Source organism: Quercus suber, unplaced genomic scaffold (genome assembly GCF_002906115.3).
Source record: "Quercus suber isolate HL8 unplaced genomic scaffold, Cork oak 2.0 scaffold_772, whole genome shotgun sequence".
Classification (NCBI taxonomy): Eukaryota; Viridiplantae; Streptophyta; class Magnoliopsida; order Fagales; family Fagaceae; genus Quercus; species Quercus suber.
In genome coordinates, this window is record NW_027070208.1 from 84,335 (window position 1) to 149,275 (window position 64,941).

The following is a 64,941-nucleotide window of genomic DNA, read 5'->3' on the forward strand; positions in this document are numbered from 1 at the left end:
GATGCATTTTATGGAAAAAAGAAAAAACAATTGACATTTTTTTTTTTACCATTTTTTATATTTCCCATGAAAATGATATCAAAACTTTCCTCAAATTGTCTATTAACAAATGTCCTAAGAGTATGCATTAAAAGCACCCATTATTTAATTAGAATCTCCATCCATAAACGGTTGGCAATTCGTGCTTTCGTGCACTTGTGCATGTAGAAGCAGTGGTGAGTCTTGCAGTTTCTTGCAAGAGGTTGTGTGACCTCCCTTGAATGAGGTCTGGTGTTGTCCTTAAAGGGCTCCCCCAGTGTCACGGTCTGTTTAAAGGTGAGAAAGAGAAAAGTCATGGCAGAGGAGCTAGAAGTCTTATCGAAGAAACTTTCCTTCACAGAGGAGGAAGATGAGGGTATAGAGATCGATAGCAATAGCACAAAAACTACAAATGAAGTAGGCAAGAACTGTGCGTTAATGAAGATTATGTCCCATAAAAGCATAAATTTAGATGCTTTCAGAAAGAATATGAGGATGTTGTGGAAGCCAAATAAAGGGGTCTAAATATCTGAGGTAGACGAAGATCTGTTTCTGGTAGAATTTGGTGATGTAAAAGACAAGAAAAAAGTCCTTGATATGTGCCCATGGAACTATGAAAAACAACTGGTTCTTATATAGGAGTTCGATGGTGAGCTAACTCCGAAGGAAATAGAGATTAAATGGGCACCCTTCTGGATTCAAATATTCAATCTTCCCTTAAAGTGTAGGATGAAGGAAATAGGAAGGGCAATTGGTTCCAAGCTGGGTGAGGTTCTGGAAGTGGATGTCTCTGAATCCGGAGTCCATTGGGGAAGATGTTACACGTGCGAGTGCACATTGATGTGACAAAGAGATTGGTCCGTGGGAAGAAGATAACCATAGAAGGAAGGGAAGGCAGATGGGTTCAGTTCAAGTATGAGAGGCTTCCTAATTTTTGCTATAGGTGTGTCTTACTTAGTCACGTTCTAAAAGATTGTCTAGAACCTAGAGAACGCAACGCTCTGGGTGAAGACAAAGAACTACAATACGGGGCTTGGCTGAGGGGGAGAAATTATATGGAGAAACAGCCATGACTCAACCAGTTATGGTACGGAGAAAGGCATAGGAACTAGACATTGGGAACCCGGTGCTGTGATGGAGCAACGACCAAAGCGGGCTCAGGCACGTGGGAGCACAAAGATAGATTGAAAAGAACACATGCCAAACCTGACGAACCGGGAAAAGTGCCCTCTGTCACAAACAGAAACAAGTGCAAGCGTGTTGAAACAACAACCAAAAATCTTGCATGAAAATGGAATGGTCAGGGAGTTGGTGAGAAAGCAAGGGGAGAAAGAAGTGGGTTTGGGTGAAAATGTCTTGGACCAATCCAAAGCCCAGTCTGCGGTAACAAAAAATATGCTGTGGGAGACAGCAACTGATCACGAGGAAACTTCAAAGTTAAAAATTGTTCTGGCGCCAAGCCAAGAAACCAACAATGTGGAGGGCAGCCCACTTTCACTAAGTGTTGAACCGGACCCAATAGCTATGAGCTATGACACAAGTAACGGATGGACAGCTGAACCTTTAAGCCCAAGAAGTAGGAATTGGAAGAGGCTAGCCCGTGAAGCTAAAGCAAACTTAAACTTTGAAGGAAAAAGCCCAACCCGGTTGAAGAAAGAAGGCCCTATCCCACTGCAAGAACTGGATACTAATGTAAACAATTAGAAACGAAGGAAATGAGGAAAATAGAGCAACCAAACCCTTGATGAAAACACACCAAGGATGGCGGAGTGGCGGTGGCTACAAAGCAGCACCGCCGAGCCAAATGACGATCTTAGCTTGGAACTGCCGGGGTCTTGGGTCCTCCCTGGCAGTTCGAACCCTCACCAACGAGATGAAAGTGAGAGATCCATTGATGGTCTTCCTTGCAGAAAAAAAAATCGAGGGAGAGCAAGTTGAAGGGTGTTCGAAACAAAATTGGGTATACTTAGGGTATCACGGTACCCAGCGATGGGAGAAGTGGAGGTCTAGCACTAATGTGGAAGGAAGGTACAGAAATTTGTTTTAAAAGTTGCTCCAATTCACACATTGATGTGGTTGTTAATAAGGATTCGGCATCAACACCATGGCGAGCTACTGGTTTTTACGAGAAACCTGATGCTAGAAACATTTCATCTCTTAGCAGTTGCTGGAAGTTTTGAAAGAGCAATGCACAATGCGTGGGTAGTGTTCGGAGACTTTAATGAAATTCTACACCCAGATGAGAAAATTGGTGGGTTAGACAGGGAGGCAAAACAAATGGAGGATTTAGGGAATGCTTGAGCAAATGTGAGCTTCATGATTTGGGTTTTATCAGACAACACTATACTTGGTGTAATGGGCGCTTTAGGGACCAACGTACTAAGCTTAGACTTGACAGAATGGTGGCAAACGAGGCGTGGATGAGAATTCCCTCAGGCTAAAGTGCAGCATGTGTCAATGTCCGTATCGGATCACTGCCTCATAGCTTTGTCCATTACAAGATGACAGTCCCAGAAACCAGCAAGGAAGCATTTCTTTTTTGAAGCAATGTGGNTACAAATCTTTTTAGTTCGTAGGTGTTAATAAAGACTACATGCAGTTACAATTTTTATTGCTTTGGGTTTAGGATTTGATTAATTACAAATTTAAGATTTTGATCATGTGCTATCCAATATTAGTTGTGGGTGTTTTTAGATCTATCATATGATGAATCTTTGTAGTTCATAGGTGTTTATGGGTAATAAGACTATATGCAATTCCAATTTTTATTGCTTTGGTTTTAAGATTGTTTACAAATTTAAGTTTTTTGATCATGTGCTATCCAATGTTAGTTGTGGGTGCTTTTACATCTATCAAACTTCAATTTTTGGTTGGATTTATAACAATATAGTCACTTTTTTTTTTTTGTTTCTATAATTTATAGCCATGGATTATTTTTATAAGGTAACCCATCTTTTTTTTTTTTTTTTTTCTTTTTATCTATTGTGTGTGTTATACATACATTTTGTTTTGTTTCAATAATTTATAAATAATGAATATTCTGATTCTTTAATATTTTTTGGCATTTCATAAATTTTAACATATGAATTTGTGAGATATTATTTTACAATATTGAAACTATTTTACAGATTTCCACATTATTTCTTTTAAAGGTAACACTATAGTCACAATTTTTTTTTTAATTTTTTATGTTGTTTCTATAATTTGTAAGTTTTGATTATTTTGATTCTTTAGTTTTTTTGTCCTTCGGAAGTTTTGACATCGATATTTTTTTATGAAGGTTTTACACGTAGAGATACTATTGTGGGCCCTTGTTAGTTGATTAATTTACTTTTACTTCCTTTTTTACTTTCCTTTTTATTTTTCTTTTGATTTTTATTTTATTTTATTATATCTAGGTCGTGTTTTTTATTAGAATTTTTTTATTAATAATTTGATAGTTATGAGTGAGTATGTTTAGTTTGAAGCATTAGAAATATTGATTAAGTTACAAGATTTTTAGAAAAAAAAAAAAAAAAAGTTGCATGATTCTTTGCATTTTATATTAAAAAGTTAAAGAATAATTTTTTTTTTTTAATGATAGCAATCGTGAAATACGGATTTAAATTATGATTCGCATAAAAAAAAAAAAAAAAAAAAGAGCAATGATGATACTGAGTTACAAAACTTTTGACTAAAAACATAACTTATTATTACATAAAATTTTTTTTCATTAATGCTATAAGTATTATAAATTTTACTCATAAAAAAAGATAATAAAATTAAAAATTAGGAAATTAATTATTTTTTAATAAAAAATTAAGAAATTTCAATTAATTTTTTTAGAAATTATTTTGTTGTTGAAGTGGTTTTGTGGTGTTAATCTCATGCATTGTCATTGTGGGTACCTAGGATGTACGCATCCTTGGCATGTCCTTCAACGTCCTAGGTCATCCTCGGACGGCTTCGCAACGTCCTAGGCATGCATGGCAACATCCTAGGACATCCTCGGACAGTGTCCTAACGTCCTAGGCATGCTTGGCAACGTCCTCGAACGGTGTCCTAGGAGTCCCACATCGAAGGAAAACCCCCCCACTTGCTGCCTTATAAGCTGTGAAGCGAAGGGAGTAGTGTACCATCGGTTTAGTTATTCGAATAACTATAAACCGATGGTACACTACTCCCTTCGCTTCACAGCTTATAAGGCAGCAAGTGGGGGGTTTTCCTTCGATGTGGGACTCCTAGGACACCGTCCGAGGACGTTGCCAAGCATGCCTAGGACGTTGCCATGCATGCCTAGGACGTTCGGACACCGTCCGAGGACGTCCTAGGACGTTGCCATGCATGCCTAGGACGTTGTGAAGCCGTCCGAGGACGTCCTAGGACGTTGAAGGACATGCCAAGGATGCGTACATCCTAGGTACCCACAGTCATATTAAACAAATATTTTGTAGAGTAATTGGTAATATATTAAACATTTTTCCAACTTTCATAAATGGTTGAATTTACTAGTTGTGCTAATGAAGTTGTGCAACTTGTACCAATGAAGTTAAAAAATAAAAATAATAACAGAGAAAGAGATTACACTCCATTTACAGTTACAACCTCAATGAGTTACAAATTCAATTGCACAAATTTTCCTGCAATTGAATTTAAAAAATAAAAATAATAATAGAGAAAGAGATTACACACCATGTAAAGTTGCAACCTCAGTGAGTTACTAAAAAAAACTGTGTTATTAAACCTTTTTTTTTATTTTAATAATGTGTTATTAAACTTGGTGGTGAAGTAAAAGCCAAAGGCCATGTTCATTTGCACCTATGTTGCATGGCATAAATGTGTTGAGCATTTGGTGATATTTGTTTTTCTCTTATCCTATCTGTATATTTATTGCTTATTAATTAATAAGTTGGCCAAGCCATTGTGTTACTGTGGTCCATGGTTTTTTTATGGACGCTACTACCATCAACCGTTGATTTGAAATTGTTGTGGATTGAGTTACGTGCATGGCCTTTTTAAAAATAAAAATTAAAAAATAAAGAATAGTCTCTTCACATGCATTTCGTAGGTGCAAATTGTCTTTTTATTTTTATTTTATTTTTTATTTTTTTAAGTATCATAGTTTCCTATTCATTCATCTATTTCCGTGCACTAAAAACTTGCAGTAAATTTGAGTTTGTTAAACGCCTAGAGATTTTTATGTTCAAAATAAATGAGAATGTAGAAAAATAAAGAAAAAAATAGAATGTGTTTGTATAAATTTAAAAGATGATAAGAGACGAGGATGAAAATAGGGCGATTATAAACTGTTGATAATGTGGATTTAGTGGAAAGTTTTAATTATGAGCTTTTATTTTATGAATTTGTCCTCTTAATTAAAAATCTGTAAGTAAACATTGAGGGGATATTTTAGGATATCCAAAACTTAGAGTCCACAATTTAAATGACTTTGAAGCCTCTTAAATAGTAAGTAGTATAGATAAGTCATAAAAATGGTAAAAACAATTGGGATTTCTATAATTTTAAGGGTTGGTTAATATAAGACTTTAAGGCATTTGTTAATGGGTGATTTTAGGAAAGTTTTAATATCAGTTATATGGAAAATATAAAAAAATGTTAAAAAATCAAATTTTTTCCCTTAAAAAGTTTCTAAAAATACTTCCTAAGCCAATTCTCTTTGGGCATCCATTAACTTTTCCCTAAATTTAATTACACCAACAGTTTTTATAATAAATTTCACACCTACTGAGTTTGTAGGTTATTATTGATACTCGTATGGACTCACTACTAACACTGCTTTACTATCCACTAATAACTTTTTCACCTCAGATAATTATAAAATTTGTTATGAAATTTGTTGAATCTCTAGACTTATTGTAATTACAATGAGTTAATGAGCATGAGCAAGTCACAATTCCTTTCAAGTTATTGTTTAATTGGTAGCCCCTAGGCAATCATAGCATGCCACACAAGTAGTGCAATGTTAATTTTTAAGTTATTTGAGAAATTTGTAAGGGTGTTGCAAGTATATAAGGGTGTATGACGGTAATAGAAAGAGTCTAGGGACACAAAAAATTTGACATTTGTTTGATACAATTGATTATTAGTGATAGGTAAAAAAATAGTTTCAATGGTAGGCCCAGATGAGAACAAATGAAAGCTTGTCAACTCAATAAGTATGAAAAAATTATCAATTTTGTTGTGCATGTAGCATTACTTGATGGGTAATATGGTCACCAAGCCTAGCACGGAGCTGAAGGGATAGCAGCAAGACATGTTCCCTCGAATCTCGATCTACTCCCATTTTGGGATGGGTTTTGGGCCTTATTTACTTTAACAGTTATCTCTCTCTCTCTCTCTCTCTCCTCTCTCTCTCTCTCTCTCTCTCTCTCATATATATATATATATATATACTTGTAATATTTATTAAAATTGGATTACATAATATACCCTACATTAATTTTAGGTCATGAAACATAAAAAAAAAAGTTTTAATATTACAACAAATTCTCAAAGCATTATAATTCAACCGATCAAGTATTTAAAAAACTCAAAAAAAAAAATCAAACAAAAAACAGTAATTAAAAAAAAAAATCTTAAAACCTAAAGTAAATAATACAACACTTTATATTATAAATTCAAATCATAAAGACAAACTAACATACACATACATAGACCCTTTTGGATATGCACTACTGTAAGTTTTTTTAAGACCTTCTCCTCTCTCCCCGTGTGTGTGTTAAAAAATATTTAGTATTCTAAAAAATAAAACATACACATACATACCCCAGTCTACAACTACAAAAGTTAGGCCCTTTTGTAGTTGTATTCTGGTTATTTAGTGTATTATAAATTCGATTTAAAACACTATTATTAATTTCTTGTGTGTTCTAATAAGTATTATTGTTTAGTAAAAAAAAAAAATAGAGATGTTTATCTCACATTGGTTGTATGTGTCTAGTGTCCGCTGTTTATAACCCCAGTTTACAACTACAAAAGTTAGGCCCTTTTGTAGTTGTACTCTGGTTATGTAATGTATTATAAACCCGATTTAAAACACTATTATCTATATACATATATATATATATATATATTGAAGCCTCTGACCTTTCCACAATTTTCCACGACAGCATTACTTAAATAAATATTATAATTAATTAATAAATATTATATTACGATTTTATAGCCGACTAAATTCTCTGAAAAAAAAAGAATTTATACCCGACTCATTCTCTTCTCCCTGGCTCCATCTCCACTCCACTCTCCAATCTTACCAATTCAACCGATCTCTTGCAACCTCTTATTTTATCTTTGACTTATAAACCTACGTTTATGAAGAGAAGAACAAAACCCTAAGAGTTTCTTAGAGAGCAACGTTATTTCAAGGCTGAAGGTATTAAAAAATTTTATCGTGATTTGATGGCAAGGTTGTTGCACATGATTATGGCCCAATGGAGTAAGCCAAGCTTCTTAGAGAGCAACGTTATTCCAAGGCTTTTGTTGGGTATGAAAGGAGCCTGGGCATAATTTTATTTTATTTTTTATGGGTTTCCAAGCTCTTGCATAGTGGAGTTTATAAAAATTGTGTTTTTTTTTCTTCTCAAAATGCAAACACAAAAGATCAAAGAGGCCTATCAAAAAAAAAATAAAAAAATAAAAAAAAATCAGCGTGAGCTTCCCAAATCCCCTACCATCAATCTTCAATTCCTTCGTAAGATTCCAATTGCTTATTAATTTTTCCAATCCTACTTTGGTTTTGATTTTCGGTTTTTGAATTTCTTAATTAGTTTGTTTTTATGACTATCCAATTCTTGATTCTAGAGTGTAAGAAGAGCAAATCCCATCTATTCATAAAAAAATAAAAAATAAAAGAAAAAGAAAAATAGAAGAAGAAGATGAAATCCAAGTTGTTCATATTGTAGGACCAGCTTATTTGATTTCAAGTTTCATATACATATGAAAATTTCATATAAAAAAACTATTCAAAGACTTGCAAATGAGACTAAACTATTCAAAAACATGAAATTTTCATATTTAGACAATAAGGGATATCATCTATATACAAAAATCTACTATAGCAATTTAGCTAGTATTGTAGGCAATTAGAAGGAATAATCTCTGTGGTTATTGCTATTCTACTAAAGCAATTTAGCCTGCTATTGTATGCTATCAAAAGATATAATTTACATGCAGCTTAAGTGGGTATTATTTTTTTAAATTAGGAATTTATGGATATGGTTTATGAATTATGGATTTTAATCAAATTTCTCAAATAAAATGATGATGTGGGATTAAGGGGTTTGTGTTTTATTGACAAGTGTTGTAATAGGTTCATACCATAGACACCTGTTAAACAATAAGTTTAGGGTTATAAATTTTTTTAATATATTAAATTCCTATTTGTTATATTTTATTTTAAAGTTAGATATGCACTTATCATTTTAAATAAATAAATAAATAAAGAGCTAGGGAACAGATTGAATTTCAGAAGTGTTAACAAATTCTCGTAATTTATAATGAAATATTTTTTTTAATGTTTCATAAGTTTGTTTATTCATTGTAAATAATAATAATTGTACAAGACACTTTTATATTTTATTTGTTCTATAACATATAATTGTTAATATATATTTTAGCTATATAGTGTTATTTACAAATTCAATTTATTTGATTGTATTAAAATAAATCAATATTAAATCATATATGTTCATCAAAGAAATTAAATTATATATCATACTTAACACCTTTTCCGTGCATCGCACGGGTTAGCGACTAGTTATTTTTCGTGTGTGTTCTAATAAGTATAATTGTTTACTCAAAAAAAAAAAAAAACACATACATGCGTGCATGCACACACACATGCATATGCCTTATAAAAAAAACTATAATGTATATATATAATCAAGTTGGTGTATGGATGGGCCCCTAATACCCACCCTTGAACTTGTTTTAGGGGAAGAATTAGTCATTGTGCCCACCCCATTTGATACGCGGGGTGAGGCAGGTTTAAGTGGCCCTAACATTACAAATGTCTCTTTTTTGCTATTATAAAACAATACACTCTACCAAGGTATTTTCTTTTTTCACAACAAAAGAAAATAAGTTCTTATTAAGGCTTAACAATACCAGTTCAATAATATTTTCCCATTAATATGAACTTATATATATATATATATTATGAATACAATAGATTTGAATTTTTGATGAGCTTTCTATGATAATTACTTTTTGTCATCAAGTTAATGTACCGATTGGTTTTGTTGTAGTCAATATTCAAACTCAAGACTTGTATTTAACAACAAAAAATCTTTACCAACTGAAGTTATCTTCAACAGTAGTGGATTCTTTGCGAGTAATATTGGTACTTGAATAATCATTAATAAATCCCATACAAGTTATACTAATTTTATTATGCATATACCATAAATATGCCATCTCAATAATAGTGAAAAATTATGAAGTATTTTATATCCCTAATTTTATTGGTGTTAATTCCAATATCCTATGGGGAGTTTATAAGAATAATGCAAATAATTTCTTAATCATCTCCTCACATCAATATTTGTATCTATATATTGAACAAAAATCCTCTATCTCACACTCAATATTCCACTTTATGCTCCACTAATCGCAGTATATCATGTGTCTTGTTGAGTTTTGTATTATTAAATTATATGGTGGACAATATTTTCTTCAAACTATGTTACTAGATAATTCAAATAGTTATTTTTAATCTTGTAACCCACTAGAAAATGTGATTAAAAATACTCTTAGATAATCACTTGATTAACAAATATCAATTGGAAAATAATTCCTCACTTTTTTTAGAGAGTTTCAATCTATGACATTTGTTCCTGATGATAACTCTTTATCATCAGGCCAAGACATTAATTGGTTTTTGATATAGGTAGAAATTAAACCCTATATCTCTTATTCAACCATTAAAGACTTTACCAGCTGAACTAACTGGAACCCACAATTCCACACGTTTTAAGAAGAACGGTCGTACTAAAAAAAAAATAACACAATTAACTATAGGAGTAGACAAAGTGTAAAATTACTTCTTCTTTTTTAGAATAATGCTATGGATACATAAAAATGCACAACTTTGTGCCATAACTTGTCACATGATGAGTAGTGATTGGTGGATGTGTGATGGTGGGCCATGTGGGAACACACTTCAACCACTCATAACTTGTTACGTGAAGAGTTGTGACACAAAATTGAGTATTTTTATGTGTTACTAGCATTATTTTTTTTTATTTTTTATGGGATAAGGTGTAAAATTAATTTTTTAATGCAATATAGGAATTTTACTTTAATATAATCTAAGTGTATATGTATATGAAACTCATTCATGGAGACTTGAATCCTAGCTTTTGCTTCTTACATCTCACAATTATTTATACTTATGAAGTGATTATTGCACAAAAAAATTTGCAGTGTAGTCGATGTAAAATTAATTACTATAAAGGAAGAAAGCCTCTTAGTTCGGTGATTGTTAAGCTCGAGCCCAAAATGTAGATATAAACGAGAAAGTGAAACGGAAAGGAAGATTGTCTTTTGTCAGCCACAGTGGAAGGTTGTCAATTTTAGGTGAGCGTGAAATGAGATGTGGTGGATGGATTAGGGACCTTAAAGCATTCAACCTAGCACTTCTCGCTAAACAAGGGTGGAGAATTCAGCAAAACCCACACTCCTTGGTGCAGAGAGTTTTTAAGGCGAAATACTTCATGGATAGTTCCTTCATGAGGCTCAATTGGGCGAAGACCTCCTATGCGTGGAGAAGCATAGTGGCAGCAAAGCAAGTCATAGACAGGGGTTTTAGATGGTGCATTGGAAATGGAGCAAGTGTTCGCGTTTGGAAGGATAGGTGGATACCAAATCCGAAATCCTTCAAAGCAATCAGCCCACATGTTGGACAATAGGATGAGGAAATGGTTTCAAGCCTCTTGGATGCAAACAGAAGGTGCTGGATGTGGCAAAGGTGAGATCCATGTTTCTTCCCCATGATGCAGAGGCGGTTTTAGGCATCCCAATCAGCTTCAGGATGCTAGAAGACTCCATAATCTGGGCGTGGACTTCAAGTGGAAAATTCACTGTTAAAAGTGCATACAAGGTAGCTCAAAAATGGCTGAAAGAAGGTAAGTGCAGGTCTGATGGGGGGAGCAGCTCAAATAACATGGGTATGAAGGCAATCCGGAAGCTTACATGGAGTCTGAACTGCCCAAATAATATAAAGCATCTATTGTGGAGGGCGTGTAAAAACATCCTCCCCACAAAGCTCAAGTTGAAGGAAAGGGGAATAGGGGAAAATGACAAATGTGATATACGTGAAAAAAGTGAATGCATGGGTCATGCCCTGTGGAGTTGCAAAGCTGTTGAGGCAGTGTGGAGCAATACAAAGCTTAATCTGCCTTACTTTCAAGACCCACCAAGAGACTTCATTGATATAGTTTGGGCAATCAATAACACATACCCTGGCATCAATATGCAGTAACCGTTTGGAGCTTGTGGAACAATAGGAACAATGTGTGACATGGAGGACAAAGCAAGATACACGAGGTGATTGTGAGGGAGGTAGCTGCATATTTGAAGGAAGATCAGGAGGTCAAGCAAATCCAAGAAAGACCCCTCATTCCTGCAAAACCTCCTTGGACCCCTCCCAATTGAGGATGGTAGAAAGTTAACATGGATGGAGCTATTTTTGAAGACTTGGGGTGTTGTGGGATTAGGGTGGTCATTAGGAATGAGAGGGGTCAACTGATGGGTGCTATGAGTAAGAAACATGAGCTGCCTTTGGGTGCTTTGGAAGCTAAAGCTAAAGTTGTGGAGGAGGGAATGCTACTTGCCTGGGACTTGGGGCTAAAAGAAATCATCATTGAATGTGACTCAGAGCTGGTGGTGAAGGCCCTTGGTGAACAAAGTTTGCTGCAGAATTCCATCCAGAAAGTAATTGAAGGGGTAAAAGAAGGGCTAAAATGTTTTAAGGCATGGAGAGTGACACACATCCGCAAGAGTGGGAATACTACTGCTCATATCATGGCTAGGAATGCCAAGATGTTGAATCATTGTAATATTTGGGTGGAGGATACTCCACCAATAATAGCTGATCAACTTCAACGTGATGTAACCTGTTTGAACTCTATTTCTTTTAATGAAAACTTGTTACATGTTGTTTATCAAAAAAAAAAAAAATCTCCATCCATAATAATAGCCCTTACAAAAGAGGTCTTGGGCAAAGTGAGCCCAAGAATTAGCCGATCTCAACACATGTGAGACCTTTAATAAAGAAAAGGAAGCAAAACTACTTCTCCATAAGTGAGGCAATAAACTAATGTGGCACCGAAGTGGAGCAACAGAGCACATTAAAGATCCATTTGAGAACATAAACTTTTTACTAAAAGTATATTAAAAAAAAAAGGTTAAAAGCTAGTTGAATAATATAATAAGACTCATAAATAGTGTGGGAGGTAAGAGCCCAAATTTGGATACTGGGCCTTGGGCCTATCCCAAGACATGGATATGTTCGAAAAGGAGCAACGATTGGGAGAAGTCCCAAAGTTGAAAATCATGCAAGTAAAGAACGAATGGGTATAGTCCGAGGAGTACCTTCTTCTCGGATATGATGTATATCAATCAAATACACATTTGGGTAATTTAGAGGACCTTCCAGGTAGTTCTAATGATCAGAATGAACAATAAGCACGTACAAAGGTGATAAGAACACAGAAATATCTAAAAGGAAAGCTGCAACTACCGCATTAAATGCACTGCAGCAACTTTTTTGACCGCATTTATGTGGAAAAGACTCCTGAACAGTGCAGTCTCAGCTACTACTACTCATAGAGAGCCAAAAAAGATGTTTGATGGGATGTGTACTCAAGTGAAGGCTTAAATGGTTAACAAGTGTACAGTCAGGATGGCCTGAAAGGAACTATATAATGTAAAAGACCCCCCATAAGAAGAGGAAGAGGAAAAACAGAGGGAAAATGGAGAGAAAAAGAATTACTGTAGCACTAAGAACTATGTTAGTTTCTAGAAATATTGGTTCAATTCATAATTAATCTCCTCAAACATTCATTTCATCGAGTTTTAAGTGTATTTTCTTGCTTGTTCATATTTCAAATATTTACTAGCCGTTGTCCAATTTGCAAAAAGCCCAGCTCCTACACCCATTCTCTACAAATCTATTGTATTTAGAGTCATTGGGCTTACATCCCAACTCTTTTGGGCTTGGGCTACAAATAGCGTCCTTACAAATAGTATTAAAAAGTGCAACGGAACTTATGAATAGTACCAAAATAAAGCTAAAAACTAAAATAAGCTAAAACTTTCATCAGCTCCCAAACAGAGCGTTGCATTTGGGATAGCTGAAAAAGTCAACTTAAGATCTGTTTAGATACCGCTTATTACTGAAAATTGAAAATACTGTAACAAAATAATTTTAAAATATGTGAATAGTGTCGTGGGACTCAATTTTAAAGAAAAATTTGCTGAAATCCGTAATTACGGGTCCCGTGAACAATGCATGGGACCCACACAAAAATCGCAGACCCGCACATCTGCTGTTTTCAATGCAATCCAAACATATACTTATTTTACTTTTGAGCTTATTTTTTATACTATTCATAGGCTCTATTGCACTTTTTTTGTATTATTTATGAGTTTTACTGTACTATTTCAGCTAGATATTAGTTTTATCTACGGTACTTTCTACCAAAAAAAAAAAAAAAAACAAAAATCAGTTTCAACTAAATAAGCTCTTTCCAAACGGCAAACAGAATCTAGTGCATCACCTTCAAGAATTTTCGAGATGAAATCTTCTTTCTCAGCCATCATAAATGTTAAAAATGAATTATCATGAGATCAATTTTTGTCTTTACTCCTACCTCACATTTTAAATAATAAAAATCTTATGTGTTAGGCTCCAATTATTAAAGGGAGTGTTAAAATTATATTTAAGTAATTAAATTCACTATTTTTCAAGTGCTTAAAATACCATTTACATTAAGTTTGCCTTGTTTAGAAATACAATTGTTCGTGAACCATATTATTTTCACAGATCAGACCGGCGGTCCACTATTATCGATCGTAAGTGGGTGGTCAGGTAGGAGTGGGAAATTATGAGGGTGGCGTTGGAACTTGGTTCCTGCCTCCACGATAGTCCTCGGGAGCGGTGGCTCTCCGGGGCGCAGCCGGGTAGGTACAGTGCAGGTCTTCCCGTGAGTTAAATATCTACTACTCCATGGAAAGGTGTTGCCGAGAAACGATGAAGAAGCAAGGCTCGGGCTTGCAGTACGCGTGGCCCGGGGGTGGGCTGCCGGGTATAAGGGGATTGGCCTCATGGGCCATATACCCAGGCCAGGGCCCAAGGCCCAATGTAGGATATGACGCGGGGGCCGTACACAATCAAATACACATTTGGGTAATTTAAAGGACCTTCCAGGTAGTTCTAATGATCAGAATGAACAATAAGCACGTACAAAGGTGATAAGAACACAGAAATATCTAAAAGGAAAGCTGCAACTACCGCATTAAATGCACTGCAACAACTTTTTTGACCGCATTTATGTGGAAAAGACTCCTGAATAGTGCAGTCTCAGCTACTACTACTCATAGAGAGCCAAAAAAGATGTTTGATGGGACGTGTACTCAAGTGAAGGCTTAAATGGTTAACAAGTGTACAGTCAGGATGGCCTGAAAGGAATTATATAATGTAAAAGACCCCCCATAAGAAGAGGAAGAGGAAAAACAGAGGGAAAATGGAGAGAAAAAGAATTACTGTAGCACTAAGAACTATGTTAGTTTCTAGAAATATTGGTTCAATTCATAATTAATCTCCTCAAACATTCATTTCATCGAGTTTTAAGTGTATTTTCTTGCTTGTTCATATTTCAAATATTTACTAGCCGTTGTCCAATTTGCAAAAAGCCCAGCTCCTACACCCATTCTCTACAAATCTATTGTATTTAGACTCATTGGGCTTACATCCCAACTCTTTTGGGCTTGGGCTACAAATAGCGTCCTTACAAATAGTATTAAAAAGTGCAACGGAACTCATGAATAGTACCAAAATAAAGCTAAAAACTAAAATAAGCTAAAACTTTCATCAGCTCCCAAACAGAGCGTTGCATTTGGGATAGCTGAAAAAGTCAACTTAAGATCTGTTTAGATACCGCTTATTACTGAAAATTGAAAATACTGTAACAAAATAATTTTAAAATATGTGAATAGTGTCGTGGGACTCAATTTTAAAGAAAAATTTGCTGAAATCCGTAATTGCGGGTCCCGTGAACAATGCATGGGACCCACACAAAAATCGCAGACCCGCACATCTGCTGTTTTCAATGCAATCCAAACATATACTTATTTTACTTTTGAGCTTATTTTTTATACTATTCATAGGCTCTATTGCACTTTTTTTGTATTATTTATGAGTCTTACTGTACTATTTCAGCTAGATATTAGTTTTATCTACGGTACTTTCTGCCAAAAAAAAAACAAAAAACAAAAATCAGTTTCAACTAAATAAGCTCTTTCCAAACGGCAAACAGAATCTAGTGCATCACCTTCAAGAATATTCGAGATGAAATCTTCTTTCTCAGCCATCATAAATGTTAAAAATGAATTATCATGAGATCAATTTTTGTCTTTACTCCTACCTCACATTTTAAATAATAAAAATCTTATGTGTTAGGCTCCAATTATTAAAGGGAGTGTTAAAATTATATTTAAGTAATTAAATTCACTATTTTTCAAGTGCTTAAAATACCATTTACATTAAGTTTGCCTTGTTTAGAAATACAATTGTTCGTGAACCATATTATTTTCACAGATCAGCTGCCTGCACTAATCTTTTTTTCAGGCATATACACAAATATATTGATTAACTAGTTTTAGTGTGGAAGACATGGCGACACCTAAATATCATATGTGTTTTAACAAGCAGGTAGTAGATGATCTGATGATTAGAAGATTCCTTCGTGCTCGTGATTTAAATGTGGAGAAGGCTTCTGCCTTATTGCTCAAGTACTTGAAATGGAGGCAAACCTTTGTTCCAAATGGTTCAATTTCTGCATCAGAGCTTCCACTTGAAATTGCACAAAATAAGATGTTTGTTCAAGGATTTGACAAGACAAGAAGACCCATAGCAGTGGTCCTTGGTGCTAGACATTTTCAAACCAAAGGGGGAATTGAAGAATTCAAGCGTATGTTATTTTCCCTCTCTTGTCAAGTATTCACACAAAGGTTAAAATTTCTTTGGAGCTTAACACTTCGTTTTGGAAAAAGAAAAAGAAAAAGAAAAAGAAAAGAAAAGAATAGAATAGAATGAAAAGAATAATTTTAGATATTTTTTCTATTTTCTTGTTTAAGAGTTTTAATATAGGGAATAAAAATACTATTTTCTTTTTTAAGAGTTTAAATGAGAGGAAATGAATAAGGTTTAGTGACATTTTCACTAAAATTCCTAAAATACCCTTCTACATTTAACATTTTATTTTAAAATGCGAGTATAATAATACTTTTTTTTTTTAATGGCAAGCGGTAGAGGATAATAATACTTTTTTTATAGATGATTCCACTCCATTCCTTTTAATGTCACTCTTAAAAAAGATTTATTTAGGGTATAATAAATGGGAGTATAATAAATCTTTCTTTGAAAAAAAAAATTGGAGTATAATAAATCTTCTTCTTCTTTTTTTCTAAAAAAAAAACTTATTATTTATGTTCCATTCCTTATCATTCTATTATTTAGGATATGTTTGGTAGACTGTAATATGCATTGTAATGTAATAGTTATTCCTATGATTTAGCTATTCAATAGTTGTTTATGTTTTTATTACAAGGAATAGTCATTCTTTATAAATAGTTATTCTTTAAAATAAGGAATAACTATTCCTCTTTAAAATAGTTGTAATAGTTATTCCTTAGTAGGTATATTAATTTCTAAAATTAATATATTTTCAAGTAAACAAACTTTCCATATACATAAACAATTACAGAAATAAAAAATAAAGAAAACCATAAAAACTGAATAAAATTTAGTTACAAAATTGATTGTAGTATAAAGTTACAATATTACTTTTTTTCTCAAAAAAAAAAAAAAAATGTTACAACCTTACTCATTATTTTTTTTATTGAAGATAAATTTTGAATAATACACTATTGGATTACATTTTCTTCTTATATCTTCTAAATTTGTAAATTTTCTAGAAAATTAAAGATCAATTGTTTTGTCATCAATAAACTGTTTAAATTGCAAGCTTTTATAATTTAAAATTCTACATAAAATATAAGTTTATAGATCATATAGTAAATAATATTCGATTGATACACAATTTAACATGTGTATTAAGAGCGTAAAAAACATGCAATTCAACTATTAAATTTTCAAAATATGTAGTAATATTTATTTTATTTAATAAGGTTGTAGTCTTAGGCAACAACCAATTTTGTAGTCTTAGACTATAACCAATTTTGTAACTAAATTTTGTTCTAAAAAAATAACTAATCTCTTTTTCAAATTAACATATATTTTTTAGGAAATATAATTATATGAGTAAGATATTTCCTAAAATATATCTTAAATTTTATTCTAATGTTACAATTTTGATAATTTGATTTTTAAAATTCTTTTATTCCATCGTTTTAAGGGTTCTATCCTTGTATTGTCATCAAACAAATGAACAGTAATAAATATTACATTACAACATCTTGTATTTCTTATAATACTTATTACTATTTCTAGGTAATCATTATTACAATTTACCAAGCGTGCCCTTAAGGTATATTTGGTAGATTGTAATAGACACTGTAATATAATTTTTATTACTATAATTTAGTTATTCAATAGTTTTGTTATATTTTTATTACAAGAAATCGTCATTTCTTATGAATAACTATTCTTTAAAATAAGAATAATTATTCCTCTCTAAAATGACTATAATAGATATTCTTTAATAAGTGCATTAATTTCTAAAATTAATATATTTCCAAATAAACAAACTTTCAATATGCACGTACCGATTACGAAAATAAAAAATCTTAAAAAAATAACAAATCTCTCTTTCAAATTAAATATATATATTTTTGAAAACATAATTATATAAATAAGATATTTTCTAAAATATATCTTAAATTTTATTCTAATGTTACAATTTAAACAATGTAATTTTTAAAATGCTTTTATTCCATTGTCTTTAGGGTTCTATTCTTGTGTTGTCATCAAACAAATGAATAGTAATAAGTATTACATTATATCATCTTGTATTCCTTGTAATACTTATTCTTATTCCGAAGTAATCACAATTACAATTTACCAAATGTGCTCTTAAACGGGATAATACTACAGTCACAAACTATTTTACTACATTTTTACAAAGTGATGTTGTAGCCAACTTTTTACCAGTTTTCATCTAAGTTCACCATTAACATCACTTTTTCATTTACCAATAACCACTCAACACATCGGTAATTTATAAAATTAAAAAAAAAATTTGTAAAAGATTTTGTATCTCTAGAATTACTCTTTAAAATGTCCAAACAATATAACTTAATTCTATTACATTCCTTTCTTTTCTTTTCCTTTCCATTATTTAAATACATTTCATTCATTTACATTCCCTTATAATTTATTCATTCAATTTCTCTAGGAAATGTAAAAATTCAAAGTAATAATTATAAGAGAATGAGAGAACTTTAGTAGCAGTTTCAGTTTACAGCAAAAATGGTGGATGGATTATCCAAGTGCATTGAAACAAAAAGTCAAGTCAAAATAAGTCTTGATTAATCACCTCCTTTATTCTGGTCTACATGTATAATTGAGCTTATAAAACCTCCACTAGAGGGAAGAGGCAGAAAACTTGGTTTTACTCTAGTATTGTTGAAGTTGAAGTCTTTTAGCTCATACAAGGCACACTTTTGTTGTACAGGTTATGTAGTGTATGGTCTCGACAAATTGTGTTCAAGGTATCTCTATCCCTATCCATGATTCACAGTGAAGCTGGAATTGCAAACTCAATGGTACACTACTGTAATTATAGACTAAATGGTTAACCTTGATGTATCAGGATGCCCCCGGGACAAGAGAAATTTGTTTTCATTGCCGATCTTGAAGGATGGGGATATTCAAATAGTGACATCCGTGCATACCTTGGAGCTCTATCGATTTTGCAGGTTACATTACTTACAAACTCCCCAGATAAAAGATCTACTACCCATTGAGAGAATCTGAGAAACTCAAATCTTTGACAGCTAAATACAACTTCTGTAATTATTAGGACTGAAAACATAGTGAGCATATATAAGCATAAAAGTCATTGCAATGAAACGATTACATTCAAATGGCTCATGACAGGCTTTTTCTAACTTTATGGAAATGGCAGGACTTCTACCCAGAAAGATTAGGGAAGGTTTTTATCATCCATGCGCCTTACATATTTATGACAGTATGGAAAATTGTATACCCCTTTATCGACAAAAATACCAAGAAGAAGGTCAGATTTTGATTTTGTACCTTCATTGGGTGGAAAACTTCTTACATGCTGTTAGACTGCATTACATATCCGAGCATTCACACTTCAAAGACAAATACTTGGGCTTTTACAGATATATCTCATGATGGATGATTAACTCTTTATCTTCCAATACTGTGCAGTTATTATTTGTAGAGAACAAAAGTTTAAAATCAACTCTGCTTGAAGAGATTGATGAGAGCCAGCTCCCAAAGATATACGGAGGCCAACTGCCATTAGTACCAACCCAGGACAGCTAATTAAACAACTGAGCTGGAGAAAAACAGAAGAAACATAAAATGGATAAATTGCTCTTCTTTCTTAGCATATCTTTGGTCCAGTGCATTATTGATGTACCTTTCACTTATGCCTATCTGTATGAGGATATATAATTGTGCATGGGTCAAGTTGGAGAATTTTTTCAACTTGTTGGGTTGAGAAATTCCCAACCCACATAAGTCGGGTTAGGCTGGTGATTTGTGCATTTGTGCTTACATGTTTCATTTCTTATAAAAATTTGGACTTTCTTAAAACTATTTAAGCCCCCTTTTTTATAAATTAATTATTATAATTCACGTAATGTGCCTAAATTATGTTCCAAATTACCAAATTCATCAAAACTAATTTTCAAATACCAAAATAAATCGAATTAAAAATTAAAATAAGGGTAATAAAATAAACTAATATATATGGTGGGAAAGGTTGGGTCAAATGAGTTAAAAATATCACCCCAAACCTGATCTGAACCAAGGCTCAAAATAAATTACAACCCAACCCACAAAAACCAACTCAAGGAGTAGAGTTGGGTCAGTTTTGTCAGGTTTGTGGGTTAGATTCACACTATATATATATATATATATTCAACAAACAAGTATCCAATAGCATGTAAAATTCAATAAGAATTGGAGAAATTCAATAATCAAATCTCAAAGCACTGACCAATTTGTGTCATAGATATTTACAAATTATTGCCATAAGAAATTAGAAGAACACACTACAATGACGTAGCAACAAAAAGATAAAAATTACACAACATCGTACCAATCACTGTGACAATTGCAAGTACAAAAAAGAAAAATTAATAAAAATTTGAGCAACTCGCAACTATTAACATACCTCATGGACTCTTTAGTAAGAAGTATACTCTTGCAAGGCTCCACCTAAATCTGTTAGCATTGCCATTTCAACTAGAGCACCCTCAACTATTTGATTAGGCTTAAGAGATCAGCTGTTCTTCATTCTGCTTAAGCGTCTAACTCTAACTTTAGTCTATATCACCAAAACCTGATGGCTGTATCAAGTGATTCAAATGATGTTGATCAAATTTTCATCTGCTGCCAACAAACAAGTTGTCCTCAATTCTTTGAATGACACATAACTTTGACAGCCAACAAAAGTTGCTGATAAAACAGTCTTTGATCTTTTCTTCAACTAGCAACAAGAGTCAATCAGCCAATCAGCCGAATTGCAACTGTTGGTTATGCACTCTAATCTTATGAATGTACCGAAAAGGACATATCTATTTGCCTTTGGGGATTGACTACCAGTAATCTCCACAAGAACACAAACCATCTTCAAACCGGTGAAAACAGATTCGATCTCTCACAATTATCACTCTGCCTAATACTCTAGAAACCAGTTTTATCCAACAATGACAGTCATGACAAATTTGCAGGTTTTTCGAAACCCTGATATCTGTTCCAGGACTAGTTTTTAGGAGCCCATAGGCCAATGCCAACTTTTCACTGTGACAATTCAAATTTTCCTCCTTTTCCTCTTCAGAGACATCCATCAAAACCAACCCTGTCACAGGGGTAAATCCCTCCAACTTGATCCGTTGGATCAACCCTTCCAACACTTTATATATTGCTTCTGTTTCAGGGTGTGACCGATCACCTGCCTTGAATCGGTGAATGACACCCCTGAACTCAACCCAACTCTGTCCATGATTTTTACGAATTCCTGTCTTTTTCATCATTTCTCTCACTCTCTCAGCACTATCCCATCTCTTTACAGAGCAATAGATATTTGAGAGCAACACAGTCTCCACTCCTGAGACGGGATATATTTGCAATTGCAACCTCACCTAATTCTGGCTTCCCATAAGTTCTACAAGCGCTAAGAAGTGCCCTCCATATAACAATATCTGGCTCCATTGGCATTGAGTCAATTATGGCATGAGCCTCTTCCAAAAGCCCCACTCGACCTAAGAGATCAACCATAGCTCCATAATGCTGAAGTTGTGGCTGAATCGAGTAACAACTTGTCATTAAATCAAAGTGTTTGCGACCTTGTTCAACCAAACCACAGTGGCTACATGCCGTTAAAATTCCAATGAAAGTTATTGAATCAGGTAAAACATGTTCATCCTCCATCTTTGAGAATATTGAAATTGCATCCAAACCAAGACCATGAATTGCTAGGCCATGGATCATTGCATTCCAAACAGACACATCATCGCGCCTTACACTCTCAAAAACTTGTTTAGCAGTTTGGATTGCACCACACTTGGAGTACATGTCTACCAGTGCAGAACTCAGTATAAAATTGAGTTCAATTTTTTTCTAAATCATATGATCATGTACCCAATAAGCATGATTAAGAGCTCCGAGCCTTGCACACCCAGTTAGTATAGAAGCAAATGTAAACGCATCCAGTTCAACATTTGAGCTCAGCATCTCCCTGAAGAATGTCAAAGCCTCCTCAAACCGTGCATTCTTAACATAACCCCCAATGACCGAGTTCCATGTTACCGTATCCCTTGTGGGCATTTTATCAAACACCTTCTTTGCAAAATTACATTCTCCAATCCTCATAAGTCTTTCAATAACTATATTGACAGAGACCAAATCAAAATCCCAAGAAAAAATCTGATGAATAAGTCGACGAGCGAGATTGAGGCGATGACAGTGAGCATAAGTTGATATTAATATAGCTACAAGAGAAGGATAGGCTCCATAGCCAAATTTGATTATTCTTGCATGGGTTTGAGTTGCGGTTGCGGAATTAAAGGAGTGTTTGCAGGCTTCAAGAACACGGTAGAGTGTTTGATAGTCTGAATGAAAGAATGGACAGAGGTAGATAAATCAATATGCGAATTCAAAGCTACAATAGCAAGTAGCAACTGAGTTTTACATTCTCTCCTCTTGTATTGTATGTAATAAAAAAGCCAAAAATAAAAGTACACTGGAAGGTGAAGAGGAGAGGAGAGGCACCTAACCTTCGATGTTAGCAGCAGAATGGAAACAGAGAGAATTCCAGTTGAAGGTGAAGGTGAAGGTGAGGGTGATTGGACAACAAGTGAGACTCTTTGCTCTCTGCATCATCACAATCGCCATCATTCATTCCTTCCTTTTACATTACAAAACATTCTTCTCATTACTGAGAAGTGAGAAGTGAGAAGAGATTCTCATTACTCACTACTTCTTTCTAGTACTGGGCTGGACATTTACTTCTCGGCCCATACGGCTCCTTCTTCTCTACCTGCTTTGGCCCATGTCCCAAATGTTATAACTTACCCACACTTTTTCCTTCCCAGAAATGAGACGCGGACAACATTTTTACAATAAATTATAAATGTTAAGTTGTTATTGTTGGGATAAAAAAATAATTTTAATGTTAGGTTCAAATTTGAACCAATAATAACTAACTACCTATAATTTATTTTGAAAATATTGTAAAAATGTTGTGGAACTTTTTGAAAGATAATCAAGTATATCCATATGATATGTTTGAATTTGGATCCAATGTGGTCTTCTTGTGCTGCAATCACACACATCAAGAAATAAATTATGCCAAAAGTAAGTTTGAGGTACCATTTCTTTTTCTTTTTTTTCGAGTGAGATATAGTTTTGTTTCAAAGCCGTTAATTCTAAATAAAGGGGATTCTAGCAATAGTTGAGAAACTTCTTTTATTAAAACATCTTTTATGTAAGTGTTTGAGATTACTATAAAATGTGTAAATATGTCATTTACTATATTCTGAGGTCTACTTGGTATATTCGTCAAACTTTTTTTTGAAAGGGTATATTCGTCAAACTAAAGGATATGTCAATCCATTCATAAATCATAAAGAAAACTGTAAAAGAGGTGCAATTATTATTTTCATTAAATTCTTTCTTACAAAGTACTTGTATTATAGTTTCTCCAAAAAAAAAAAAAAATTTCTTTTATTATATGTCGGTTCCTGTGCCAAAGGGCAGTGCGAAGATTATAACAAATTTCTGTCTCTATATTCTGTTTTAAATTTCTTTATGTCATTATCTATCAATTGATTAGCCGGCCTATTAGAGCCATGGTTGGTAGATATTTTGCCAGCAGGCCTGTTAGACCCATGGTTGTTAGAACGTAAGGGTATATGGCATATACTGCCAGCTATTATTTGCGTGCATAGCTAGTTGAAGACCAATAAGGGCTCATTAAATGTAGATAGGTCATGCATAGCTTGTTGAACATTAAAGGAAGGTAGTTGGGTTTGAATTATCATTAGTTGCCCCATCAGCACGTTTCTTTGCCAGCATTGTACTAACTATAGCTAGGACGGTAAACGAACTAAGCCATTTATGAATAACTTGGGCTTGGTTCAATAAAAAACTCGTTCATATTTGTTTATTTATAAATAATCCAAACTTGAGCCTTAATTTTAGGCTTATTTGATAAACAAGCTGAGCTCAAGCAAAAAAAATTGTTCGTGGACAAGCTCATGAACAATAGAGCTCAATACAAAACATGCCGAGGTTAAGCTCATTTATAGCTTGATATATATTTACTAAATAAACTTATTATTATGACATTATACATATGTTTTAGAATGTTAATTTATAATTTGTTTATTCATATATATATATATATATGTTTTGGAATGTTAATTTATTTAGATTTGTGAAGATTATAGTTGTATGAATAACAAATATGGATGTAAAAATTGTATTTTGAACAATTACTCAAGCTATAGACAACAAATGATGATGGATGGATTTAATTATGTATAGTTGTAATTTGAACAAATTCTAATCACGGGTGTTAGAAGCATGATAAAATAAGTATATTATATATATATATATATTAATATATATATATATATATTTGTTTACTTGATTTTTGGTGATATAAGCATTTGATGATGCAATTTTTTTGGATCCTAAGCTAAAAAACTTGACTTGAGCTCGAGTTTGAGCTTGGTATTAGGCACAAGCTTGGCTTGACTAATTAATCAAGTCAAGCCAAGCCGAGCTCAAACTTTTTGGCATTCTCACAAACTCGAGTTCAAACATTGTTTTTAGGGTTGTCTCAAGCTCAAGCCAAGCTTGAGCATTTGATTTTTATTGACAAGCCAAACTCAAACACATACTACTTGGCAAAGCTTGGCTCGTTTACAATCCTAACTGCAACATAAAGCACTTTACCTTAAAAGAGTTTTCACCCGCGTTTACTTTTAATAATAAATCTTTATCATTATATCAAGACACCAATCAATTTTTAACTAGCCTTTATTTATTTTTTTTTAATACTCTAAGTCAAAAAAAAAAACCATAGTCAAGACGGATATTTTTCTCTAAGTCAGGATATTAAGAGGGCATTTGGTACTGCATTTTAAACAATAGTTTTCAATGCTCAAACAATATTACACATATTTTTATATACTTTGCCAGGTCAAGAAAGGGGCCACCTCACCGGAACCAGCTTATCTTATTGCCAATAATCGATAAAAATCCGTACTTTTTGATTCATTATAGTTTTGGTATGGGCAGCTAATTTTTTATGTAGCACTAGAACCCCATTACTACTGTTCAGCTTAATTGCCTCTCATTTAAAGCTGTTTGTTGTTAGTCATCAGTCTTAGAATGTGTTGAGAGAGCTAGTGTACTGAGAAATCAGAGAATAAAGAACGAAGAAGAGAGAAGGCAGGAAGTTGATGTACATGATGATGATGAACTCCAACAAAAGTGAGTCTCGAGAAAGCACAGAATTAGAAGAAGCAGGAGGAAGATATCATGATGAAGACAACCGCTTGAAAAGCAATAATAAGATTGAGCTGACCAGAATTCGACTTATGAGATCCTTTGTGGAAACCCAGGATCCCTCCTCCAAGGTGCCATAATCTTCCTTAATTCCTAACCATGTCGTTTCTTTAATTTTGCATATGTTTTTTTTTTTACACTTATTTTCATGCAAAACTCATATTTCAACTTATTGGTAAGAAGATTTAGTACTCTCAAAATGCAATAACAAGGATAATACAATACTCCTAGTCCTAGGCGCTGTCCATAATTAAAACTGCTATACCAATATTGATTATATATTCTCAACACAATGGCTTGGTTCGATGATGGATCAGTCAGAACGTCAGCCACTCTACTAATTACTCTCCAGCGACTGCATAGCCAGGCCAGGCCAGGCCAGCCGTATAACATAACGAGTAATGCTATTGCTACGTTCCATAATATAATCTTTTTCTTTTAAGAGATAATTTCAATCTATAATATTCTCTTTATCATTATATTAAAATACTAATTGATTTTCTTTTTTAACAAGAGATTCAACCAGTTGAGTTAATTAAAATCTACAGTAATATAAATTATGTGTGCTTCTTTTTAGGCATGACTCTTGTCCCCTAACCGTAGGTGTGATTGTGCGAAGACTCTAAGCAAATTTGATCTTTACTTTTAACACCATTTAGTTAACGGATGTCCTAATTGTATTAGTTTAGAAAATATTTTAAGATTCATTTTATGGAAAAAAGAAAAAACAATTTACTTTTTCTTTCTCTACAGTTTTTTATATTTCCATGAAAATGATATTAAAACTTTCTTAAAATTGTCCATTAACAAATGCCCTAAGAGTATCAATTAAAAGCACCAATTATTTAATTAGAATCTCCATCCATAATAATGGCCCTTACAAAAGAGGTCTTGGGCTAAGTGATTCCAAGAATTAGCCGATCTCAACACATGTGAGGCCTTTAATAAAGAAAAGGAAGCAAAACTACTTCTCCATAAGTGAGGCACTAGACTAATGTGGCACCGAAGTGAAGCAACAAAGCACATTAAAGATCCATTTGAGAACATAAACTTTGCCATAAAGCGTAAAAAAAAATTAAATTAAATTAAAAGCTAGTTAAATAGTATAATAAGACCCTAAATAATACTAAAAAGTACAACGGAACCCATAAATATTACCAAAATGAAGCTAAAAACTAAAATAAACTTTCATCAGCCCCCAAATAGAGTGTTGCGTTTGGGATAGCTGAAAAAATCAGCTTATTTCTGGTACTATTTATAAGCGCATTTAGGGGCGTAGCCAGAAATTTTTGGTTAGAAGGGTCGAGATAATATTATCATATTGATTTTTTAATTCAAGAAAAATACAAAGTATGACATATATACATGTCTTCCTGCATTAGTTTTAGGAAAAAAAAAAAGCATTAAATCTAACCAAAATTAGACTACATTTACAAGAAATAATATTCATAGAAATTAAATATAACAAACTCACTATAAGCAACTATAAAATAAATAACAATTAAATTCAACCAAATTAGACTATTATAGTAAAAAATAAATTCAAAATCAATTTCATTAATCTCAACTAAATTTAAAATCAATTTCATTCCTACTAACAGTCTAATACTGTACCCTCATAGTCTCTACTCTCTAATGATAATTCCCACACCAGTAGAACATCTGTCCTTGAATAGCTATGGGATATGGCCTCACTCAAGAAAAGAAAATGTGGGAAATGGCTGACATGTCTTAGAGAAGGAAGGAAAAGTCAAAAAGATTAAAAGTAGGAATTTGAGGTGGGGAATTTTTATGGCTACGAATTGGAGGAGGGGCAAGTTTTTCTCATAGGGGGGCCAACTATTAAATGAGGAAGTGTGACACCTAGCCTCCGCCCAGCGCATTGCATTTTTTTTGTATTATTTATAGGTTTCACGGTACTATTACAACTAGCTATTAGATTTATCTATGATACTTTCAACTAAAAAAGTTTTCGGTTTCAGCTAAATAAGCTTTATCTATGGTACAATTTATTTTGCTAAAAATTAAAACTAAAAATACTATAGCAAAATAATTTTTAAATGTGTGAATAGTACTGTAGGACCTATTTTTAATATTTTTTTCTGAATAAAGTGGTTATGGGTTCTATGAATAGTGCATGAACAGTACGTGAACAGTGCACTTTGTCACCTAAGGTTGAAACGCCTGCAAAAAATAAAAATAAAGAAAATTAAAAAAGAGAAAAACGCAAAACGCCATATGCAGGTTCATCCAAATCCAAACACATACGAAATCTTCCTCCTTAGCCATCATAAATGTTAAAAATGAATTATCATGAGATCAATTTTTGTCTTTACTCTACCTTACATTTTAAATAATAAAAATATTATGTGTTAGGCTACAGTTATTAAAGGGAATGTTAAAATTATAATTAAGTAATTAAATTCACTATTTTTCAAATGCTTAAAATACCATTTACATTAAATACAATCGTTCATCACCCATATTATTTTCACAGATCAGTAGCCTGCACTAATCTTTTTTTCAGGCGTATACATAAATATATTGATTAACTAGTTTTAGTGTGGAAGACATGGCGACACCTAAATTTCATTTCCGCTGCTGATATTTTGATATGAGGTGTTTTAACAAGCAGGAAGTAGATGATCTGATGATTAGAAGATTCCTTCGTGCTCGTGATTTAAATGTGGAGAAGGCTTCTGCCTTATTCCTCAAGTACTTGAAATGGAGGCAAACCTTTGTTCCAAATGGTTCAATTTCTGCATCAGAGCTTCCACATGAAATTGCTCAAAACAAGATGTTTATTCAAGGATTTGACAAGACCGGAAGACCCATAGCAGTGGTCCTGGGTGCTAGACATTTTCAAACCGAAGGGGGAATAGAAGAATTCAAGCGTATGTTATTTTCCCTCTCTTGTTAATTATTCACACAAAGGTTAAAATTTCTTTGACACTTCGTTTGGAAGGAAGAAATGGAAAAAAAAAAAATAATAAATGAATGAAATGAAAAGAATAAATTTAGATATTTTTTATATTTTCTTGTTTAAGAGTTTTAACGTAGGAAATGAAAAGACTATTTTCCTTTTTAGGAGTTTAAATTAGAGGGAATGAATAGATTTAGTGACATTTTCACTAAAATTTCTAAAATACCCTTATACATTTAACATTTTATTTTAAAATGCAAGTATAATAATACTTTTGTTATAGATGATTCCACTCCATTCCTTCTAATGTCACTCTTAAAAAAGATTTATTTAGGGTATAATAAATGGGGGTATAATAAATCTTTCTTAAAAAAAAAAAAAAAAATTGGAGTATAATAAATCTTCTTCTTTTTTTATTCTAAAAAAAAATATTTATGTTCCATTCCTTATCATTCTATTATTTAAGATATGTTTGGTAGACTGTAACATAATAGTTATTCCTATAATTTAGCTATTCAATAGTTGGTTATATTTTTATTACAAGGAATATTCATTCTTTATCAATTGTTATTCTTTAAAATAAGAATAACTATTCCTCTCTAAAATAGTTGTAATAGTTATTCCTTAATAGGTGCATTAATTTCTAAAATTAATATATTTTCAAATAAACAAACTTTCCATATGCATAAACAATTACAGAAATAAAAAAAAATTAAAAAAAAACCATAAAAAATAAACAAAATTTAGTTACAAAATTGATTGTAGTATAAGGTTACAACATTTCTTTTTTTCTCATAAAAAAAAAAAAAAAAAGGATTTCAACCTATAAGGACCTGTTTTGAGTTTGTAGCCCACTATATGGAATGGCTTAAGCCCAAAAAGCTCAAAAGCAATGAATTTATAGAGAATAAGTTAAAAAACTGGGCAGTAGTTGACCAAATAAACCTGGGAATAAATCTAACAATAAGAGAATGAAATGACATTATTTTGAAGAAAAGTTACCCTCGGCAAGGTCCGAGGTGCATTATTCGTTTATATTATCTTTCAATTAGGTTACAAGTATGATTCCTGAATACTCTCTCCTTTTTCCTCCTGATTTCTCCGATCCCCCCTTTTTTGAAGGGCCTTATTCCTTATATAGTTCCTTTCACAGCATCTTCATCCTACATTTGTTAAGCATCAGAGTCATCACTTGAGTGTCTATCTCATCAGACACCCTCTCTAGTCTTATACATCTTGGGGTAACCAATTTTCCACAGTTCAGGGGTCTTCTCCACGTTAATGTAACTAGGAAAGTAGCTACAGAACATTAAATGCGGTGGTGACAGCTTTGTTCCTAAGATATCTTAGGACTTCCTTTGGTTCAATGTCCATTCAGTGAATATTTATACCGACAGAACCTCCTGGGAGGTTCTCCTGCATTAGTAAGCCATTTCTTCTGAACTCGGCTCCAGTCTAACAAGGAGATATTATCCTCAGCCAACACCTCCTTAAGCCTCTGTCACCAAAACCAAACCTTTTTCATACTAACAAGGTCTTCTTTGATGAAAATTACTCATATTCAGAATAATCATTATCCTCGGCTCGGGCTATGGGCCCACTATAATAAATTTACATTAAACTTCTGGGCCTAGGGCCTAACATCCCTACACAACCTTAATCAATATTTTTTTATTGAGTGTGAATTTTGAATAATACACTATTGGATTGCATTTTCTTGTTATACCCTCCATGCTTGTAAATTTTCAAGAAATTTAAAGATCAATTGTTTTGTCATCAATACATTGTTTAAATTGTAGTAAATAATATTCAATTGACACACAATTTGACATGTGTATTAAGAGCGTAAAAAACATGTAATTCAATTGTTAAAATTTCAAAATATGTAGTAATATTTATTTTATTTAATAAGGTTGTAGCCTTAGGCAACAACTAATTTTGTAGCCTTAGACTATAACTAATTTGGTAGTCTTAGACTACAACTAATTTTGTAGTTAAATTTTGTGCTAAAAAGATAACTAATCCTTTTTTCAAATTAAAAAATATATATTGTTTTTTAGGAAATATAATTATATGAGTAAGATATTTCCTAAAATATATCTTAAGTTTTATTCTATTGTTACAATTTTAATAATTTGATTTTTAAAATTCTTTTATTCCATCGTTTCAAGGTTCTATTCTTGTATTGTAATCAAACAAATGAACAGTAATAAATATTACATTACAGCATATTATATTCCTTGTAATACTTATTTCTATTCCTAGGTAATCACTATTACAATCTATGAAACATGCCCTTAAGGTATATTTGGTATATTTTAATAGGCACTGTAATGTAATTTTCATTACTATAATTTAGCTATTCAATAGTTTTGTTATGTTTTTAGTATAAGGAAGGAATCGTTATTCCTTATGAATAACTATTCTTTAAAATAAAAATAATTATTCCTCTCTAAAATAACTATAATAGAAATTCTTTAGTAAGTGCATTAATTTCTAAAATTAATTTATTTCCAAATAAACAAACTTTCCATATGCACATACCAATTGCGAAAATAAAAATCTTTAAAAAATAACTAATCTCTTTTTCAAATTAAATATATATATTTTTGGAAATATAATTATATGAATAAGATATTTTCTAAAATATATCTTAAATTTTATTCTAATGTTACAATTTAAACAATTTAATTTTTAAAATGCTTTTATTCCATTGTCTTTAGGGTTCTATTTTTGTGTTGTCATCAAACAAATGAATAGCAATAAGTATTACATTACATCATCTTGTATTCCTTGTAATACCTATTCTTATTCCTATGTAATCACAATTACAGTTTACCAAATGTGTCCTTAAACGAGATAATACTAAAGCCACAAACTATTTTACAACATTTTTTCAAAGTGATGTTGTAGCCAACTTATTACCAGTTTTCATCTAGGTCTAACATTAATATCATTTTTTCATTTATCAATAACCATTCACTACATCAGTCATTTATAAAAAATAAAAATAAAAATTTGTAAAAAATTTTGTATCTCTAGAATTACTCTTTAAAATGTCCAAACAGTATAACTTTTTTTGTTTTGAGAAGGGTCCAAACAATATAACTTAATTCTATGACATTCCTTTCTTTTCTTTTCCTTTCCATTATTTAAATACATTTTATTCCTTTACATTTCCTTATAATTTATTCATTCAATTTCTCCATGAAATGTAAAAATTCAAAGTAATAGTTATAAGAGAATGAGAGAACTTTACTAGTAGTTTCAGTTTACAGCAAAAATGGTGGATGGATTATCCAAGTGGATTGAAACAAAAAGTCAAGTCAAAATATGTCTTGATTAATCACCTCCTTTATTCTGGTCTATATATATAATTGAGCTTATAAAACCTCCACTAGAGGGAAGAGGCAGAAAACTTGGTTTTACTCTAGTATTGTTGAAGTTCAAGTCTTCTAGCTCATACAAGGCACTCTTTTGTTGTACAGGTTTTGTAGTCTATGGCCTCGACAAATTGTGTTCAAGGTATCTCTATCCTTATCCACGATTCGCAGTGAAGCTGGAATTGGAAACTCAATAGTACACTGCTGTAATTATAGACTATAAATGGTTAACCTTGATGTATCAGGATGCCCCCAGGACAAGAGAAATTTGCTTTCATTGCCGATCTTGAAGGATGGGGATATTCAAATAGTGACATCCGTGCATACCTTGGAGCGCTATCGATTTTGCAGGTTACATTACTTACAAACTCCCCAGATAAAAGATCTACCCATTGAGAGAATCTGAGAAACTCAAATCTTTGACAGCTAAATACAACTTCTGTAATTATTAGAACTGAAAACAGAGTGAGCATATATAAGCATAAAGTCATTGCAATGAAACTATTACATTCAAATGGCTCATGACAGGCTGTTTCTAACTTTATGGTAATGGCAGGACTTCTACCCAGAAAGATTAGGGAAGGTTTTTATCATCCATGCGCCTTACATATTTATGACAGTATGGAAAATTGTATACCCCTTTATCGACAAAAATACCAAGAAGAAGGTCAGATTTTGATTTCGTACCTTCAGTGAGTGGAAAACTTCATACATGCTGTTATACTGCATTACATATCCGAGCATTCACACTTCATAGGGCTTTTACAGATATATCTCATGATGGTTGATTAACTCTTTATCTTTCAATACTGTGCAGATATTATTTGTAGAGAACAAAAGTTTAAAATCAACTCTGCTTGAAGAGATTGATGAGAGCCAGCTCCCAGAGATATACGGGGGCCAACTGCCATTAGTACCAACCCAGGACAGCTAATTAAACAACTAAGCAGGAGAAAAACAGAAGAAACATAAAACGGATAAATTGCTCTTCTTTCTTAGCGTATCTTTGGTCCAGTGCATTATTGATGTACCTTTCACTTATGTCTATTTGTGTGAGGATATATAAGACTGTGCATGAGTCAAGTTGGAGAATTTTTTCAACTTCTTGGGTTGAGAAATTCCCAACCCACATAGGACGGGTTAAGCTGGTGATTTGTGCATTTGTGCTTCCATGTTTCATTTCTTATAAACATTTGGACTTTCTTAAAACTATTTAAGCCCTTTTTTTATAAATTAATTATTATAATTCACGTAATGTGCCTAAATTATGTTCCAAATTACCAAATTCATCAAAACTAATTTTCAAATACCAAAATAAATCGAATTAAAAATTAAAATAAGGGTAATAAAATAAACTAATATATATGGTGGGTCAGGTTGGGTCGAATGAGTTAAAAATATCACCCCGAGCCTAACCTGAACCAAGGCTTAAAGTAAATTACAACACAACCCACAAAAACAAACCCAAGGAGTAGAGTTGGGTTGGTTTCGTCAGGTTCGTGGGTTGGATTCACACTACATGTATATTCAACAAAAAAGTATCCAATAGCATGTAAAATTCAAAAAGAATTGGAGAAATTCAATAATCAAATCTCAAAGCACTGACAAATTGGAGTCATAGAAATTTACAAATTATTGCCATAAGAAATTAGAAGAACACACTAAGATGACGTAGCAACAAAAAGATAAAAATTACACAACATCGTACCAATCACTATGACAATTGCAAGTACAAAAAAAAAAGGTAATAAAAATTTGAGCAACTCGCAACTATTAACATACCTCATGGACTCTTTAGTAACAAGTATACTCTTGCGAGGCTTCACCTAAATCTGTTAGCATTGCCATTTCAACTAGAGCACCCTTAACTATTTGATTAGGCTTCAGAGATCAGCTGTTCTTCATTCTGCTTAAGCATCTAACTCTAACTTTAGTCTATATCACCAAAACCTGATGGCTATATCAAGTGATTCAAATGATGTTGACCAAATTTTCATCTGCTGCCAACAAACAAGTTGTCCTCAATTCTTTGAATGACACATAACTTTGACAGCCAACTAAAGTTGCTGATAAAACAGTCTTCGATCTTTTCTTCAACTAGCAACAAGAGTCAATCAGCCGAATTGCAACTGTTGGTTATGCACTCTAACCTTATGAATGTACCGAAAAGGACATATCTATTTGCCTTTGGGGATTGACTACCAGTAATCTCCACAAGAACACAAACCATCTTCAAACCGGTGAAAATGGATTCGATCTCTCACAATTATCACTCTACCTAATACTCTAGAAACCAGTTTTATCCAACAATGATAGTCATGACAAATTCGCAGGTTTTTCGAAACCCTAATATCTGTTCTAGGACTAGTTTTCAGGAGCCCATGGGCCAATGCCAACTTTCCACTATGACCATTCAAATTTTCCTCCTTTTCCTCTTCAAAGACATCCATCAAAACCAACCCTGTCACAGGGGTAAATCCCTCCAACTCGATCCGTTGGATCAACCCTTCCAACACTTTATATATTGCTTCTGTTTCAGGGTGTGACTGATCACCTGCCTTGAATCGGTGAATGACACCCTTGAACTCAACCCAACTCTTTCCACTCTACCAGCAAAGCCTTGGCTGCTGCATGCCTTGGCCTTGGCTATGTGCCGATGGGGCTACCCTGGCTTTGGCGACATGCATGCCTTGGCCTTGGCTACATGTCCATGGCGATGTGCCTTCGCCTTGGCTGCTGCATGCCTTGGCCTTGGCTGCGTACCGATAGGGCTGCCCTGTTCATGGCAACATGCATACCCTGAATACGCGACGGACGAGCCACGTAGACCGCCATAAAGTATAATTCCCACCAAGTGGCAGGTAGAATCCTTTGCAGATGACTTAAATATGCGACATGGTATTGTAAATGGTAGTATGGCCATAATCTGCTGGGATTCAGCCCTGCGTCGCTTCGATTCGTCCCTCCCCCCTCGTCCTCCAAATCCAAATCAATCCCAAAAAATAAAAAATAAAAAATAATTCTTTGCCCCATTACCTCTGGAGGCTAACCCCCTGGTGCCCCTGCCCACATCCCCTCCTGCCTCGGCTGCGTGCGCATAGGGCAGCCTTGGCCTTGGCAGCTTGCCTTGTCCTTAGCTGCATGCCCACGGGAGGCTGCTTTAGCCTTGGCGTCGTGCCTATGGTGACGTGTCTTGGCCTTGGCTGCTGCTTACCCTGGCCTTGGTAGCGTGCCCACGGCAACGTACCTTGGCCTTAACTGCTACATGCCTTGGCTTTTGCTGCGCCCTCATTAGGGCTGCCTTGGCCCAACAGCATACCCATAGAGGCTGGCTTAGCCTTGGCTGCATACCTTGTCCTTGGCTAGATACCCATGGGGCTATGTTGGCCTTGGCAGTATGCGTGCCTTGGCCATGGCAGCGTGCACATCACCACATGCATTGGCCTTGGCAACGTGCCTATTGGGGCTACCTTGGCCCAACAGCATGCTCGTGGGGGTTGGCTTGGCCTTGGCTGCATGCCTTTGCCTTGCCTGCGTGCCCTTGGGGCTGTCTTGGCCTTAACAGCATGCATGACTTGGCAGCATGCCCATGGGGCTGTCTTGGCCTTAGCAGGGTGCCCATCGCGACATGCTTTGGCTTTGGCTGCTACATGCCTTGGCCTTGGTAGCATGCCCATGGTGACGAGCCTTGGCCTTGGCTGCTGCATGCCTTAGCCTTTGCTATGTGCCCATTAGGGCTACCCTGGCCTAACAACATACCGGTGGGGGCTGGCTTGGCCTTGGCTACATGCCCATGGGGTTGCCTTGGCCTTGGCAACATGCATACCTTGACAGTATGCCCGTAAGGGCTACCTTGACATTAGCTGCATGTCTTTGCCTTGGCTGCATGCCCATGGGGTTGCCTTGGCCTTGGCTACGTGCCCATGGCGACGCGCCTTAGCCTTGGGTGCTGCATGCCTTAGCCCTAGCTGCATGCCCATGAGACTACATTAGCCATAGCAGCATGCATGCCTTAGCCTTGGTTGTGTACCCATGTGCTGCCTTGGCCATGGCAGCATGCATGCCTTGGCTGCCTTGGCCATGGCTGCATGCCCATGGCGATGTGATTTCGCCTTGGCTGCTGGATACCTTGGCCATGGTTGCGTGCCCATAGGGCTGCCCTGGCCTTAGTAACATGCCCATGGGGCTGCCTTGGCCTTGCTAGGATGCATTCCTTGGCAACATGCCCATGAAGGCTGGCTTGGCCTTGGCAGCGTGCTCATGGGGCTGCTTTGTCCTTGGCTGCGTTCCAATGGGGCTGCCTTAGCCTTAGCAACGTGCCTATGGGGCTGCCTTAGCCTTGGCAACATGCCTATGGCGACGTGCCTTGGCCTTGGGGGTTGCATGTCTTGGCCTTAGCTGCATGCCCATAGGACTGTCTTGGCCTTGGCTGCGTGACCATGGAGCTTCCTTGGCCTTGGCGACATGCATGCCTTGGCCTTGGAAGTGTGCCCATTGCGATGTGCCTTGGCCTTGGCTGCTGCATGCCTTGGCCTTGGTTGTGTGCTCATAGGGCTGCCATGGCCTTGGCAGCATGCCCATGGGGGCTACCTTGGCCTTGGCTGCCTGCCTTGATGTTGGCTGCGTGCCCATAGGGCTATCTTGGCCTTGGCTACATGCATGCCTTGGCCTTGGCAGCGTGCCTATGGCGACGTGCCTTGGCTTTGGATGCTGCATGTCTTGGCCTTGGCAGCATGCCCATGAGGACGTGCCTTCGGCTTGGTTGCTGTGTGCCTTGTCCTTAGAAGCGTGCCTATGGTGACAAGTCTTGTCCTTGGCTGCTACATGCCTTGTCCTTGGCTACGTACCCAATGGGACTGCCTTGGCCCAACAGCATGCCCATGGGGGCGAGCTTGGCCTTGACTAAATGCTTTAGCCTTGGCTGCGTGCCCTTAGGGCTGTGTTGGCCTTGGTAGCATGCCCACAAGGCTGCCTTGGCCTTGGCTAGGTGCCCATGGGGTTGAGTTGTTCTTGATAGCAGGCATGCCTTGGCCTTGCCAGCGTACCCATCGCCACGTGCCTTGGACATGGCTGCTGCATGCCTTGACCTTGGCAGCGTGCTCATGGTAACGTACTTGGCCTTAGCTGTGTGCCTTTAGGGTTTCCTTGGCCTTAGCAGCATGCCGAAGGGGCTGCTTTAGCCTTGGCAGCGTGCCAATGCCGACGTGCCTTGGCCTTGGGGGCTGCATGCCTTAACCTTGCCTGTGTGCCCATAAGGTTGCCTTAGCCTTGGCTGCTACATGCCTTGGCCTTGGCTGTGTGCCCATGGGGCTGCCTTGGCCTTAGCAGCATGCCCATGGGGGGCTACCTTGGCCTTGGCTGCCTGCCTTGGCCCTGGCTGCGTGCCCATGGGGCTGCCTTGGCCTTGGCAGCATGCATGCCTTGGCCTTGGTAGCGTGCTCGGGTTGTTTTAGTCATTTTAGATATTTTAAGGCTATTTTGGTCAATCAAGAGATTTCAGGGGGTTTTTTTTGGACATTTTGTGATTTTTTGGGTATTTTGGTAATTTTGTTGATTTTAGGAGTATATTCGTCATTCCAGTGACTCTAAAGGGGTATTTTGGTGATTTGACTGCTCGTTCTAGCCGTTTCGGGGGTATTTTGATCATTTTAGAGGTTTTCGGGTTGTTTTGATCTTTTTAGAGGTTTTAAGGCTATTTTGGTCAATTAAGAGATTTCGGGGGGTTTTTTTTTTACTTCTTTTTTTTTTTGGGAAAAAAAAAAAAAAAAGATAAAAAAAAAGAGTTCATTGTATGGTATCTTGTGAAGAATTCAATATCAATTTTTTTAATCAGAATTTTACCTGGTGGATTTGGTTGATTCTGTCATGGCATATAATATTTTAACTGTAAAGTTTTGGAATATATACATTTCCACTTTAACTTACTCTTGTACAGCTAGTACTCCTTGTAGTTTTGTGATGAATTAAACTTTGACAGCATTGTCTTTTTCCCCAAAATAAGTCTCAATCTATCACCGTGTCCTCTCTTCATTTTTTCTCTTTTACATTTTCCCAATTACCATATCATCATCTTGGTAGACATGCTTGTATATTGGCTTACCTGCAAACATTTAACTATAATTCTAGTTCGATAGGTTGAGCAGTGAGCACCAATAAAGAACGTGCAAATTGCCTAGAATGTCATTCAACTTTGCCCTTGAATAGCTTAACTTCTATCCAAAAATTTGAAACCTAACTGCAGTGCATTCTTGGTAAATTTTCGTTTTTGTTGTTTTATGTTGCAGGCATTCAATAATGTTTTGAGTAAATACGTGGCAGTAAACTTGGACGGACCTAAACCAGGGTTTTAATGACACTTTGGAACAACTGGTCCCTGCAGTATCTCTATAGATAAGAGTACTCATTCATGTTCACAGCAGAAACTTTTGCCGCGGTTGGTGCTTTCATGTCAGCCATCCACAATTTTGTATATTAGGAATAGTTACTTTGAACAGTGTTGTGTATATCACTATATCACTGTTTCATGCAACAGTTCTATGCATTGGAAACGGGGCAGTTTGAGAGGACATTAATAGTTACGGATGACAGGAGTTTTGTGGAGTATTTGGAAGGGTGTACTGTGCCTTCATATGATAGAAACCAGATTCATGCCGCTGTGGTGGAGTTGTATTGTGCTGAGGATGCACAGATTAAGTACTCCACAGTGCAGAATTGGTATGCTGGGGATGAGGAAGGGAATGGAGGGGTTTATAATTTTGTTATGTAGGGAGGCCTTTGTGCTGGGGATCGCTCAAAAATATCCTGGACCCAAGTGGAAACAGGGTCTGTCATCACTTGGAAGTATCTGAGTGTTGTTTTGGAGGGTCATGATACTGTGGGTGAGTTCTATTCAGTAGCTTTGATGAATAATTATCAGCAGGCAGACACGGGTACAAAGATGATACACAAAGGGAAGAACACTAGGAGTAGGATTATTTCTAAAGTTATATCAGCTGGGCATTCAAGGAACTGCTATAGGGTTCTTGTTCAGGTTCAGTCAAAAGCGGAGAATGCTCGAAACTCCTCTCAATGTGATTCCATGCTTATTGGCAGGGGCGGCGCCACCTTAAGGCCAGGGTGGTCCCAGGACCACCCAGACCTGATTTTTTTTCTTTTTCTTTTATATAATAATTTTAAAATTTTTATTTGTCTACCTTCAAAAAAAATTTGGGAACACCCTCAGTTTTTTTTATGCCAATAAAATTAAATTTTACTCCATAATTTTTTTTACATTTAGTGGATGAATGATTGCTTGGTTGTGTACATTAAAAGAGATTTAGCTTATAGCATTGATAATGAGACTATTATGCAACGATTTTCAAAATATGAAAATTCGTAGAAAGCAATTGTAAACTTTATGTATTTACGTGTTTTTTTTTATTGTTGTTGTTGTCAATATATGAATTTCTCTTTTTATTAGATTGTATAATTTATGTTTCTTAAGGAACTCCTTGAGAAAAATTTCTGTAGCCGCCACTGCTTATTGGTGACACTGCAGCTGCCAATACATATCCATACATCCAGGTAATTTCTTTAGTTTGTTTGTATTAATTTTTCTGTTTTTAGTATTTTTGATTGATAACTCATGCTGATTATTTTGGTTTCTTAATTTGTTTGAAGAGCTTTATATGGAGTATTCTGTATTCAGATCCCACTTTCCTTCCCTCCTAGCCCAATGGGGTTATTGGATGTCATACTTGTATTTCTTTTTATCACTGTGTGGTCCTACTGAAACCTACCCTTAGATATGTTCACTATATACAATTATAAATGCCCCCACCTCCCTCCCTTTTCTCCCAGTTTATACAGGTTGCCACACCCTTTGATGTTCTTTCAAAAATTATAATTTCCTTTATTAATTTTCCATTTTTTAAAAAGAAAGTCGCACACACCATTTATATCATGCTAGTTGGCCAATTGGGCATGGTTGAAGACAAGATGCCAATATTTTTTTGGAATCTACCTAGAGGTGTGATTTAAGTTAACATTAGTTTCAAAGGTGGCTGTCTTGCAAAGTACACAAAATCAGTGCAGGCAAGCGTTTAATGTGTAGGTTACCTGACTGTCCAAGCTATCCGGATAGTCAACGAGTCAATGAGGTTTCTGGGAAAGATTAGAGATATTTTTTGATAAGTAGGAAAGATTAGAGATATTTTTGTATACATAAGCTGCTTCAATTATAGAAGTGTTTCTGTACATAAAAAGAAGTTTTCTGGGACAATAAATGACTAGCAACTACAAGCCATTTAGGAAAAAAATGACTTTACCTAAGCATTTAAGAGATTTCATTACATCTAGACAGGATGTTTGTATCTTGTATTGTACTTTATTTCATTGTTTCATTTCATGTTTGAGGAAGTGGAGGCAATTAAGACTCTGGCATTCTTAATGATTGGAATGTTGGAGTTGCCCCATTGCTCCTCTCTTTTTATAATTACTTCAAGTTCATGCAAGGGATAGGGACTGAGAATTATCTCCATGTCCTCATAGTCATAGGGCAGAGACAGATGAGAGAGTGAACTCTGTTTATGACATTATCTGAAAACAACAACAATTTCTAATTTCAATTTACCAAAACTGCATTAAATTGTCTGCAAATTAGGGTTGCTGAGCTACTAATCTTTACAGATGTGTATAATTGCTTCTTTTTTATTCTTCTCGTTTTCATCTTTTTCCTCTTTTTCATTTATATTTCTTGTAGTCCTGTATAAACCTTTCCATTTGGTCATGGAAGGTTTGAAGTTTCTGAGGTGGTTTACTAACCCAATGTATCTAGTCGTTATGGGTCGGTTTGGTAGGGAGAATGAAAAATTGGGGGATAGAGAACTGGAAGAATAGGAAATTTATGAGTTTTCCATATGAAACAAAGGAAAACTTCATTCCCTCCCCCTTTTTCCTTCTTCCATATTTTCCTCTGAACTAGACATACCCATTACATGTGTCAGTCTATTGTCCACTGCAGTTTTGGGTCATAAACCTGAATGTTTGTTGAAAGTGCATATGAATTTGGACGTTTTTTCTTTTTCTTCTTAAGAAAGATATCATCCGAGTTGAAGTTATTGTAAAATATTGAAGAAATTAAATCTGGGATTAAATAGATCCTAGAGTCAATTATCAGTTGTGCAATTGGAATTTTTTCCGTTTGACTAATTTGACAATTTTTTCTAGGTGTCTCATCTTTAGTATCTGCTCATAAATATTTGATGTATGATACCCATGTACAACCCTAGTGTACCTCAATTTCTTTATTTATCATTTTTTTTTTTTTGATGTATCAGGTTTTATTACAACTAAAGTTGCTGATAAAACAGTCTTCGATCTTTTCTTCAACTAGCAACAAGAGTCAATCAGCCGAATTGCAACTGTTGGTTATGCACTCTAACCTTATGAATGTACCGAAAAGGACATATCTATTTGCCTTTGGGGATTGACTACCAGTAATCTCCACAAGAACACAAACCATCTTCAAACCGGTGAAAATGGATTCGATCTCTCACAATTATCACTCTACCTAATACTCTAGAAACCAGTTTTATCCAACAATGATAGTCATGACAAATTCGCAGGTTTTTCGAAACCCTAATATCTGTTCTAGGACTAGTTTTCAGGAGCCCATGGGCCAATGCCAACTTTCCACTATGACCATTCAAATTTTCCTCCTTTTCCTCTTCAAAGACATCCATCAAAACCAACCCTGTCACAGGGGTAAATCCCTCCAACTCGATCCGTTGGATCAACCCTTCCAACACTTTATATATTGCTTCTGTTTCAGGGTGTGACTGATCACCTGCCTTGAATCGGTGAATGACACCCTTGAACTCAACCCAACTCTTTCCACTCTACCAGCAAAGCCTTGGCTGCTGCATGCCTTGGCCTTGGCTATGTGCCGATGGGGCTACCTTAGCTTTGGCGACATGCATGCCTTGGCCTTGGCTACATGTCCATGGCGATGTGCCTTCGCCTTGGCTGCTGCATGCCTTGGCCGGTGTCTCATCTTTAGTATCTACTCATAAATATTTGATGTATGCTACCCATGTACAACCCCGATGAACCTCAATTTCTTTATTTATCTTTTTTTTTTTTTGTATGTATCAGGTTTTATTATTGCATATTCAGTGATAATCAATTGGATTTTCTTTTTTAATATGTAGCATTTTATGATACTCAGGAAGAAAAATGAAGTAGAATTTATGATTGTTTTCATAAGTAGCATTGGATTGATTTTTGTATGGAACACAAATTTTTCAATGGTGAGATCAGGAAATTTGATATATCCAGGAAAGATTTTTGTGGGTGGTGAAATTCATTAGAGAAATTGCAATAGAGATGTTGATGCATTACATGGGGATAGGGAGGTTACTTTATCGACATGTCCAATAAAACAATTAAGAGAGTTGGAGGTTACTTTGATTTTGAGGTTATTTTTTAATATGATACATGAGAGCGAGTAAAGTTTAGCACTGATTTAGTGCTTCCTTTTATATAATACTAGTATAGATATTACATTTGGAGTATCTTCAAACTCTAGTTATCATTTACATCAGTTCTCAGTTGTTTGTCTTGTTTCCTTCTCCCACAAATGACTACTATTTACCTATTTAAAATAAATAAAAAATAAAAACTAATGTCTACTGAGTTTCATGTCTACTTCATGTTTATAAACTTACCATTTTTATTCATATTTGCTGCACTTCAAGAAGGTACTAACATTTTCAAAAAAAAAAGGGGTAGGGACTGACATACTATTTCTGATCTGATGGAATAATATTTTGAGATGGAAGTTAATACATTTTTTGCAACTTATTCTGGTATTATGTCCTTCTGAGATGTTGCTACTTTTTGTATCAGAGGAGTTGTCCTCTGTATTTATTGACCTTTTAATTGGGGTACACTTTAAAATAGATGGAGTTATTACAAAATCATAAGTTTTTGGTGGAGAGTGAGATCACGGGTTCAAGACCCATTCTTTGTGCTTATGAATTAGAAAAAAATAGTAATCTAAAAAAAGAGCAGAACTATTTATTTATTTGCAAAATTGCAATATCATATGGAAAAGCTTTTTATAATCTGTCTTTCAGACATGAGTCACATGACACAATGAAGGCATCATTACCGTCATCCTAGAGAGAAGAGCAGAAAATAAATGAATAAATGAACAATTGAGCTTGTTTTTGGTAGGAATTATGTCATTTCCATTTGTCCACTCTAAATGTTACTGTCATAACGGGGTGGGGGGGTGTTGTTTAGTTAGAGAGTTCGCTTCAGATAGCTAGAAAACTCATTGTCTGTGGTGCGAATCACCTTGGTAAATCATTAATGAAAGATAAATGTTTTGCAGTATCTTGTTGAAGTTCTTCTTACACCTTATCTTGTTGAAACTGTTCATCCTTATGTGTGGCTTATACTCTAAAATGTTTTGACAGGTGAAGAACCCCACTACTCAAATTAAACACGAAGCCAGTACCTCCAAAATTGGTGAAGATCAACTATTTTACTTTCAGCAGAGGGGAATTGAGTATGAGAAAGCCATGGCTACCATGATTTCTAGGTTTTGCAGGGACGTTTTCAATGAGCTTCCTGACGAGTTTGGTTTTGAAGTGAATCAACTAATGAGTTTGATGCTTGAGGGGTCTGTTGGTTAGGTAACAAGTAGGTTTGTGTTGAAAAGCTTGTGTTATTGGTCCTGAGGTTTAAGAATGTAAAAGTCTCTCATCATATCGACCAACTATTGATACTAAACGATTGGAGGAACATCACTACCGTTACTGTGTACATAATGTTGCTTGTTACAAGTTAAATTGCTTGTTGTATGATAAAATCTTTTGTTATATATTAAGTTGCGAGTCCTTATAATCGTTTTTATGGATCATTAATACTTGAATTCATTTTTTCCTTTTGAAGGAAATGAAAAAGGATAATGTGATATTGTGCTTTGAGATTTCAAATATTTTTGCTACATGAGGGTTATGATTGTGATAATTGTTGCGTCCGTTGCAATTTGACATAACTCAATTGAGCTTTGAAACCAGACAGTGAAACTTCCATGGGATTTTGGTGAATTGATGTTGGAATAGTTGGTGAATTGATGTTAGAAACATAACAATAATTAAGCAACTTTAGAGTTTCAATCGATCCCTTAAAAGTTACTATGACTTTTGAGTGAAGTTGTCGTATACATTTATGTTAGAACCCCTTTCCCTCTCCCTTATGTGTATGTGTGTGTTTGGTTCTCAAAAAAAAAAGAATAGGTAATTGTCTCACACTGCTTCAGAGTGTGTGTTGTGTGTAGTATAACTTATCTCACTCTTCCTTAAAAGTTACCGTATCTTTTAGTGGAGTTGAACTTCTTTCCATCTCCCTTGTATGTTTGTTTATTTCTAAATAAAATTTAAAAAAAAAAAAAAAGTTCCAATCAATAAAACTGTCTAACTAATAAAACTTAAGAAATTTCAAAATACTTAACCCTTTTTTTTCCAACATGATTAACTATGTTCTAGTCAAGACATTTAGTTGTGTATCAAGAGCAAAAGGCTTAATTATTAAATGGCGAAAAGCACATTTTAGTCCCTACATTTTTAGGCGATTTTCATTTTAGTCCATAAATTTTATTTTTACCGCTTTTAGTCCCTATCCTGAAAAACACTTCCGTTTTGGTCCCTGCCATTACATCAGAGACGAAAAATGCATACGTGGCAAACGGCAGAATTAAAAAATATTTAAAATATTTTATTTTATTTTAAAATAAAATAAAATTTTAATTATCAATAATTTTAAAATAAAAATTTTAAAAATTTTAATTAAAAATATTTGTTCTTCATGTTCATGTTCTTCCCCAGAAACAAAGCGACGCTAACAAGAGTAATGCTTTATCTTCGTCCTCATAATTCACCCCAAAACTTGACAGTTGGGTGTTCAACATATTAAACGTGTTGAGATGCTCCAAAAGATCTGAACCTTCCTTCATATGCAAACTATACAGTTGCTTCTTCACGTACAACTTGTTCGTCAGATTCTTTCTCATATAAAGACCTTCTAGTTTTTCCCAAACCTCCTTTGCGGTCTTTGCTTCTAGGATGTTGTGAATGACCTCATCACCTAGGTTTAGACGAATAGCGCTAGCTGCTTTCTCATCCATCTCTACCCATTCTACATCCTTTATCGTTTCCGGTTTCTTCTCCTTCCCAAGCAAGGCCTTGTGAACTTCTTGTTGAATTAGGAGATCCTTCATCCGCCTTTGCCAAAGAGAAAAATTTCCCTTGCCACAAAACTTCTCTACATCATACTTTGTGCTTGACATCTTTACTGTGTTCAAAGGATTGAATCCTAACCTTGCTCTGATACCACTTGTTGTGCAGATAGCACCCCAGGACTCTAATCAATAACAGTAAATAAGTGGAAATTAAATAACAAGCACACACAAAAACACAAGAATTTACGTGGTTCGGCAAACTGCCTACCTCCACGGAGACGACGGAGAAATTTCACTATAAAAAATAGGGAGATACAATAGTGCACAATAACACTCTCAAAAAACCCAAATCTCAATTACACCCTAGCACTTTATCACAGAAACAATAAGAATAGAAGCTGGCTGCCTCTCTTTTCTCTATTTTTCTCTCATGCGGCTGCTCACTAGGTTAATTGGAATTCTCTAATTACATGGCTGCTTCATCTAATAAACTAAAATATATATATATATATATATTTATATATATGTCAAAGTCGGCTGTTACTAGGAGATGTATTCCTAGTTGAATTCGGTTAACTGTGACCGACTAGGTAGACTTGGGCTTGTGGCAATTCAAGCCGCACACACGGCCCACTTCAACATAGGTCTTTTTGGTCCTGAGGTTTAAGAATGTAAAAGTCTCTTATCATATCGACCAACTATTGATACTAAACGATTGGAGGAACATCACTACTGTTACTGTGTACATAATGTTGCTTGTTACAAGTTAAATTGCTTGTTGTATGATAAAATCTTTTGTTATATATTAAGTTGCGAGTCCTTATAATCGTTTTTATGGATCATTAATACTTGAATTCATTTTTTCCTTTTGAAGGAAATGAAAAAGGATAATGTGATATTGTGCTTTGAGATTTCAAATATTTTTGCTACATGAGGGTTATGATTGTGATAATTGTTGCATCCGTTGCAGTTTGACATAGCTCAATTGAGCTTTGAAACCAAACAGTGAAACTTCCATGGGATTTTGGTGAATTGATGTTGGAATAGTTGGTGAATTGATGTTAGAAACATAACAATAATTAAGCAGCTTTAGAGTTTTAATCGATCCCTTAAAAGTTACTATGACTTTTGAGTGAAGTTGTGGTATACATTTATGTTAGAATCCCTTTCCCTCTCCCTTGTGTGTATGTGTGTGTTTGGTTCTGAAAAAAAAAAGAATGGGTAATTGTCTCACACTGCTTAAGAGTGTGTGTTGTGTGTAGTATAACTTATCTCACTCTTCCTTAAAAGTTACCAAGATTTTTAAGTGGAGTTGAACTTCTTTCCCTCTCCCTTGTATGTTTGTTTATTTCTAAATAAAATTTAAAAAAAAAAAAGTTCCAATCAATAAAACTATCTAACTAATAAAACTTAAGAAATTTCAAAATACTTAACCCTTTTTTTTCCAACATGATTAACTATGTTCTAGTCAAGACGTTTAGTTGTGTATCAAGAGCAAAAGGCTTAATTATTAAATTTGTTAGAAAAATAAATTAGTTATACAGTTATACTTGAACAAGCTACTAAATTTGGCAATGATAGTTATGACATTCAAATATTCAATAGCTTTATTTTACTTTAATTACCACTCTAAACAATCAAAAACTCAACTAATCATACTCCAACAATTAAGAGCTCGAGCTCAATTGTTATTATGGTGAATGCTAAAATGATTGAGATTCAAGTGATAGGTGAATGGTAATAATATCTTTTAAGGTATCGCATGTTCGTGGTTTGAATTCTGCCTCTCCTCCCCCACTATCTACCTATTTCTCCAAAAAAAAAAAAAAAATCCTTCCAATTATTTTTCTTTGAGTGATGAAATTATTTAGTGCATCATGTGTACTATGCCCTCTTCCCATATGAATGTGAGTCCTATCTATGAGTTCCATATACAAGATCAATTCTTATTTGTGAGAGGTGTAATAAATGTGTATGAAATAATTTCTATTATGAAAACTATTTTGAGTTGAGGTAGATGGATTTTTCTATCAAAATCCAATAGTAGACGACTAAATCATAGTAGAATGACTCACGATATCTTTTTTTGAGTTGAGGTAGGTGGATTTTTTCGATTAAAATCCAATAGTAGATAACTAAATCATAGTAGAATGACTCATAATATCTTTTTCTTAGGTCTACAGAAGGTCCATTAAGTTTTTGGATTACACAACAAATTCTTATTAGAAGTAGGATGTGATTTCAAGTATCTTATTTGGTGACAAAAAGCTTTATTGGTTAACACCCATGTAACTCCACAAAATGGAAGAAGACTTTTTTTTGGCAAAAACACAATTGTATCTCATCATCCCAAAAAAAAAAAAAAAAAAACACTCACTCTCACACACACACAATAGCATGCCATAATTGCCATTGCCACCAAGAAGGTCTTCCCTGAAAAAAGGAAATGAGCCTTGGAAAAGAAGGTCTAGCCCCCTACTCATGAGTCGTGACAATAAAACTTACTGGCCCAGACTATTTGGGCCNCACTCACTCTCACACACACACAATAGCATGCCATAATTGCCATTGCCACCAAGAAGGTCTTCCCGAAAAAAGGAAATGAGCCTTGGAAAAGAAGGTCTAGCCCCCTACTCATGAGTCGTGACAATAAAACTTACTAGCCCAGACTATTTGGCAGGGTGACCCCCCAAAAATGTTTTCAACAAAACAAATGGTCTCTCTTTGATCATTTGGTTGTGGCTACTTTTTCATACTACAAGATTGATAGTATTTTTTTCCAGGAGAAAATTTAAATCTTTGGAAACATTCAGTAGTGGTAAGTTGCATAATTTAATGGTTTCTTTCTTTTTGAATTTGATGAATCGCCTTTGTCACATTTGATGCAAATCTCAGTTACAAAGTTGTAATTTTTGCTTGTTTAGTGGTGATCTAGGATGCACAACGTGGCAACGCCGAGGGATGCCGCTACCTAGGCGTCCATGCCGCGTCAACTTCTTTTTTTTTTTTTTCACAACTCACGCTGACCGCGTGAATCGGTCAATCTACCCGATTCGGGCCGAATCGTCTGTATTAGCGCAACCACCAATACCGGGCCAAACCGGCTGATTTAGGCCGAAATTCAAACAAAAAACAAAAGACAACAACAAAACAACAACAACAAATCTCCGAATTCTAATATTTTGAGTTCAAATAGTGTAAACCAACATGCCAAAAGCCCAAAACTATTTCATAAATTCAAAGATGGGTAATGGAGAATAGTTACCTGAATTGCGATGAAGAACACGATACACGAACAAAGCAAAAACGTTGAAAGAGAACCAATCCTTGAGAAGCTGATGCTTAGGCAGAGGACTGAGGATATATGTGGTGAAGGGAGAGGATTGGAGACGCAACGGTAAAGGAAGAGGACTGAGGCTATTTTTGGTTTTCAGCAAAAAATATTGGGGAAATCAGATTTGCAAATCGCGCATATCGAAATCGCAAAGGAAATTGCCTTTCCTGAAACGCAAAATCTGCTGATTCAAAAACGCAATCCCACAAATTTTCCCAACCAAACGTATCATGATTTCTCGATTTCTAAAACGGGCGTTAGCTCTCTCAATAGCCTAAACAAACGGGTCAAAACAAAACAAAAGGTGGGAAACGCACCGTTTGGCTGAAATATAAATAAATAAATAAAGTGCAAAACGCACCGTTTGACAAAAACAACAAAACCCTGTATCATCTTCAGTCACGCTCTCTCACTTCTCACTTCTCCCTTCTCATCTTCAGCTCTCCTCACTCTCTGGTCTCTCATCTCTGTGCTCCACGCCACGCTCGCTGCCTCTGCTCTCCGTCTCCCCTCTCTCACACAATCTCACTCCACACTCAAACAATTTCACTCACATCTCACCGACCCGGCGACCCACTCTCAAGTCTCAAGCTCAGGTATCAATCTCAAGCTTTAATCTTAGTTTTTCATAGCTCTCACATGCTCTGACTATTCTCAATGTGTCTGTGATAGTGTGATCTGATTTTTAAATTTTTTATATTAGCGGTTTGATTCTTATTTAGTTAATAGTTATTTCTCATTGTGATTTGTGATTGTGAATCTGTGAAAAAGTAACATATATGAGCTGTAATGTAATAATTTTTTATATAAGCTGTAATGTAATTTATGTAATAATGTAAATGAACATCATGTTTTAGTTATTATCTACTACTCCTTTTAAATTTGGTATATGTTTATATAATTGAAAAAATATGCTTAGCAATATATTAAAAATATAAATAAAAATATTTTTAATAATTTTTTAATCGCCACACCACACCCTACTTTTTTTAAATTACCGTGTGTCTGCACCCATATCCGAATACAGAAACGCACCCGTGCTTCATAGGTGGTGATAGCAGTGTACTCTTGTGAATCATTGATGGGTTTTTTCAAAAATGTTTACTGCTTTTACTAACATATTAGTTTCTGTGAGTAGTTCATGGTTTTACTTTTTGGCTCATATGGGTGTTAGAAAAGATTGGTTTATGGTTTATATTTAGTTTGATGGCCTACTTTTGAAAAAATGGTTGTGGAGAACAAAGGTTTTTTTTAATTCATAATGTTAGTTTTTCAAACATTGGGGGTTATAGATTGTTAGAACAATTTGTTATTGAGTGTTGTGTTTTAGTGTGATCTAAAAGTACTATATGTTCCTTGTTTGTGGCAACATTGTTTGCTCCAATATGCATTGGTTTCTGTTTTGGATTTTCAAATTATTTATGAAATATTACTTTGCAACTGATTGTTATATTTTTTTTTTTTTTTAAATTTTGAATATTAAGTGATTTTGTATTGGGGGGTAGGCTGAATTGTGACTTATATTCTATGGAAGGCACACCATGATGCAGGATTAACTTGTGGTACTGTTGATTTTTTGAGTCTTTATAGTATAGTATGTAATTAAAGATTGAATATTACCTTGTCCGTGAGACACATCAACTGGAACAGATTGGGAAAATCAATACCTCTATGAACTGTAATGTCAATGGATCAAATTTCATCATAAGAATGAGGAATTTGATTCTTAACATAAATGCTGGTGTTATTATATATAATTTGTACAAATTCATTGTTATTACTTGTCATAGGAAATCATACATTGTTCTTTTTGCATCTAATCTTATATAGTCCTCATGAACCATACATCTTTAGTTTGATGCTTGATATTATCATTCCACCCTTTGAAGCGTATGGCTAATAAATAATGAGAATCAGGAGTATTAATGGAGAATGTTGCAATGGTGAAGGGAGACAAACTCATATTAAGGGGTTTGAAGTTCCATGGATATCATGGGGTGAAGCCAGAAGAAAGGAAGCTGGGTCAGAAGTTCTTGGTGGATGTTGATGCCTGGTTGGACCTTCAGCCAGCTGGTAAATCTGATTGCTTGTCAGATACTGTTAGTTATACTGATATTTACCGGTAAGCTAAAATTTATAATACCTTGAAATGTGATATGTCATATGCATTCTCACATTTTGAATGTTTGCTTTGATGGGCAAAAGTTCATCTTAATTTTCATGTATTCTTAAACCATCTTCTTAATGATTCTCAGTAAATGTGAAAGTTTATGGCATAACTTGAGGCTGTATATGATTAATAGGCATCTAATAATGCAAACCTACATAATGTAGGCATTTTAATACCAATAATAATAATTGTGCTTTTTGATGAATCTTTTCATTCTGAGAACTATCCGTATGTTATGTATGCTCCTTTTATTGTTATTATTATTTTCCTGAATGTTATGTATGTTCTGTTTAATACATGATCAAATTTGATGGTTTGAATTGGTGAAATGAAATGCAGAATAGTTAAAGAAGTTGTGGAAGGGCCTGCACACAATCTTCTAGAGTCAGTGGCTCAACTCATTGCATCTACCACTTTGACAAAGCACCCCCAGATATCTGCTGTTCGTGTGGTAGTCGGAAAGCCTCATGTTGCAGTTCTTGGCTCTGTTGACTACTTGGGCGTTGAGATTCACAGATACAGAAGTGTAGATGCATCAAATTGAACTTATTATTTGTGCTTTTTTCTCTTTTCACCCAGCTGAAGCAAATACATTGGTTGCTATACATCCATAATGGTTCTTTGACTGATCTACATTTCACCAATTTAAACAATCAAGATACTAAGAAATTAGAGTTTCCCATCCTTCCCTTTCCTCCTGAAAATTGCAAAGAGTCAGAGTCTCATCTTCCTTGTTGACACTGCCCCATAAATGCTTGTTATAGAATACAATGGCTTGGTTTTGTGTTTCAGACATGGTAGAGGGTTTACGTGTTTATAAGTTTTCCCATGAAATATTGGGGGCAAGGAGCCCGAGTAGAAAGAGGTGTTGTAGTTGTGCATTACAAGGTGGTGAGAGTTCTGCAGAATCATGATATCATATGATGCTCAAGCTGAGGGTTTTCTCTTCTGAACCTGGTCAATGGAAGTCGTATAAATGCACTGTGGTTATCCCTATTGTTTATGCACTTGGGTTTTGTTGTGGTGCGTGATTCTTATGGAAAAAAACCCTTGAAGATTCAAGAGGGTATGTGTTTATCTGAGGATGGGGCGACATGGACTGGGACAATAAGTTTGAAGGAATTGTTACTTGTTAGTTGTTACATAGGTTGAAGGGTGCAAGTGTAGGGCGTTTGTGATATGGTAAGAATCTCCACCTTGGAAAAATCCTAGTTTGAACGTGTGGGAACTGAAAGATGCTGATATAAGTGATGTGGATTCAAAACAAGTGTAAATGGAGTGATCTCTGATGACATTCGTTCAGCACGAAATTTGTCATGTAACTGGCATTTCATGCTAATAGCATTCAACCCATTTGATTTGGATATAATTTGTTTGACTAATGAGAAGCAATTAAATCCTGCAACGTTTGTATTGGGAGGCTGGACTCTGGAGTACTTGTTTGTGACCATGTCGTTTGTGCTTCCACCATGGCCAACACTTGCTCATGAACGCACTTGAGAGGCAGTTGAGAGTGCATGAATTTATCTCTTCAATCACTCAATTCTCTCTTATCTTTATTTATTAATTTGTCTTTTGACAAGCGCAATACTCTCTAATTTTTAACTAAATATGAGATAAATTGCATTTTAAAAAATTCTATGGTCTTAAAATTCCCATGTAAACGGTGAATCACACAATGACTATTTGATCTTGAGTAGCTTGCACTTGGTGTGGACTATGCAAAAACATATGCATACTGATGACACTGCTAGTATGGAGAGTTATCAATATCATTCACTTGAAAGGAACCATACAATAATTCTGATTGCCTGAGAGATATAAATTGGAAGTAAAAAGAGATGCATGTGGCAAAGGAACTTACATTCATGTGTTTTGAGGCAGTTGGCCAAGACAACCAAAAATAATAACTTACGGAATCAGTGACATGCCACTTAGATGCATTGGACATGCAGTCAAATGCTCTACCACTGAGCTACATTGGACATGTTGAGCACAAATGTAAGTTGTGAATCAATCCGGATGTTGATTTTACGTTTATAAATGTACATCTTCAGAATAATATGGAATAAACAATAGGGGTACATGTAAATACAAAGCTTGTACCAACAATTTATCGTCTTTGATTACTCCCAACAGACGATAAGATGGTACAACTATAACAATATATATACAGTAATCACAACTGTCCATCTTCTTTACAACGAATTAATTATACACACTTCACATTGACATCCAATGTAAAAACACATGAGAGATTGGCAATTCAATGAGCATTCAAGATATTGATTCCTGTCGATGGCAGAGACAAATATTTGGGAAAAGAAACATCAGTAAACATAAAATAAAGTTCCATTGAAGGTACAGAAATTATAACCATTTTTCAGTATTTTTTTCTATATGATTTGCTATTGCAAACATGATATCATTGCTCTAAGACTCACAAGCTAGTATGCAGGTACTGATCCAATGTGAGAGGTTTTGGACTGCCAAACCAATCAATCAAGAATATATTCTCAATTTCTAACTTGAAGAGCTGGAAGCTGTGATCCTCAGGCCAGTCTGTCAACCATCCAAGGCATAAAAATAAAGGTCAGAAAAAGCGGATGAAAGCAGAAGTGTTGCTAATGCATCAATTCTTGTAAATACCTTTCATCTCTGCATGCTTTGAGAACAAGGCACTTTTAGCAAATTCTGCTTCTTTGGAGTTTTTATCCACTAACTTCAACTGAAACATCATAGAGGGAAAATGAAATCCAAGTTATTCAAAATTAAAAGTTGCCCAACTTTCTAATTTGAAGGTGAGATCAAGAACTTTATAGGGCAGTGAAGGAGCTTAAAGGGAAAAGGGCTGCAGAACCTCATTGGTAAGATAGCTTGGGCAGCTGTCATATAGCACATTTGGATAGATCGTAATACTAGAATTCATAACGGAAAGATTTGATTTGAAGTTCATATAGTTCAAGTCAAATGCAGAATATTAGAAGTAGGCTGTCTAACCTATGCAGCTTCCTGCATAAGTCTTTGTTTTGTCACTAGGTTTTCTGTGATGATTGTCTTTGTTGTTTCTGATTTGCTGAATAGAATTCTGTTCATTCATATTAAGAAAGATGGTTGGGGGGTTGTGAAGTAAAAGGAGACCATTGCCTAGTGTTGTTTCCATCATATGAAGACAACCATTACCTAGTGTTGGTTACATATCCACCCTGGATTGAAGGGATTAGGACACTGTAATAGGCACCCCGAACCTAGTGGATACACTGGAAGTTATTCCTATTCCTAGGTAATCACTAACGTGCCCTTGAGGTATATTTGGTAGATTGTAATAGGCACTGTAATGTAATTTTTATTACTATGATTTAGCTATTTAATAGTTTTGTTATGTTTTTATTACAAAGAATCGTTATTCCTTATGAATAATTATTCTTTAAAATAAGAATAATTATTCTTCTCTAAAATGACCATAAAAGATATTCTTTAGTAGTGCATTAATTTCTAAAATTAATATATTTCTAAATAAACAAACTTTCCATATGCACATACCAATTATGAAAATAAAAATTCATAAAAAAATAACTAATCTCTCTTTCAAATTATAAATATATATATTTTTGAAAATATAATTATATGAATAAGATATTTTCTAAAATATATCTTAAATTTTATTCTAATGTTACAATTTAAACAAGTTAATTTTTAAAATGCTTTTATTCCATTGTCTTTAGGGTTCTATTCTTGTGTTGTCACTAAACAAATGAATAGTAATAAGTATTACATTACATGATCTTGTATCCCTTGTAATACATATTCCTATTCCTATGTAATTACAATTACAGTTTACCAAACATGCCATTAAACAGGATAATACAACAACCACAAACTATTTTACAACATTTTTACAAAGTGATGTTGTAGCCAACTTTTTATTAGTTTTCATTTAGGTCCACCATTAACATCACTTTTTCATTTACCAATAACCACTCACCACATCAACAATTTATTATAAAAAAAAAATTAAAAGATTTTGTATCTCTAAAATTACTCTTTAAAATGTCCAAACAATATAACTTAATTCTATTACATTCCTTTCTTTTCTTTTCCTTTCCATTATTTAAATACATTCCATTCCTTTACATTCCTTTATAATTAATTCATTCAATTTCTCTATGAAATGTAAAAATTCAAAGTAATAGTTATAAGAGAATGAGAGAACTTTACTAACAGTTTCAGTTTACAGCAAAAATGGTGGATGGATTATCCAAGTGGATTGAAACAAAAAGTCAAGGCAAAATATGTCTTGATTAATCGCCTCCTTTATTCTGGTCTACATATATAATTGAGCTTATAAAACCTCCACTAGAGGGAAGAGGCAGAAAACTTGGTTTTACTCTAGTATTGTTGAAGTTGAAGTCTTTTAGCTCATACAAAGCACTCTTTTGTTGTACAGGTTTTGTAGTCTATGGTCTCGACAAATTGTGTTCAAGGTATCTCTATCCCTATCCATGATTCACAGTGAAGCTGGAATCGGAAACTCAATAGTACACTGCTGTAATTATAGACTGTAAATGGTTAACCTTGATGTATCAGGATGCCCCCAGGACAAGAGAAATTTGTTTTCATAGCCGATCTTGAAGGATGGGGATATTCAAATAGTGATATCCGTGCATACCTTGGAGCTCTATCAATTTTGCAGGTTACATTACTTACAAACTCCCCAGATAAAAGATCTAGTACCCATTGAGAGAATCTGAGAAACTCAAATCTTTGACAGCTAAATACAACTTCTGTAATTATTAGGACTAAAAACATAGTGAGCATACATAAGCATAAAGTCATTGCAATGAAACTATTACATTCAAATGGCTCATGACAGGCTGTTTCTAACTTTATGGGTAATGGCAGGACTTCTACCCAGAAAGATTAGGGAAGGTTTTTATCATCATATGAAGACCATTACCTAGTGTATATTTGTTGGTGTTGGGTCAAATCAGTTATAAATATCACCCCGAACCAGACCTGAACCAAGGCTTAAAATAAATTACAACACAAACCACAAAGACCAACCCAAGGAGTAGAGTTGGGTCAGTTTCGTCAGGTTTGTGGGTTGGATTCACACTATATATATATATATATTCAACAAACAAGCATCCAATAGCATGTAAAATTCAAAAAGAATTGGAGAAATTCAATAATCAAATCTCAAAGCACTGACCAATTGGTGTCATAGAAATTTACAAATTATTGCCATAAGAAATTAGAAGAACACGCTACGATGATGTAGCAACAAAAAGATAAAAATTACACAACATCGTACCAATCACTATGACAATTGCAAGTACAAAAAAGAAAAATTCATAAAAATTTGAGCAACTCACAACAATTAACATACCTCATGGACTCTTTAGTAACAAGTATACTCTTGTGAGGCTTCACCTAAATCTGTTAGCATTGCCATTTCAACTAGAGCACCCTCAACTATTTGATTAGGCTTAAGAGATCAGCTGTTCTTCATTCTGCTTAAGCATCTAACTCTAACTTTAGTCTATATCACCAAAACCTGATGGCTGTATCAAGTGATTCAAATGATGTTGATCAAATTTTCATCTTTGAATGACACACAACTTTGACAGCCAACTAAAGTTGCTGATAAAACAGTCTTCAACCTTTTCTTCAACTAGCAACAAGAGTCAATCAGCCAATCAGCCAAATTGCAACTGTTGGTTATGCACTCTAACCTTATGCATGTAACGAAAAGGACATATCTATTTGCCTTTGGGGATTGACTACCAGTAATCTCCACAAGAACACAAACCATCTTCAAACTGGTGAAAACGGATTCGATCTCTCACAATTATCACTCTGCCTAATACTCTAGAAACCAGTTTTATCCAACAATGACAGTCATGACAAATTCGCAGGTTTTTCGAAACCCTAATATCTGTTCCAGGACTAGTTTTCAGGAGCCCATACGCCAATGCCAACTTTTCACTATGACAATTCAAATTTTCCTCCTTTTCCTCTTCAGAGACATCCATCAAAACCAACTCTGTCACAGGGGTAAATCCCTCCAACTTGATCCGTTGGATCAACCCTTCCAACACTTTATATATTGCTTCTGTCTCAGGGTGTGACCGATCACCTGCCTTGAATTGGTGAATGACACCCTTGAACTCAATCCAACTCTTTCCACGATTTTTACGAATTCCTGTCTTTTTCATCATTTCTCTCACTCTCTCAGCACTATCCCATCTCTTTACAGAGCAATAGATATTAGAGAGCAACACACAGTCTCCACTCCTGAGACGGGATATATTTGCAATTGCAACCTCACCTAATTCTGGCTTCCCATAAGTCCTACAAGCGCTAAGAAGTGCCCTCCATATAACAATATCTGGCTCCATTGGCATTGAGACAATTATGGCATAAGCATCTTCCAAAAGCCCCACTCGACCTAAGAGATCAACCATAGCTCCATAATGCTGAAGTTGTGGCTGAATCGAGTAACAACTTGTCATTAAATCAAAGTGTTTGCGACCTTGTTCAACCAAACCACAGTGGCTACATGCCGTTAAAATTCCAATGAAAGTTATTGAATCAGGTAAAACATGTTCATCCTCCATCTTTGAGAATATTGCAATTGCATCCAAACCAAGACCATGAATTGCTAGGCCATGGATCATTGCATTCCAAACAGACACATCATCGCGCCTTACACTCTCAAAAACTTGTTTAGCAGTTTGGATTGCACCACACTTGGAGTACATGTCTACCAGTGCAGAACTCAGTATAAAATTGAGTTCAATTTTTTTCTGAATCATATGATCATGTACCCAATAAGCATGATTAAGAGCTCCGAGCCTTGCACACCCAGTTAGTATAGAAGCAAATGTAAACGCATCCGGTTCAACATTTGAGCTCAGCATCTCCCTGAAGAATGTCAAAGCCTCCTCAAACCGTGCATTCTTAACATAACCCCCAATGACCGAGTTCCATGTTACCGTATCCCTTGTGGGCATTTTATCAAACACCTTCTTTGCAAAATTACATTCTCCAATCCTCATAAGACTTTCAATAACTATATTGACAGAGACCAAATCAAAATCCCAAGAAAAAATCTGATGAATAAGTCGACGAGCGAGATTGAGGCGATGACAGTGAGCATAAGTTGATATTAATATAGCTACAAGAGAAGGATAGGCTCCATAGCCAAATTTGATTATTCTTGCATGGGTTTGAGTTGCGGTTGCGGAATTAAAGGAGTGTTTGCAGGCTTCAAGAACACGGTAGAGTGTTTGATGGTCTGAATGAAAGAATGGACAGAGGTAGATAAATCAATATGCAAATTCAAAGCAACAATAGCAAGTAGCAACTGAGTTTTACATTCTCTCCTCTTGTATTGTATGTAATATAAAAGCCAAAAATAAAAGTACAGTGGAAAGAGAAAGAGAGCAATGAGTAGTGAAGAGGAGAGGCACCAAACCTTCGATGTTAGCAGCAGAATGGAAACAGAGAAAATTCCAGTTGAAGTTGAAGGTGAAGGTGAGGGTGATTGGACAACAAGTGAGCCTCTTTGCCCTCTGCATCATCACAATCGCCATAGTTTATTCCTTCCTTTTACATTACAAAACAATCTTCTCATTACTGAGAAGTGAGAAGTGAGAAGAGATCCTCATTACTCACTACTTTTTAGTACTGGGCTGGACATTTACTTCTCGGCCCATATGTCTCCTTCTTCTCCGCCTGCTTCGGCCCATGTCCCAAATGTTATAACTTACCCACACTTTTCCTTTCTAAAAATGAGATGCCGACAATATTTTTACAATAAACTATAAGTGATATGTTGTTATTGGTTATTATTATTGGATAAAAAAATAATCTTAATGTTAGGTTCAAATTTGAATCAATAACAACCAATTATTTATGATTTGTTGTGAAAATATTGTAAAAATATTGTGAAACTTTTTAAAAGATAATCAAGTATATGCATATGATATGTTTGATTTTGGATCCAATGTGGTCTTCTTGTGCTGCAATCACACACATCAAGAAATAAATTATGCCAAAAGTAAGTTTAAGGTACCATTTTTTTTTCTTTTTTTCGAATGTGATATAGTTTTGTTTCAAAGCGGATGTTTACAAAATTTTGAGGAACAAGAAAATTAAAAATGAGAAACGATTAAATAAAGGTCGAAATATTAGAATATTTTAATTTGAAAACTATAAATCTTTCAAATTTCTTATTTGGGCATTTATTCTCACTCACTCTTTATTGTATATCGTTTGTACATATCATTCATTTCACTTTTTAAATATGGATATTGGATGTGAAATTGTCGATGTTATGTCTTATGTGTTCATACTGTATAGTGCATATCAATGAGTGAAATAACAATTACATTTTTATTTAATGCAAAGTTGAGAGAGAGAGAGAGAGATCATGGATTTTGTGGGGGGGGGGGGGGTAAGAATAGAATACGAAGGCAAAAGTGTAACTCCATTTTAAGTACCAACCAACTAAGGCCAAGGTCTTCGCCGTTCTAAATATTTATTCGAATGACCGATATGAAGTGTATCTCCAACCTACCACCCCCCTCCCCGCCCCCCAAGCATTAAATACTATATGGCCTGTCTCCCAAGTAAAATACCGATCTCTATTTGGTGTCCAAGTCTAGTAAGGGGGGATCAGCCTATCATAGGTAGGCAATGATGGGTTCATAGGATTATACACATGCCAAAAAAGAGTATAAATCCAAGATCAAATATTTTAGTGCCTTTCTCCATCAGGGGAATTTACAGTTAAATCAACCTATAATAGTCTAAGATCAGTAGCTCAAGTCCCCCATCAACATCTAAATGGTAAAGACTGGAAAGATATTTGGAAGCTCAAAGCTAATGCAAGACTCAAACATTTGTTGTGGAAAATAGCTTGGGGAGTTCTTCCAACTTGTGTAGTTATAAACAACAGGTTCTCTATTCCTTCTACTGATTGTTGTTTGTGCAAAAATGCCCCGGAAACTCTTGATCACATATTCCTTCAATGTGACTGAGCATCCCTAATCTGGCTCCTTGCTCCATGGCCTCTCAATCTTCAGAATATGGGTAACATCTCCATCTTTGTCTGGATAAAGATAATTCTAAATCCTAAAGGTTTGCTTGGTCTGGATGATTGTGATGTAAAGTATTTTAAGCTTTATGCTCTAATTGTCCTAGACCAAATTTGGGTGACAAGGAACAAAACAAGGTTTGAAGGAATGAGTTCCAATCCTTTGGAGCTTTCTAGAAAAATTCTGAGATCATATGAAGAACATAAACAAGCCTAGAAAGACAATCTTCACAGCCCTAAAAGGAAAGCAATATGGAAGCCTCCTCCATATGGGTGGGTTAAATTAAATTTTGATGTAGCTGTAAGAGAAGAAAAAACTTCTCTAGCTATAGTGGGCAGGGATGATAAAGGAGATCTGTTGTTTGCTTGGGCAGATCAAATTGAACCAAGTAGTCCTCTAGTGGGTGAAGCAAAGGCAACACTCTGTGTTGTCAAGAGAGCCATTGAAGATGGGTTTTCTAAAATCATAGTGGAAGGTGATGCTTGGAATGTGATAGATCCTTTGAGTAATGCAGGAAAGACACCTCACTGGAGTATTGCAGAGGTGGTTACAGATATTTTGGATTTTGTAAAGTGTTTTAATGCTATTTCATTTTCCTTTGTGTACAGAGAGGGCAATGTTCTAGCCCATCTTTAGCCCAATGGGCAGCTTCTGTTAATTGGGTTGGGTCGGTTCTCATCTCTAAGGTCCCTCTCCTAGTTTCTGAGGCTGTGGAGAGAGATGGTTTCAGGCCCTCCCGTCTTTTGTACTATGTTTTTCATAAATAAAATATTTATTCAGCAAAAAAAAAAAAAAACTCCTCAACAGCATTGATAAGCTAAGCAATCTTCAATTCATGCATTTTTGTGTGGAACTAGAGTTTTTTTTTTTTTTAGACAAACTTAATTTTTGGAGTGCTTACTACCATCGTAGTTGGGATTGTTGTGATCAATCCGCTAGATCAATCTTCTTTTAAGAGAGCTTCCATCAAGTTAATATCCTCAATCAAATATATTCCCATGTACTGATATTTTATTTAAAGTACACTAAAAAACTGTATTGTAATGCAATAACAAGACAAGTTATGGAGCTGTTTGGTAATGTTATTCTAGTAACGTTGTTTGTATTTTTTAGAAATATATGTGAGTAAAAAAATATGTAAAAATACGTATAATGTTGTTTAAATACTGAAAATTGTTATTCAACCCTTTTATAAATATATATCAAATATTTTAGAAATAAGATTTTAAAAATAACAAATATTAACAAGTACTGTGCAATTGGACTAATATAAGTTTCATTTAATAAAAAAATTAAGTAAATAAAAAAAATGATATAAAAGTAATTCTACGATTTATTTTAATATTTTTTTTTCTTTATGAAATTATTCAAATTAACCCCACAATTAAAAAAAAAAAAAAAAAAAAAGGGGAAAGGGTGCAGTTTTAAACTGTCATATCATATAGGACCACTAAAAAGTATAACAAGAGTGGTTTCTAAACATAATTATTAGAACCGCTGGCTGTTAATGCATAACTCGGCCTCTTGGAACGAAGGCTTCGGCCTTTGTACAAGTGTTTGGATTTAGGCCTATCTCCCCAAGATCCTCTGCCACCATAGTTCGTGTCTCTTTCTTACGTGGGGGTACTTATTGGACAATTGGGGTGAGCATTCTTTTGTTTAATTTCTTTAGTGAATGTGTTATGCAACCTCAATAGGGAACAGGAAAATAAGAACTTGTTTTGTACTGAATCATTTGAAAAACCCGAGGGAAGGACATTAAAAGAATGCAAATCTTCAAACAACAAATGAATGAAGGAAATGACAAAGCTCGGTGGAGGGGGGGGGGGAATCAATGAATGAAATGATAATAAAGGAGAGCAAAGCAAACGCAATGAACCAAAAGGACAAACAAAGTAAAAGGAAAAGTACTGTTGATGCAAGCCAAAGCCAGGCTAAAGCCTGAACCTGAACTTGAGGCTGAGGGGTGAGCAGCTGACACATGCAGATGCAGTGAGTCAAGGACAAGGAAAGACGAACTGTAAGCATCCAACAGGGTCTTGACGTGTCAAGATTTCATTGGTTTCAGTAGTACGTTTGGTTGACCAGAGTTTAATTAGTCTGAAAAGAAGATAAAGCCATTATAATAAAGTGTGTTTTTTTTTTTTTCGTTTCTAAAAAAAAAAAAAGAAAAGTGTTTTTGCAAACTTCGGATGTGTTTGAGAGGGTATTAAGCTGTTTAGATTAATACATATTTTTATAATATTTTTGTACCATACGAATTTTTAAAAAACTTAAAAAACATTAGTATAACAATATTATCAAACGGAACTTTATTTTTTGAATTTTACTAATACGTATTTTAAGCATATTTAATAATTTTTATTTTTAGAAAAAAAAATTTATTGACAATTTTTTAAATTTTCAAAAGTGAACGTGTTAATATGTATCCTACCGGACCCTTATTTTTGTTTGGTTCTATAACATTAGGACATTCATCGGCTAGTTCATAACGTGTTCTTGCTTTGCACAAGCATTGCAGTGCCATTGGAACCATGACATGTGCCAGAACACAGAAGGTGTTCCATATTGTCAGCCATCACATGTGGGCAATAACTGATAAGAATGAAGAAGAGAGCAGATAGAGAGAGAGAAGCACCTGATTGTCACACCATAATCTCAAAAGTTATGGATTACCAAAGGGTAGAGCCGTAGCCGTAGGGTGTCTTTGAAAGTACAAAATTCAGCCTTTTTCAGACCAGCTCAGGCAAACCGACTACCGCTGAAACACTTGATAGTTTCTGTACTTCCCTGCAACTTTTTTTTTTTTTTTACGTTGCCAAGGAATAGTATTACTTAAATGCTTCTCATTTTAAATGACCAAGTTACCCCCTTTTCTTGCTTTCCTTAATTAATGAAGCCTACTGTTTCAGATATTTTCTGCCAATGTAATAACCCTTTTTGGGCTTTTATTTGTCAATAAGACTTCATTAAACAAGACACAAGAGATTAGTAGATTACCATCTATTGCGCGAACACCATTAGTATAAATATCCTCGAACAATCTTATGACACAAACATTCTTTCCTTTTCAGTGTTGATAGTCAACTTCCTATTATGTCTGAGCCATATGCCCAACAAGTTAATTTTTTTCCCTAATACCCAAATAATCAAACATCATATAATAATTAGCCTTTCTTTATAAATCATTTTCCATATTATTGTTCGAATTTTCAATTTATTGTCCTTTTAAATGGCTTAAGCAAAGGAAAAGAGAGGGAGGTACGTACACTAAAATATTTTGAGTGGCAATAATATGTCCAACTCGAGATCTTTGTCTTTTTGGCATTATACATGCTTTGGCATTTGCCTCAAACAATTCAAAATAGAAAGATGTACGAATTTAACGCATTAAATCTCTAAAATTACTCGCATCAATCAAGCTAAAAATGTGTAAATTTGTAAAAATTTTACATTATTATGTAAATTTACACTAACACTGTTTACTTTGCATATAATTTTTTAGTCTTTCTTTACATACTCAAGGGTAAAAAAAAAAAAAAAAAAAGAGTGGGCGGTAGTTATTATGTGAAGAAAGAAAAACAATTAAAAAATAAGAAAAATTGATATTTTAATATGATATAATGTGAAATAGATAATCTAATATAAGATGTTTTAAAAGTGAGTATACCATATAGAAAAAGTAGGTTTTTATGCTAAATAAATTGAATTTTTCGCATGAGCTAATGTGAATGGTCTTAGCTTTCAATTTTTTATTTAATTTCTTTCTTATTGAAAGTTCGAAAATGTGTTAAAAACAAAAGAGCTGTTTAGACCACCAAATTAAATATTACAGCTCGATTGATTTTATTCTAACTTATACTAAGTACGGAATAGAGCAAATGCAAGCGGATAAACACAATAACTACTTTAAGCCATATTCATTAAAACACAGCAGTAAAATGAAAGCTAAAAGAGTAGGGAAGAAAAATGCAAACACAAGATAACACGCTGATGTATTATCGAAGAGAAAACCAAAGTACTCGGCGTAAAACCTCTCCACCACCCTCCAAGTGGTAAATCGATCCTCTAGACAATCAGTTGGAATACACGAGTAACAAAAGACCCTCCAAGCCTAATCTACCTAATGCACCTAAGCCCTCTAAGCTCCTATTCCAACAAGGCTTCTCAGAACTGTGTCTTGTCTAGCTCTCTGGATCCCGCAATACGCCCGATTGCATCCGCCAAAGCTTGGCTTCTTCTAATGCTTCCCAGCAGCACCAAAACCTCACTTGACACTCTGAAAGGGTGTGGAAAGTGTTTGGGCAATCAGTCTCTCAATGATATAGAAATGAAGAGGTAGGAGTTGAGGAAAAACCACAATGGCTTGTGTAGAGAATTGTGGGTATAACAATCTCTAATTCTCAAGGGTTGTGGCTAGGGTTTTCTCTCATGAACACTCCTCAACATCTGTGGGTAATGTGTGTATATATAGTGTAAGTAGAGATAATATGTATCAGATATAACAGATTGGCAAAACAGAATGTATTGCAAGTGTTGATGCCCATTTTTGCAAATTTGTATCCAAAGGCTCAGTAAGTCTACTGAGAAGAAAAATACACGGCAGGCCCAAAAGGGCCCAGCAGGATCAAGATAAACAGCAAGAACAACAATCTGGTATGGCAAAAAATGCCAAACCATGAAGCAATCACCCAAACTAGAGGGAGGCACAATGATCCAACAAGGCCCAACCCCCCAAGAAAGGGACAACTCATAAAACTTGGCCTGTCGGAGATGCAACCCACACTAGAAAAAGCCAAAAAGTGCATGGCAAGATATGCGCACCCATTCTCAGATCTCGGCAAACGTATGAAACAACAAAAAGGTAAAGCACGCGTACGACCAATGCATCATCAGCCTGTACCTAGCCACTATGGGAAAGGGTGAGGTCATGGGTGAAGGCACGGTCTGGCGGTGGGGAGAGGAGTGGAAACCCATTCTTGTGGTTCTTGCTTAAGCTCTTTCGGTGGGCACAGTCCTGCTGGGATGACATGTCACCCAAAAGAGGTAAAGGTGAGTAAGAACCACTGGGTGCATGCCATGAGAAACCGAGAGGGAGAGGGTACACACCGAATGAGTAGAAAAGAAACTTTCATTGTCTAAAAGCCACAGGTCAATGGTGGTAGTCAAAACCATTGACTCGATGGTCGGCAAAAGGCTCCCATATCAGACAAAGGGCCATTAAAAGGCTAGAACAGTAAAACCGATCACGGCAGGCTTTATATA

General features: G+C 34.9%; 5 protein-coding genes and 1 pseudogene across 6 annotated transcripts; 4 read left to right on the top strand and 2 right to left on the bottom strand.

Moving 5' to 3' along the window:
- Positions 1-15,794: 15,794 nt before the first annotated feature.
- LOC111997478 (uncharacterized) lies at positions 15,795-19,978 on the top strand. Its single transcript, XM_065767099.1, has 5 exons — positions 15,795-16,208; positions 18,933-18,969; positions 19,071-19,176; positions 19,386-19,496; positions 19,658-19,978. The coding sequence occupies exons 1-5, from the start codon at positions 15,911-15,913 to the stop codon at positions 19,772-19,774; spliced, it is 669 nt and encodes a 222-aa protein (XP_065623171.1). The 5' UTR covers positions 15,795-15,910; the 3' UTR covers positions 19,775-19,978.
- A 427-nt stretch (positions 19,979-20,405) lies between these two features.
- On the bottom strand, positions 20,406-22,908 carry LOC111997455 (pentatricopeptide repeat-containing protein At5g50990). The gene is given in 3 exon segments (XM_065767098.1): positions 20,406-21,556; positions 21,558-22,569; positions 22,735-22,908. Coding segments are annotated over 3 exon segments (1,635 nt in total). The 5' UTR covers positions 22,856-22,908; the 3' UTR covers positions 20,406-21,054.
- Positions 22,909-25,255: 2,347 nt separating this feature from the next.
- On the top strand, positions 25,256-33,052 carry LOC111997477 (uncharacterized). Its single transcript, XM_024029572.2, has 6 exons — positions 25,256-25,605; positions 28,170-28,428; positions 31,946-31,982; positions 32,086-32,191; positions 32,397-32,507; positions 32,658-33,052. Exons 1-6 carry the CDS (start codon positions 25,429-25,431, stop codon positions 32,772-32,774), a joined length of 807 nt encoding a protein of 268 aa, XP_023885340.2. The 5' UTR covers positions 25,256-25,428; the 3' UTR covers positions 32,775-33,052.
- Positions 33,053-37,653: 4,601 nt separating this feature from the next.
- On the top strand, positions 37,654-43,549 carry LOC112014088 (iron-sulfur cluster assembly SufBD family protein ABCI8, chloroplastic-like; annotated as a pseudogene).
- Positions 43,550-48,811: 5,262 nt separating this feature from the next.
- LOC112014057 (dihydroneopterin aldolase 2) lies at positions 48,812-51,257 on the top strand. Its single transcript, XM_024046441.2, has 3 exons — positions 48,812-48,998; positions 50,320-50,524; positions 50,912-51,257. The coding sequence occupies exons 2-3, from the start codon at positions 50,328-50,330 to the stop codon at positions 51,114-51,116; spliced, it is 402 nt and encodes a 133-aa protein (XP_023902209.2). The 5' UTR covers positions 48,812-48,998; positions 50,320-50,327; the 3' UTR covers positions 51,117-51,257.
- A 1,365-nt stretch (positions 51,258-52,622) lies between these two features.
- On the bottom strand, positions 52,623-58,223 carry LOC112014077 (pentatricopeptide repeat-containing protein At5g50990). Of its 2 annotated transcripts, XR_010626471.1 has the most exons (5): positions 58,053-58,223; positions 55,962-57,872; positions 53,222-53,300; positions 53,017-53,134; positions 52,623-52,864 (listed from the first exon to the last, which is right to left on the bottom strand). XR_010626471.1 is itself a non-coding variant. In XM_065767090.1 (2 exons), the coding sequence occupies exons 1-2, from the start codon at positions 58,168-58,170 to the stop codon at positions 56,356-56,358; spliced, it is 1,635 nt and encodes a 544-aa protein (XP_065623162.1). In that variant the 5' UTR covers positions 58,171-58,223; the 3' UTR covers positions 55,762-56,355. The 2 variants fall into 2 exon arrangements, 1 of the variants encoding a protein (XP_065623162.1); XM_065767090.1 differs by lacking the exons at positions 52,623-52,864; positions 53,017-53,134; positions 53,222-53,300 and having other exon boundaries at positions 55,762-57,872.
- Positions 58,224-64,941: the final 6,718 nt, after the last annotated feature.

Bases quoted from the DNA above. Each gene is read 5' to 3' on its own strand.
- LOC111997477 (XM_024029572.2), top strand. From the start codon at position 25,429: ATGTACATGATGATGATGAACTCCAACAAAAGTGAGTCTCGAGAAAGC. The intron at 25,606-28,169 runs GTGCCATAATCT...TTTAACAAGCAG, and splicing joins CCCAGGATCCCTCCTCCAAG to GAAGTAGATGATCTGATGAT. The intron at 28,429-31,945 runs GTATGTTATTTT...TTTGTTGTACAG, and splicing joins GGGAATAGAAGAATTCAAGC to GTTTTGTAGTCTATGGCCTC.
- LOC111997478 (XM_065767099.1), top strand. From the start codon at position 15,911: ATGGCGACACCTAAATATCATATGTGTTTTAACAAGCAGGTAGTAGAT. The intron at 16,209-18,932 runs GTATGTTATTTT...TTTGTTGTACAG, and splicing joins GGGAATTGAAGAATTCAAGC to GTTATGTAGTGTATGGTCTC. The intron at 19,497-19,657 runs GTCAGATTTTGA...AATACTGTGCAG, and splicing joins ACAAAAATACCAAGAAGAAG to TTATTATTTGTAGAGAACAA.
- LOC112014057 (XM_024046441.2), top strand. From the start codon at position 50,328: ATGGAGAATGTTGCAATGGTGAAGGGAGACAAACTCATATTAAGGGGT. The intron at 50,525-50,911 runs GTAAGCTAAAAT...AATGAAATGCAG, and splicing joins AGTTATACTGATATTTACCG to AATAGTTAAAGAAGTTGTGG.
- LOC112014077 (XM_065767090.1), bottom strand. From the start codon at position 58,170: ATGGCGATTGTGATGATGCAGAGGGCAAAGAGGCTCACTTGTTGTCCA. The intron at 57,873-58,052 runs GTTTGGTGCCTC...TCTTTCATTCAG, and splicing joins TTCTGCTGCTAACATCGAAG to ACCATCAAACACTCTACCGT.